Consider the following 72,089-nt stretch of genomic DNA (forward strand, 5'->3'; position numbering starts at 1 on the left):
CAACAAGCCTACTGAGCATCGATTACCCTCCGTAGATGGGACTGCCTTAGGAAGTATTGGATTACACAATGGGTCATTTCTCAAGGACACATGGTTTGTCCTTTAAGACTTTTATCCAAACGTTTGAAACTCAAATATGTTCTCATATGAATTTAGCACCTCCTACATAAATTTCATCCAAAATGAACATGTGAAACTCGATGAAACACACTAAGGCACATAAGGTCATATAAAGGCTATAATACTCTGAAAGAGATTATAACAGTTTAACACATTTTTAGAGTCAGTTATAATTTATATAAGTCATTTAGGATTTTCTAGAATTATAAAATCAAGGAACGTCCATGACATACGGAAACTAGTTCAAGAGGTGCTATTGTGCCTTATGCTTTTTGACTAAGTTTTAAGAGTCTAAGAATGATGAAATTTGGTGGTAAGGTGTCTAACACGTATTAAAGTTGCTTTACAGCCAAAAATTCTTCGTACAATTCCCCAAATACCAACAAAAGGGTCCTTTAGGAGGACCCTTGGAACTTGGAAAATAGTTGCCAAGAGGCAGTATCTACCGACGTGTGAACGCGGCGAGGCATGATTCGATCAACGGAACCGATAACTCCATTGACTAATACATATCAATTTTTCTAATTATCTAGTTGGACCAGTCTCTGAATCCAACAACGGGCGTGCAGGACATATGGGAGCAAGGGCATTGACTGATGTACAACCCATTAGTTGGGGTCTCGTAGGTCAGGCCCCTGTGTTGTTATTTCATTTTGATTAATTAATTTAGTTAATTAAGTAGTTATTTAATAAATTAAGGGTTAAGGGAGATCTTATTAAGGTAGTTAATGAAGCTTATAAAGAACCCAAACCTAATTAGACTAAACCCAACTCCCATAATTCCCAAAACCCAATTGCTCTTCCTTCTCTCTTTCTCTCTCCAAAATAATCTCCATAGAAGAACAAGCAAAGGAGGATTATTGGTCTGAAAGGGGGTGAGTTTCACCATAATTCTCCATTAATTATACAACTTCTTGATGAATTTACCTAGTTTGTGGAGGATGACCTTTTACCCTTAACCCTAGGTTGTGATCTTGAATTAAATTCTCTAGTATTTGTATAATTGGCTTGGTTTAAGTTTGAAGTAATATTCGGTTTTGTTATTATGCAAATATATAAGTAGATTGTGATGTATTATGATCAAATTAAGCTAGTTCTTTATTAATTTACCTAGGTTGTAAAGTAGATCATGAATTTGACCTAAGTCCCTTTATTATAGACTATAAAGTTGTGATGAATTGTTGTGTATTGATTAAATTGACTTCATTATTATGTTGATTAATATTTTGTGATTATGTTACACCCATTGTCGGGTTGAATTTTATGGGGTATGGTAGTACTTGGAGGATAGATTTCGAAGGAGATTAGGGTAAGTCTTGTGATCTCTACTCTTTACTTCAATAATTATTACTTGTTATTTGGTGATGAAGTTATATTGAAAGGTATATTGAAATTTATTAAATTATTTTTTGTTAGATGTTGTCTAAGATGTAAATGTTATAAGGATGGTGATAACTAAAAAATCTTGCTTATTATGATGTTATCGTGTAAATATGGTAACCTCGTATGTATTAATTGTAAGCAAAATAAAATACTCAGACAATTCTGATTAAGCTATGATTATAATTATATAAGGGATAAACCGTATGACCTAAAATAATCTTTGATCATTAATGAAGTCTTAAAGACATTTCAAAAGGGACTCTAGCTAAGCACTGAGTGAACTATAGTGAGGAGTGTCCCACTCAACATAGGGATTGTAGGATAATTGATATACTCATCATATTGGATACCATAATGTATGTAGCATAAAAAGTGTCCCACATACATCTCCTAGTTCTTGAACTATTTTTCCACCATAGGAATACTAATTAGTGGATCCACATAGATTTTATGTTCATGTTTTTATACTACCTAGGCAAGTAGTATGCCTTATTTTGGTGTAGGGTTTCATGACACCAAATTTCATATTAGCTCATGTGGTCTATTTTTATTATGGAAAGATGTTCCTAAAATATAAAATGAAGTAATGAAGTGAACTCTAAGTTTGATGACTTAAGGGGTTTAGCTTAGTCTAGGTAGGGGTATGGCACTCTACCTATACATTGCACCATTTAACCTTGAGGGATGTCTTGAAAGAATATTCTTATGTATGCATATTCTTATGAATGTAAATGATATGTGTATGAGGATCTTACATGTTAATGACATTATGTGATGTTGGTTTCACTTATGAACATGTTGTTGGTCTCTATTGTATGATGATGTTTACTCTTAATGATGTAGTATGTGAAGTTGGACGTTGTTTATGGTTGTTGTGAGGTTTACATGATAGAGTAAGGTTATGGGGCTTTGCTTAGTCATTGAACTAGTGGACTTAATGAGGGTTCATGAGTAATGGTCTTGCTTTGGTTATGATATTATGAACTCTTATACATGCTTGTTGATGTTATTACTTGATGATGGAGTTGTCTTGATTACGTGCTCTATTATGTTGATATGCACGTTGACATGACTAGACATAGTATTGTTGATCTTGTGATGTACATGGTCTTGACTTAATGAATATGTACTATTGATTTGTACTGGTTCATGAATGTGCATAATAATTTTAAAAGTAAATTAGCATGGTTTATTGAAATATCCCTTTTTAGCATGATTTCTATGTGGTATATTCATATGTTCCTATACTTAGAACAAGTGCTGTGTGAACCCCATTTCTCCCTTTTTTACCAACATTTTAGGTTCCGTTCATTGAAGTGCTTATGGTGACTTTTAAAAAAGACTTGGATTCTCTTTCTCCATGATCGGTAGGTCTACACCATTTCAAAGACAATGACACTTTCTAGCATTAGATGTTGACCACTTTCTAGCATTGGATGTTGATTAGTTATAGAGACACTATGTTCATTTCCTTTGATTTGAGAACTAAGATTGTATAGACTATATGTGGATTTTATTGTTTTGATGTATGGGCTATGACCGATTCTTGTACTTTTATTTTAGATTGATATGAGATGAAAAAACCTTATTATGACTATATTATATCTTATATAAGTATGTTTGCAACAAAAGTAGAAGACTATGTGATCTTCTCATACGAAGGGTCTATGTATACTCGATATGAATAAATTATGTGTATGTGAGAGGTCTAGGTAAACCTCATGATAGATCGATTAAAAGTTTTAAATTGATGAATTTTAAACCAATGAATGTAATGAGGTAACTTAAGAGGCTAGTATTAGTCCTGTTCTAGGACGACAACACCGGTTATCTAAGGAATGCTCCCCGTGTGTTACCAACTTGGTATCAGAACATGGAATTGAATATCTTTAAAGTTGATGTCCCATCTAACCATGTCTATGTAGATTCTTATAAATAATTTTGAAGCACGCCACACTTATGAATAGAAAACTATATGATGCTTAGTTAATTCTCCTTTCTTGGAATTCCAATATTCTGCCTGGAGAGTCTTGACTCTATGTGCCATTAGCATCTAATGATTTTATTGTGATTGTAGGCATTTAATACTCTAAGAACAGCAGATCGAAGACATGATGAAGAGATTGCCAATGTGGGCTTTCCTACCTGAGGACATCAAGTTCGTTCTCTTGAAGAAGTTGGTAATGATGATCAAGCTCTGGCCCAATCCATTACTACACAAGCACGAGCCTTTACTACCCAAGCACAAGCGATGATGTTCCAAGATAATCGGGAGGTATTACCCTGAGGAAACCAACATGTTGGCACAATAGCCTCCCATTTGAGGAATTTCACAAGGATGAATTCCCATACTTTCTATGGGTCCAATATGGAGGAAGACCCCAAGAGTCCATTGATAAAACCCACAAGTTTCTCTATTTTAAGGGGTTTACTAGTAGTGAGAAGGCCGAGTTAGCCACTTACCAACTCAAAGATGTGGCTCAAGCTTTGTACGTCCAATGGAGAAAAAATAGTCCTTTAAGGGGTGGATGGTGACATGGGAGATTTTCCACAAGGCTTTTCTTGATAGGTTCTTTCCTTGAGAGAAGAGGGAAGCAAAAGTGGAAGAATTCATCAACCTTCATCAAGGAGGTATGAGCGTACTTGAATACTCTTTGAAATTTACTAAATGTCAAAGTATGTTCATTCTTTGGGTTACGACTCTAGGTATAAAATGAGCCACATCACTATGGGGGTGTCGGATAACTTGAAGAGAGAATGTCGTTCCGCTATGCTACATGACAATATGAACTTTTCTGGTCTCATGTTTCATTCTCAAAAGGTGGAAGAGACAAGGATTAAGAGGAATAGAAGGGATGCTACTAGGGCAAGGTGTTATGAAAGTGGTTCTTCAAAGGGTAGACTTGATATCCAAGAAAAGCCTAGGTTCAAGAAGGATTTTCTAATCAAGTTCCTACAAAATTTCCCTAGGCTCGTGATGATAGGGTACCTAACCCTTAGTCCGAAAAGGGAATAGGTACTAGCTCGCAAAAAAAGAAGCAAACTTGAAAAAAGTGTGGCGAGAAGCATTATGGTGATTTCCTTGTTGGGACGAACAATTGATCTGGGTGGGGCAAGATTGGCCACAAGGTTAGGGATTTCCCAGATTTGAAGGGGCAAGATAAAGGTAGCAGGCAATCTCAAGCAAGTAATTTAAATGTTGATGCTCCAAAGAGTAATCGTTTTTATGCACTTCACTCTAGGGGTGAACAAGAGAGTTCTCCCAATATGGTGAGAGGTATGTTACAACTCTTTTTTGTTGATGTCTATTCTTTACGGGATGCGGGTGCTACATTATTTTTCGTTACTCCATTTATAGCTAAAAATATTGATATTTTTCCTAGTATACTGAATAAACCTTTCATTGTAACTTCCCCTGGTAGGTGAGTCGGTGGTTGCAAAGAGAGCGTATAGAAATTTTCCTATAAGGTTGCAAATAGAGTTACACCGTTGAATTAGTAGAACTTGATATGGTCGATTATGATGGAATTATGGGGGTGTATTAGTTTTGTGATGGTTTTTCTTGCATTCATTTTAGAACTAGAATTCTCAAATTCAATTTTCCAAACGAACCCGTTTTATTGTGGAAGAGGGGAAATTATCTCAAAACGGTGTCGATATCAATTTGTAAGAGTCAACAATTTAGATTCCAAAATACTCTGATTGACTTAGTACCCATAGTAAAGGAACTTTCAGAGGTTTTTCGTAATGGTCTTTTCGAAATACCTTTAGAACGGGAAATTGATTTTTGTATTGACTTGCTACCGGATACCAATCTCATTTCAATTCCTCTTTTTCTGATGGCTCCAGCCAAATTGAAAGTGTTGAAGACACAACTCAAGTACTTACTAGAAAAAGTCTTCATTAGCAAATTGTAATTTATCAATGGGATGCTTCGGTATTGTTTGTGACGAAGAAAGATGGGTCTCTTAGGATGCACATTGATTATCACCAACTCTATAAAGTCACTATTAATAACAAGTATCCTCTACCTCAGATGGATAACTTGTTTGATCAACTCCAAGGGGCTAGCTACTTTTGGCGGCATTTATGGATCTAATGAATAGGGTGTTTCAAAATTAGCTAGATTCATTTGTCACTTTTTTCATAGATGAAATCTTGCTATATTCGAAGAATGAGGCTGAACACAAGGATCATTTAAGGGTGGTGTCACAAGTTCTTAAGGAGAACTAATTATTTTCCAAGTATAGAAAATGTGAGTTTTGGTTAAGGTTGGTGGAGTTTCTTTGTCATATCATCTCTAGTGAGGTAGTTGTGGTTTATCCAAGGAAAATGGAGGCGGTGAAAAATTGGTCTAGGCGATTGACTCCTACCAACGTTACAAGTTTCTTAGGACTAGCAAGTTATTATAGGAGGTCTATGGATAGTTTTGCGTCCATTCAATCTTCCTTGACTACTTTGACCAAAAAGAATATGAAATTTGAGTTGTCAGAGGCTTCTCAAAAAATCTTCACAATCTTCAAAGATAGTCTTACTTCCGCTTCGGTGTTGACTTTACCAGAGTGTACCAAGGCCTTCCTTATATTGTGTGGTATGGTTATGAGCTTCTACTCTTGAGAGTTTCTAATATGTAGAAAGTGTCATTCAAGGACAAATGTTTTCCATGTGGGGAGAATGTAACGTACCTAAAAATGAAATACGTGAAATTAGAGACTAATATGTGTTGTATGAGGTTTTTAAGTCCTAAAATTTTTAGTAATAGTGTTATACGCAGTATCTAAAGTTTGGTGGTCAAACGTCCAAGAACGTCCATGACGTTCGAAAGATAGCCTTATGGCGTGATTGTGCGTTGTAACGTGCCTTTGTATGTTTTACATGTTCATTTTAATTCAAATTGATTTGATGTTTCCTAACATCTAGATAAACGTGTTTGACGTTGAAGCTTCCGGGCAAGACTCCCATGGACCAACCTAAGGCTCTTTGAGGACGAACCAAACCTTGGGTTTAAACTGCTCAAAGAAGTCTCAATCGACGATGGAAAAACAACGCCCCATCGTCCAACCAATGGTCCATCGTTGGAGGTTTAGGTCCTTATTTTTGTATGGGATACTGATCTCTTATTTGAGTAGTCTCTGACCCAAACTACCGATTCTTGTATGGCATGTCGATAGGTGTACACTTCCTCACTCATGCCATCGATTGACACCTGCAGATTTCTTTAGGTGTCTCGTCCAAGCCAAGGGGCATTTGTGTATTTACCCTAGCCTTCTAATAATAAAGTGGAAAGTTAATTTGGGTAATTTTATGTATTTTAAGTGGTTTTATAAGTCTAGAACCCGAATTCAAGTTAACTTTTGAAAATCAAAACCCAAAACCCCAAAGAAGAAAATTCTAGAACACTATTGGAGCTTGAAGGGATATTGGAGTTTGGAGCTTGATTTCTCCATCAAATATTAATAATTTTAGTGGATTGTCTTCATTTAAGGTTTATGTTTTTTCACGCCCCGAAAGTACCCCGTAGCAGTTTAGGCAACGCCTAGGTCGGACCAATTACGTAGTTTACATTTCGGAGGTCTTGTACTAGGCTTTTCTATTATTCATTACATAAGACATGACAAGTAGTGCAAATTAAATCTTTTCACGACATTGATAATAGAAAGGAAATATCTTTTATAAAATATAAATAATCGTCATAATTTATCTTATAGACACAAGCTAAATATTTTAGGGACACAACCCTTTGCATTGAGTGAAACACATAATAAGTCTTAATAGTAGAAACTAATGAAATAGAGACTATTCCTCGAATATTAAATGACATAGTTTGTCTTGAGAGAGTTGATTCCCAATCTTGACTTCTAGTCTTCAACTTACCTCTAACTTACACTTATGGGGTATACAAAAGTATAGGGTTTGTACAAATAATGTACTAAGTATGACATATATATAAATCATGCAAAAGGGGACGTTTTAGTAGAAATAATTTTCATACTAAATAAGTCAAACTTTTCATGAATATAGAAGTAGAATAGCATATATATCATTATTTAGCACATAGCATAGAACTTACATAATTTTAACCATCAAAAATGCACATTATAGTGAATCTGTGAAAATATTACAATAAACTTTTTTCAAGCCAACACATAATGAATTCACCCCCTAGATGTTCCCCTAACCAAGGTCATCCTAATATTAACTAATATAAGATATGACCTCCCATACCACTCCTTCAATTCACGCCCAAAAGTCCCTCAAGGCTGCCTATTATAGTCTTACTTCGTTAAGGTAACAAGTCACATCTTATAACTAGACATTAGAGGAACATACTTGCATCTATAAGTTCACATCTGTGCACTTCCTCAAGTATACTTTCAATTTAATGAAAGTTCAATGTGAGAATAGCATCCCATACTACTACTTGAACTTTTTTCCTTGAGGATTCCATGAGGTTGGGTATACCACATTAATCATTCATAAATTTCATTATAGAAGACATAACTTTAACATGCTTTCTGAATATTAAACATTGATCCACATAAATTCATTTGCATTGGATAACAGCACACTAATAAATTAGGGATAAAGACACCAAAACGCACGCTTCAAGTGTCAACTTGTGCAATGGTAAATAACGTCCCATACTACCACCTACCCTATGTAGTACACTCTTTAGGAGACATAGTTCATTTCATTCTTGTTTAGGGTATAGATTTAACAAACATATACCATATTATATAGACATGGAATCACGATATTAACCCCTACCGAATGAGGGATCCCCACATTCCTTGGGTAGGGTCATTCTCTTAGCCTTTACATGGATTGCCCAATAGCTACACCTTTTCGTAAGACCTCCCAAAAATATTTAGGGTGTGTAGAGACTAACTTGTGCCTATAAGATTTTTAAAATGTTGATAATGTTTTTTAAACTATGCTTGGATTATTCTAAGTTATCTAGAATTCAAACATGAAGGGACGACAAAGATGTTCGATGACTACTCTCCTAAGGGGACTTATGTGTTTTTTGTGCTTATGTGTGTCTGATGATCTTATAAGGTCGTTATATGAGTAATAATAATTTAAGAAGAATTTTATGGAATTAATGAAGTTCGTAGGTAAAACATCAAAGAACGTCGAAGACGTTCGAAAGATAGGCTTTGAGACATGTATGTGTGTGTCTTGAGAGTGCCTTGCATGGTTGGATGTGTTTTACGTGTTAATTTTATGTCAAACTTGCAAGGTATTAAACATGTTAACGTGTATATTCACATTGGAGAATAAAGTGTATGACTTCCCAAGGGCCCTGCATAAGGGCCCACAAGAAGGACCCAAAGGTTGTCGAAAAACTACCTTGGAAGTCACAATCGACTAAACCAAATGATACCCTGTTAGTGGATTGATGCCCCGTTGATGGGAGGCATCGATCAAAATTTATCATGGGGGAAAGATCAGCAAAAAAACATCCCAAGATCAAATTGACGGGAGTCATAGACACTCCGTCGATGGATCTACTGGGCGTCTATAGAGGTCGTTGGTGCGGGCTATAACAAATTACCTAGCAAATTCCAAACTTAGCGGGTGAATGGGAAATTCACCCCACGTCCTTACCTGACCCTAATTGGTTTAATAGATTTTTTAGGTTGTATTTAACTGATTATAAAAATGATCAACGCATTCCCAAATCCATTCAACACAAATTATACTTTCCCTCCAAAATCAATTCTCTCTAGAAACCTCCATTGAAGGTGAAGATCAAAAACAGATTGGAGGTTGGATACCAATGGATTATTATTTAATTTTTAGGAGTTTTCTTACGCATTAATTTGTGGGATCCTTCATCTCTAGTTATCCTTCTATCTAGAGAGTTAATCTAAATATTTTTTAAAGATATTTCAAGATCAAACGTCTCCCTCCTTCTTCAATTTAGCCATGGGTTCTTTGTCAATCCAATTGCATTATTAACTCATGTCCCTTCCCAAACATGATTTAGCCCTTGCATGGGCATTGTGATCGTGCCTTGTTATTGGTTGAATTGTGATTCTATTACCTTGAAGTAATCATGTTTACTGTTAAGTATATTGATTACAATTTTTTTATGAATGATCCATGTGGATCAATATATGAAGATTTGAATATGTATAAGCCTATGTCTCTATGTGTTAACTATAACCTCCCTCTATTATTTCTGAATTTGTTGTGTATATATAATTGTATCTACTTAGTTACTTGGATATTATTTCTGAATTGTAGATAAGTGATCCATGAGTATCAAGGTTTTTTATTAGCTTATGTTATTCTATCTTCTATGTATTCCCAATATAGCATGCTCAATGCAATATCGACTATATGACAATTATGGTAGGATTTCAATTATGCAAAGATCGTTTAGCTACTGGCTTAGGTTGAAATTATGTAAGATTTGTGGGTATAAATCCTTGATTATCACATTAAATATTGCTCGATATCAATTTATCTACGTTCTTCTAGTTTATTGATTGATTATGCTATGTATATTATATGATGTGATATCAATGCTAGGACGGACGAAGCATGTTTTTCTTTGAGTAATGATACATTTAGATACTTCCATAGATTCATAAAATTGATGAAATATGATTGATAATACATGTATGTGAAATTGGTTAATGGTCTATGTTCTCGTACTTTCTAGTATATTGGTGATGTATTGTTCTAGTTTATAGCATAGTCTTGTAGCAGCTCATGCATCACTTCATATATTATTGTTGTACGTTAGATATTTCCCTATACTTGAAATGTTGACGAAAGAGTAATATTTATCAATGATGATTAACGGCTAGAAAATTGGTAAGAATATCTGTACTCTTCTACTTCTCTACTTTTCTATATTATTCTCGTTGATGAAGCCTTATATGGACTTGTGCGGTATGGTCCACTTATGGTGGCAGTGTATATTTTTTTGTCATTTTATATATGTTGACTATATCTTTGAAGTCAAATTGATGAATATATGAGCGTGTGATTATGATGATGACATTATGTGAAGGTTATGCCTTATTTGCAATTGTACTTGTGATCTGGGTTGTATGTCTATTGTATAAGCATATATAAATCTATGTTAGGATCATGTATATGTGATTCCATTAATGAAATGTTAAGTATTTCTTACTCCTATACATGTACCCCTATGTAAATGTGTGAATAGGAAATGTTAGTAGTCTTAATGTGTAATATGAAGTTAGCTTGCCTACAATACAAAATTCTGTTGTGTGGTCTATGCTTAGTTGTGCATTGTGGTATTAAGAGGGAGGATGCCTCAAGGTGTTGGTTGATATCCATTATGTGATCATCTTTACCAATGAACACACACTCTCACACATTATATATGCTTACAATGTAGTAAAGGTTCAGTTTTACTAATGAAAGGTAGTTCTCATATTCACTAAATGTCTACTACTATGCATGTAAGGTAAATGTATGTGAAGCATGTTATGCATTTCGTAACTAGTATAACTTAATAGGTGTACTAGTATGGTTAAGGGTATAATACCTTGTCTATGCATTGCACATCTATACCTTGATAGGATAGTTCCTAGGTTTGGTTTCTATGTACATGGAAATTAATAGATGGGTATGTTATGAATATGAATTATATGCTATAATGTTAAGTATATGACATGATGAAGTATGAATGTGCATACACTCTAAATGTGTTTATGTTAAAGGGTTGCTCATGTAATTATATGTATGCTCTTATGAATGAATAAAGTAAAGTATGAAGATGTGTGGTGTAAAGGTTTTATGTAAAATGTTTGCTCACATGTATGTACACACACAAACGTATGATGATCTAGTAAATAGTGGGTCTCTTGAAAGGTGTTCTCAAGAGTATTCAAAACAAGATAGGTTCTTTAATATGCAATATTTATGTGAAAGGTTTTTTTACATGATGTAGGTTGATGAAAGGACTTCTCATCTATTACCTATGAGCTAAGCATATGATGTGTCAATATCCTAAGCATAATTTTATAAGATAAAGTTAATAAAGTCTTTTAAAGGAAGAGAGCACAGCTTATCATCGAGTGAACTTGAAGTGAGTGGTGTCCTTTCCGATTGGAGGAAGGTAGGTTAGCATAGGCCTCATAAGGTGGATAGCTTCATATCCCAAGGGAAAAGAGTTGATGTTTCCATGATGGTCTCTATGTTCCATAAACTATCATAGCCACATAGGATCTATCAAATGAATTCACTGATATTCTATCATATGTTAATGTTCTACCTTGGCTAGGTAAGAACACATTCTGTTGGTGTAAGGCTCTATAACACCAAATTCCATGTAGCACCCATGGTCTTAGTGTAGGTTAAGGCTATAGTTTCCCTAAAGTAATATGGACAACGGAATTAAAGTAAGGACTCTAACTAGGATAACCTAAGGTTGTTGCTTATTGTAGGTGGGGGTATGGCACTTCACCAATGCATTTTACAAGTGGTTGTTGACCAAAGTCCTATGAAGGTGTTTTAATGCATGTGTCAATATAGATGTTCCTTATGCATGACTTTGTAGTATTTATGTACTTGTTATGAAGATGTGCATGGTATGAGTCTATATGATGTGGTCTTATCCTTATGTGCATAGGTTGGTTTTAATGACTATATGAGGAAGATCTTGTTGGCATAAATGAAGTTGTCTATATGGCTTTGTTTATGTATGAAATAGAGTGTTAAGGCTTGTGGTCTTATGATAGGTATACTAAGTATCTGTAAGATTATACAGCTTCGCATATACATTTCACTAGTGGACTTAAATTGGGATTACGCGTAAGGTTTTATTAAGTTCTATGTGAAGTGAAAAATTCATATGTGCAAAGGGGATAGAGTTCTCTGTAAGGTTCCTAAGGTCTTGGCTTAAATATGTCTATTATGGGCTATACTTCTATAATGATATGGGATGATTTGTGTAGAATACATTTATGGTTTCCTTGTGGACTTATGGTTATGCATTGCAAAAATTATCACTAGATGGTTATTTGGGAGGATAATGAGTTAAAAAGGGAGGTTCATTGTAGGGATGAAAAGCTTACTGTAAAATGTTCCCAAATATCGCTTAAAATTTATATGTAATCTTATACGATATTTGGAATTTTAATATGTCAATATGAAGTATGAGAAGGATATAAATGCTATTCTATAAAGATTTTATAAACATTTACTCAAAAAGTCATCAAGTATGATTTCCAGTAAATGTCCCTTTTAAATGCATGTTTTTGCATGGATGTCATACTTAGTGCATGTTTTACTAACTCCATTCTTCTCAACCTTTTTTACAAAAAATGTAGGTTATGCATCCTTAAATAAGGTCTCTAAGGTGAAGGGCTTGATATGCATTTCTCAATCTCAAGGAAAGGAGTCCTGAAATCGAAGGATTCCTAAATCATGTCTTTACAGTAAAGTTATGTATAAGTTTACTTATGTATTATGTTGTTAGGTCTGTTTCCTTAAGTTACACCTATGAGTTGAGTCTAGGATGTTCAAAAGACACTAGAGTCTTTTACTATGTATTATTATATTTATTACATAATGGAAGTGATTTTCTAGCATATGATGTGCTATGAAAGTTTAAAATTTTCTGGTAAATTTATCTATGACAATGCAATAAGTGATAACTATTGTCTTGTTTAAGACCTCCAACAGGTCAAATAAGCCTTGTTACTTGTAGTGGGTGCTCCACGAATGTGACACCTATGCAGGGCATATTGTTACGACCCGAATGTACCCCCTAGACGTTAGGGAGGACCCTCATTTCGTGACAGGGAGTACTTGACCCTTTGGCGTCTTGTACAAGACCTTTAACTATCTTTCATTACATAAGACATGAAGAGTAGTGCGGAAATTAATACTTTTTACAAATAAATAATAAAAGCCAATCTTTGTTAATTACTTAGAAAATCTGATCGTCGCAAGACAACATAGGACAAGACATAATATCGAAAGGACACGACCCCTTTACATTGAAATAAATTACATAATAAGTTGTGAACTATAAAGTTAAGAAAAGAACTATGCCCTTGAATATATGAGGACTTACTTGTATTAACGGGAGATTTTCCAAACTATGTCTTAAAAACATCCGAAAGCTTCAAAGTTATACTTATAGTGTAGTAAAGTATGGGGTTAGTACAAATAATGTAGTAAGTATGGCATATGCAAAAACATTTGAAAAAGGACATTTTTGTAAATAAAATTTCACGCCAAATAAGTAAAAAATTCAAGATTATAAAAGAAAAACGCCATAAGTAAAACATTTAAAGGATGGATATCATACAAACAATCCCCTTCTATCCCTCCTTGACTCTTAGCTCCAATAGTGACTTTGAGAGAGATTTCTTTAGAAAGGGAGTTTGAATATTTGAAGTGAGGGATATTGTCTATGTCTAGCGCTTAAAACTAATTTACTATGAATTAAAAACACTAAAAATATTGATTTAGGTCTATAAAACACGTGGGGTGAATGTACACAAAACACCTCAAGACGGCAGCAAACTTCAACAGCTTTTGAAGGAGCCGATCGACGACCCAAGCTACTGCGCGTTGTTGGGTCAGAAGCCCATCCTTATAGGCGACGAGGGATTCAGATGATGATTCAAGGGGGGTAGACTTCCCCCTATGTATGGGACTACGTCCCCCAGTTGACAGGGCATCGATGGGCCTACGTTTAGTAGACTGCCTCCGTCGATAGAGTAGTGTTTTGGCAGTTATTGTTCTAAGTCTTGAGTCCTCTTGTTGGTAACCTCATGGTTCCTACATAGAGTCGTGAAGGATGTTTATCCCATAAAAATGTGATATAGATCTTACTAACATTCCATATTAATTTCTATTAAAACAAACACGTAAAACTGACTCAAACACATCAAGATGCAAAAAAATGTTCTATGGCATATCTTCCAAACGTCAAGGACGTTTGACCTACAAAATGAACCAAAATTCACACACTTCCTAAGAATACTGTAGTAAATAATTTTAAAGAAAAACTAACTCAATAAACCCTCATGATGTTGTATTTCACCTTAGTTCGTTTTGGGACGTTACGTTCTCCCCCAGTTAGATTAAACTTCGTCTTCGAATGACAGTTATACTTGAAGGACAACAAGGAATCACATAGAATAATATTAAACATTGAAATAAAGGCCCAAACGTTTAAAATGAATGCATCAACTAACAAGGTGAACAATTTCACACTTTCAAAACATTTCGCAACATAGGTAACTTTTGCCAACTTCAAAAATTTCAAAACTCACCCTTAACATTTTTTTATGGAGGAAGAAACTTCTCAAACATTAAATAGACTCATATACAACACTTTTGCACATATTAAAACTTCAATTTAATACAAAACAATTTTCTTCAAAAATGAGAAATTTTACAGTGAGCATTCAATGTGTAATTGTTAAGCATGCCAATTGTTTCTTCAAAAGTTCATTATTTGAGCAATTCATAAAAATGACATGATACTATAAACTATAAAACCATATAAAGTCAGTTTCTATAAAAAAAAACAATCAAAAAGAGTTAATACTAACAAAAAACATCAACTCTTGATTAGTTATCCTTCTTAGCTCTCATCCAAAAGGAAGGGTTCTTCTTTAGAGCATTAGGATCTAGGGATGCTTGGTTGAACTTCTTACCTCTTGATTTGATGTTAGGGCATTCCCTCATCTTGTGGAAATTATTAAAAAAAATGAAAACCAACCATCCGTTCTAGCAAAAACCAACCTAAATTTTGCTTTACACAAGGAAGTTACCTAGTCCTCTCAAAAGAATGGCCACCACCTTGGAATATTTTTTTGGAACCTTATCTTTGTTTCCCATGGAAGAATCTTGGTTATAGCACCTCTTATTAGTATTTTGGTGACTAGAATCATGCGACCTAGTCCTCTTACCCTCTTGCCTTATCTCCGTAATTTTGGACTCCTCAATTTCTTGTGCATAGACCATGTGCCTAGAGATATCCATGGCATTAAAGAGTGTTGTCGTGCGACACTCTTTCTCCCCCAAGCTATACACTCCGATCACGAAGTTGTTGATCATGTCCCTAGGGTTGCCTACAACGGTTGGGGCCTACTTAGAGCGTACGTGAATTTTAGAGAGGACTCCTGCACACTAATTCCGTCTTGACGAAGGTTCATGAATTCAACAATTTTATTCTCCCTTCACTCTAAAGGAAAGAACCTATATAGGAAAGGATCTTTGAATTCTTCCCAATAAACCGGACGTCTCTCTAGGGGTCTCTCAAACTCCGTTGCTCAAACAACACTTGAGCAGCATCTTTGAGTTGGTAAGCGACCAACTCCACATTCTTCCTAGGGGTAACACCCATAGAATCTACCACTTTGAAAACATAATTTGTGAAACATTTTGGATCTTTATCCACCTTAGTGCTATCAAAAGTTTAATGGTTTATCCTCAAGAAATGCAAATTCTAGAAGAGAGAGTACTAGCATTAGGTTGGGTTCCAAATCCTTGGTTAGCTTGGGCAACAATGTGATTGTTGACGACATGAGCTTGAGCCGTCATAAGTTGGGTCAAGTTTATTATGGCAGCACTCAACTCCCCATCACTCATATCACTCTCAACAAAAGGAGATTGAGGCATAGGTTGCACTTGGGTAACTTGAGGATCTTGGGGTTCCGGATGTACTTGAGGTTCTTAAAAGGGAATTTCCTCATTCTCCTTCTCTAGACCAACAGTAGGAACTTGGCCAACACAAGGAGGGATCCTCAAATTAGATACACCTTTCTCCTCCCTTCCAGCATTTGATCTCCTCATATTCATGACCTATAGCGACAAAAAGAAGAGGCTGATAAAAGACACCTTATATGATTCAACTCAGAAGCACGAAATTAGAATAGAGAAGAAAGTTAAACTTCTATCATCCTATATCCTCTTGTCCATGGATGTGTTGCAACTCAAACCGATGATAAAGATACTACTTTATGTGTCTAGTGAAACTTTAGAACCTAAACTATTTCTCATAACCTTATGCTCTGATATAAAGTCTCTCACGACCCGAAAGTACCCCTAGAAGTTAAGGAGAACCCATGTTTCAAGACCAGGCATACTTAACCCTTTGGGGTCTTGTAAAAGCCCTTAAACTATCATTCATTACATATGACATCAAAAGTAGTGCGAAAATTAATACTTTTCATGCAAAATAAGTAAAACATTCAAGAATTTAAAAGCAAAACACCATAAGAATCATAATTTAACGCTTAGGGGAGAATTTTCATAATTTTAAACTCAAAAGGACAGTTCACTGGAAAACACCTTAAACATTATAGTAAGTTCATTTAACACTTATAGTGAACTACTTAGACTCAAAATGGTGAAATATCCAAAGCATTGCCTATGAAGAACAAGCATTATTTCCGTTGGAATTTCAATTCAAAGGTCATCCTAAGACTCACTAAGGTAATATATGAAGAAAGTTCACATAAACCTCTTTCAATACACACAAAAGCGACCTTCAAGAATTCCTTCCTTTCGGCATACTAACCTCGGGATAACAAGCGCCTACTCAATAGAAAAACAATAGAAGAACACCCAACAACACATTAGGAATTTCCTCTCGGAATGACTACTTAGTGCAATGAGTAGATAGCGTCCTATACAACCACCTATACTAAAATACTACACTCTTTTAGAAGACTTGGCACCAAAACTCCTCTTTCAGAAGATCCTTCCTAGTGCAATGGATAGACAACGTCCCATACCACAACCTATCCTAAGTAATACTTTCTTTTAGAACACTTAGTTCAATCAATTCAAATGAGACTCACCAACACACCCCTTTCGGATTGCCTACTTAGTGCAATAGATAAATAGTGTCTCATCCCACTCTTACCCTAAGTAGAACAGTACTTTAAAAGAATTATCACATTCGTTTCTTTTGTGCGAGTTAGCTCATCCTTTCATAGAAAGATCTTTGGATATAGTGAGGTTGCTACTAAATACTTCATATCGACTCACGATGAGTGTCCACTCCACTTTTCATTCACATTCTTTAACTTCGTTAATTCATTAAAAGTGTGAGTGTGTGCACATGTGAGCACACCTTTCATATAATCACCATTTTCATAATATTGACTTCGAAAGAATCTTACATCTTCATTCATCATATTACACACTTTAGCATAATTGACATAAACATATAATTTCCTTAGACATAATCTCTAACATACTTCACATAACAATATTCATATAGGACATCAAAAAGAGCAACATCATTATCATTTAACTTCACATTCTATGTCTTCATGGTCGTACTCACATTACATATGACAACGGGGGATACCTCTTAGATGTAACCGATGTCTTCTTCTTCTTTGAGAACTAATACTAGCCTCTTACCTTAAATAATTACAATCATAGGTAAAATTTAGCAGAAATATAAAATATTTTACTACTTCTACATTGAGGTTTACATTTACCTCTACATACACGTAAATATATATCGAGTATACATAGACCCTTCATATAGGAAGATTACTTAATCATCTACTTTTATTGCACATAAATATATATAGAACATAATATTGTCTCAAATAGTCATCTCATCTCATAAACATCATGTAAGAGTATATCAAATTGGGCCTAGCCTATACATCAATGAAAAAAGACCACATACAGGTCATACAACATTGAGATCCAAAAAAAAAGGAAAGAACACAAGAGTATTGAACACCAAACAATATCATAAGTTTGATAGTGGCATCGCCCTTAGAAAGTGATGAACTTTCCTACTTTGATAATTAAGATATCCAAGTCTTCTTCAAGTCGTCTCCAAAAGCACTTCAATGACCAAAACCTAAAATATTTGGGAAAAGGTTGAAATGGGGTTAGTACACCACTTCTATTAAGTATGACACCATATGCGCACATATCATTAAAACATTCTAAAATAGGACAATTCGTTAAGTATGTAATTTACTTTGAAAATCTTTATGCACATTCAACAAGACCATACAAAATTAATAGAACATGTTCATTAATTCATAGACATGTATGTCACAGAACCAACAACATTAAATCTAGTTAAGTCAACATGCATATCATGTAATTACACATATTGTCAAAGCAATTCTACCATCAAGTCATAACCTTAACAAGCATGAATAAAAGTTCATTATAACATGACCAAAGCAAGACAATTACCCACCACAACCCCTATCAAGTAAACTAGTGCAATGACCAACCAAAGCCCCAAAACCTAATTCACTCAGGTAACCCAATAAGAATCATTATAAAGCTCCTACTTCACATGCCATAACATTTAAGAGTACATATACTCATACATTATCAATGTAGACCAATACATATTCATCTTTGACACCAATCAACATATAATACCAACAATGTGCTGGTTCATCATATACATATTATGTACCACTATAAGCATATTCATACATAATAACAACCTTCTAAATTCCCTTTAAGGAAAACTAGTGCAAGGCATAATTAGAGTCTTATACCCCTACCTAAGCTAAATCAACCTCTGAAGTCACTCTAGATCTATTGTACTTCATTCCTTCATTTTAGTTTACAGAAAACTTCCGTTAACCGACATATACCACAAGAACAAAATGTGGAATCCTAAGTTTAAACCTTACACTGAAGGAATCAATTCTACTAGTCAAAGTAAAGCCAAACAAAAATGTAGCTTTATAGGTGGATCCACTAGATTTTCTTTATAAAATGGAAACATAGTTCAAGAACTAAGAGATAGGTATAATCCCTTTACATACCACATTTCAATTAGGGCATCCTCTCATGGGAATCCAATGATGAGTGTCCCTCATATGGGAGTCAACACCTCATGTGGAACTATTGGAAGAATCTTTCTCTATGAAAAGTCAAAACCTCCCAATGTCAAGTTAACTCGGTGCTAGTCTAAGTCCCTCTTTGAAATGTCTTTAATGTCTTTATTAATCATCATAGTTTAATTTAGGTCATAGGGACTAACCCTTGTATAGATATCATCATCAACCTCATCATCGCTTAATAAGAATTTAATGAGTGTTGCCCTTTCTTTACAATTCACATACTGAGGTTATCACATTAACATATTCATATCATAATAAGACACATTTGTAAATCATCACTATCTTTATAACATTTACATCTTAGCAAATACCTCACAAACCACAGTCAAGACATTTCAATTCAACATCATACCAAAACTCTATGTCCTAATAAACGTCATGTTACAATACAATGTCAGGAATTAATAACAATTAACCATAATTGAAGTAAGTAATAGGGATCACAAGACTTACCAAGTCTCCTTCACAATTCATGTAACGCCTTAAAGTGAACTAATGTAAACTAATGTCTTGTGAGTGACTCTTGAAATTATTTGAAGTTAAAATGAGTTAAAGTAGTGTTACTAGGATGTGTGTGAAGTTTGGTCAATTTTGGAGGTCAAACGTTAGAGAACGTCCATGATGTTCGAAGGCGTGCCCTACATAGCTCTTGTGTGTGTTGATGTGTTTGAATGAGTTTTACGTGTTCATTTTAATCTAAATTGATCTGGGATGTTCCTAAGACCGAGAATATTATGTTTAGGGGTTTAAAATTAATTACGCCTCCATCTAGAACCTACGAGGGGCTCAAGAATAGGACCCCGCCTCTTGGCGAAAAGCTGCCAAAACAATGACCAAACGACGACCCAAGGGACGGTTTGTTGGTCAACCAACAGTCCGTCCACCGTTGATGTCGATTGAACCTGAAATTTCAGTTGTCTACGATCAAAATAGATCGAAGTCTCAACCAAAAAGACCCCACCAGAGGCCCGTTCTTTGACAAACGATGTCATTGTTGGTCCGTTGATGGAGACTGCCCCAAAAGTTGTCCCTTCCCTGTGAAGTCTTGGCGTGTTTGGTAAATTTACCCCAAGTCTTTTAGGACCCCAGGATGATATTTTTAGGATTTATTAGGTATATTAAATAATTTCAAACCCTAAGACCTAATTTTAGACTTCATTTTCTAAAACCCAAAACACCTCTCCCTTAGAAGACTCTCTCAAGTCACCAGGGAAGCTAGAAGTCAAGAAGGAACTAGGAGGGTTTTTGTTTGTAGTTTATTCATCTAAAAATCATTGGTATTTATTTAATTTAAGGTTGGTATCAATCCTTGAACTCTCTTCCATTCAAGGAGCCTCTTTCTAAAAGATCATAAAATGAGTTTCAACACTTTCTTATATCTTTAAAACTAAATATGATTCTTGTATGAAAAAGTTTTGAATGACTAATTAGGTTTATAATTTTATTTTATGATTTTAAGGTTAAAAACTTCAATGAAATCATGTTAAAGATTTTCATAAAATTTTGGCTTAAGAAATGGGTAAAATGAGTATGAATTGGTAGTCTTTGAGCTTTTGTTTCTTATGGTTGATATTGTGGTTTACCTAGTTCACAAAGGGATTTAAAATGAATAAATATGGAGTAAAATTTTATAGGTGATGAAAGCTTGGATTAAAGGGTAAGTTTGTTATGTAGTTTAGATTTAATTTCGAAATGCTCTAGAGCGGTATGGACAACCTTCTTGGTGGCGGTGTTTACTTGAATTGACTGAATTTAAAGTTACTAATTGATTGTGAAGGATTATATTAAGTCTTTTTATGTGAAGTAAGATGTTAATAATGTTATTCGTGGTAAATGTGTCTTATGATGGTATTATGTGAAGTAGACTAGAAGGTATGCTTGAATGAAGTTATTCTTGTAAATTGTTTTATGAAGCTTTTTATGAGAATGATGCCATGTATTATGTCTTATGTACTTATATGATAATGTGAAGTATGTAAAGTGTGAAATGTGATGAATGAAGGTCTACTCATGTATAGAACTAACATGTAAAGGAAATGATGCTTATGTACAAGTTGTGCTCACATGAACACACAGACTCACACTTGAATGAATGAATGTAGCTACATTAAGTCCTAAAGGGGATTTTTGGGGTGAAAACTCTTCGTTATTAGAGATGAAGTTTATACAAGCAACCCCACTACATCCTAAGAGCTTTCTAAGATAGGTCGGAGGATGAATGCCCTTCATAAGTTATGATTTTGTGTTCACTAGTTATCCTTCACCTATATTTTATAATGTTTATCCATGGGAAGTTATGCCTAGCACCAAGATATGAAGAAGTGGTGGTTACAGTTCTTAAGTTTAGAGGTTGTATTCCAATGTAACTCTTGATATGTGAGCTCCTCATTAAGATATAATGAGTTATTTAGTATCAATCTCTTTATTCCTTAACTGTGAGCCCACATAGGTGTAGCTATTTTTCAAGCCATGTAAAATCTAAGAGAATGACCTCTAACAAGGAAAGTGAGTATCCCTCATTCAATAGGGGTTAATATCGGGATTTCATATCTAGCTCTCAATGTCTATGTTGGTTAAGCTATATCCCACAAAATAAATGATGCTATAAGTCTACTAAAGGAGTATTCTACTTAGGGAAGGTAGAGGAATGGGACACTATTTATCCATTGCACTAGATAGGCATTCCAAAAGTGGAGTCTTGGTGAGTTTTATTTGAATTGAATGAACTAAGTTTCCTAAAAGAACTACTAATTAGGGTAGGTAGTGAAATGGGAAGATATCTATCCATTGCACTACTTATACCTTCCGAAAGGGAATTCCTTGTGTCAAGCCTTCTAAAAGAGTGTCCTACTTAGGATAGATGGTGGTATGGGATGCCATCTACTGATTTGTAAGACCCAAAAATAAGATAGGGTTCTTGAGACTAAAATGTTTTAATTATGGTTTTAAGGTTCTCAAATAACTTATAATATGGTTTAGAGGAATTTTATAATGTTTGAAGTTATTTGGAAGTCAAGCGTCAAGGGACGACCAAAACGTTTGACAACTACTCGCCTATGTTTCTCATGTGTCCATGTGTTATTATATACTATGTGTCATGAGATTATTAAGGCTTGAAAGGATTTATAATCATATTTAAAGATGTTATATGAAGTTTTCACTAGTTTAGAGGTCAAACAACATAGAACGTCCAACGCGTTCAAAAGATAGCTCTTAAGACGCTCAATGTGTGTCTCGATGGGCCCTAGCCTGTTTGGACGAGTGGCAGGTGTTTTATTTAGGTGAACCTTATGTGCAAGGTCTAAAACTTTTTAATGGTTGTATTTACGTTGGAAACGTTTCAATAAGACTTTTAAAGGGACCGGAAAATGTCCCCATAAGAAGGACCCAAGGCTCATCGAGACACTGCCTTGGCAGTGTCAACCGATAGACCAAACAACGACCAGTTGGTCAACCAACAGACCGTTGGTGAGGTATAATTGATTTGTACTTATCTTGGCAGGTGTCAATACAAAATTTTGCCAAGAACCAAATGATTGGAAGCCAATTCACGGCCCATCGACTAACTTACGACCTGTAGATGGCTCCGTCGATAGTGGCCTATAAATTGTAGCCTACGTCTGTTTCATTGAAGGGGTGAATGGTAAATTCACCCAACGTCCTAAAATTATACTAATATAATTATTTATCTACTTTTTTGTTTATATAAGGGAGTAAAAACGTGATCAACCCCGCTTCCCATACAATTTACAAAATTAGACTTTTCCCTCCAAAATATTCTCATTACAACCTCCATTGTTGGTGAAACTCAAGAACAGATTGGAGGTTGGATTTTTATGGATGAATAATCACTTTTTATAGGTTTTAATGTATATAAAGGTATGGTGATCCTTCATCTCTAGTTATCCTTCCATGTAGAGAGTTAATCGCAATGTTTTCAAAAGAGTTAGCATGATCAAAGTTCTCCTTCTTCAATCTAACCATGGGTTATTTCTTAAATATATTTCTAAAGCATATTATGAAGTTATTTATGATTATATACTGATTTGTATTTGATTTCCAATCCTATTGCATGATGTACCCAGGCATCTTTCACAAACTCCATTTTAGCCTATGTATGGAGTTATGATCTTGATCTTACGCATGTAGATTTGTTATTCAATTATGTTAATATGATTAAGTCCAGTGTTTTGATGATATATTTATGGTGAATTATTTATGAATTACCCATATGAATACATGTATGAAGATTTGAACAAAACTAGCCTATGATCAATGTATTCACTATTAGGTTGGCTTTAAGTTGATTGTTGTAAAACTTTGATTAAGTTGAGTTTCTTATAGCTACTGATATAGGTTATATTATTGATCAATTGTGGGTTTAAATCCATTTTGATCAAATTAAATCAAGGGTTACTAAATTGATCTAGACTCTCTTAGTGTAACGACCTGTTTAGTCGTTTTGAGCAGCAGACTTTATTTCTGGAAAAACTGGCAGAAGCGACGGACCCCACGACGGACCGTCATGGGCACGACGGACCGTCGCAGGGTCTCGTTTCAAAACACTTAGAAAATCTTAAATTGGGTACTGAAAATCGACTCTCTGAACTTCGTGACGGAATGGCAGGACTGACCGTCACAGGCGTGACGGACCGTCATAGATTGTTCAGTGGAAATTGACTCTCTGACTCTTGCGATGACCTGCAGGACGAACCGTCGCAGGCACAACGGCCCGTCACAGGTTGCGCAAATCGCAAGCAGAATCGGATTTCTGGTTAAGTTTTAAGGGACGTTTTTGGACTACTCCTTCCTTAATTATAGATTTTGTGGGTTTCTATTAATAACTCAAATTCTTGGGGGTTAAAAAAGGTAACCCTAAGTTAATTAGTGGGGTATTATTGCCATATTTTACACTTAATTATATGTTAACTAGCGTAAAAGAAAGAGGGTTTTAATAAAGAAAATAGAGAGAACAAGGAGAGAGAGAAATTGATCGATCAAGAGGCAGAGGGAATATCAAAGCTTGGGAAATTGCTTGTTGATTCCAATTCTTCGGTGGAGGTAGGTTATGGTTTTCATGCTTCATAAGTAAACTCTTAATAGTGAATGATATGTATTGGTAGTATTGTAAACCCTACTATATGCTTAATGGTATGTTTGCATGAATGTGATTATGTGATTGTGATAAGACAAGCATGATGAAAATATTGAATCCCAAATCTTGAAAAGAAACTTTAATATACATTATTAATGATGATGCCTTGGTATAGATGAAGGCTTGATGAATTAAAGTAATGGGATTGATGATGCCTTGGAATAGAGAAGGCTTGATGATTTACAGAATGATATTAGTGGATCGGAGTGTCACGTTCCGACACATAGTATTAGTGGATCGGAGTGTCACGTTCCGACACATAGTATTAGTGAATCGGAGTGTCACATTCCGACACATAGTATTAGGGGATCGGGTGTCACGAACCGACACGTAGATTTAGGGGATCGGGTGTCACGAACCGACACGTAGATTTAGGGGATCGGGTGTCACGAACCGACACGTAGATTTAGGGGATCGGGTGTCACGAACCGACACGTAGATTTAGGGGATCGGGTGTCACGAAACGACACGTAGATTTAGGGGATCGGGTGTCATGAACCGACACGTAGATTTAGGGGATCGGGTGTCACGAACCGACACGTAGATTTAGGGGATCGGGTGTCACGAACCGACACGTAGATTTAGGGGATCGGGTGTCACGAACCGACACGTAGATTTAGGGGATCGGAGTGTCACGTACCGACACAAGAGGATTAATGAATATGAGAGAGCGGAGTGTCACGTGCCGACACAAGAGAAATTAAGATAATGAATCTTGAAAGATGTTAATATACTCAATCTAAAGAACATAATTCCCAAATGTGTATGGTATTGAGGCTTGAGTCCTCATGTGTGAACTTGATGGTAATTGTTAATGATATAGTACTTGTTGTTGCTACATGTTGAGTATCATAGTTGAGTTTATGATATTACTTGGTATATACTGCTTTCTATTTTGAGTTGGCCGATGATATCTACTCAGTACCCGTGTTTTGTACTGACCCCTACTGTTATGTTTTTCTTCTTGTTATTTGTGGAGTGCAGCAAACGTGCCGTCATCTTCGACTCAATAGTAACTCAAGCCAGTCTTCGTCGCACCGGATCTTCAGGGTGATCTAACGCTTTTAGCTTGGACTGGATCTTCTCCTTCATGTCTTGATGCCTTGAACTTCCGGCATGGACATGCTTCTTATGTATTTTTAGCTTCTTAGGAACTCTTAGAATTAGTAGTTTAAAGTAGATGTTCTTGTGATGATGACTTCCAGGTTTTGGGAATAATAGATATTGAATATTGATAGTTATTGAATTGGTTTTTATTAATGAGTTTAAGTCTTCCGCATTACTTTATGTTGATATTACCTTGAAATATTAAGGTTTACATTGGTTGGTTCGCTCACATAGGAGGGTAAGTGTGGGTGCCAGTCGCGGCCCGGATTTGGGTCGTGACAAAACTTGGTATCAGAGCATTAGGTTCGTTGGTCTCATCACACAAGAACAGGTCTAGTAGAGTCTTAAGGAATGGTAGGGGGACGCCTTTACTTTTCCTTGAGAGGCTATAAGACTTTAGGAAAATTTTACTCTTTCATTCTTTCCTTCGTGCTACTACTTGAGTCCAATTGGTATCTAGGCGATACGAATTGGTATCTGACCATCTTCACTCTCTTTCGCGGATGGTTAGAACTAGAGCAACGACTACGCCAACACCAACACCGGACAGACAAGAAACAACTGAGCCAGCCACTGGGGCTGTGGCTCGAGGGAGAACAGCGGTAAGGGGCCGTGGTAGAGGTCATGGGAGGACGTCCTCTAGAGGAAGAGGACGAGCACCGAGCCCATCTGGTACTAGGGCGGTGACTCCTCCACCGACTGAGGAAGTGATAAGAGAGGGGGGGATGAGGTGAATGAACAAGTGCAAAATGAGGAAATGCCACCCCAACCTACCCCAGAGATGATCAATCAGGTTCTGGCTTATCTTAGCGGGTTATCTGATCAGGGCCAGACACCACCAGTGTTTTCTGCACCAGCACCTCAGGCTCCGGAGGTACAACATGCGGCTACTATGGCTCCCCGCATGGATGTTCCATTGGAAATAGGCACGTTTCCACGTCTGACTACTGGGCCTATAATGACAAGTGATTAGCATGAACTTTTCAGTAAGTTCTTGAAATTGAAACCTCCAGTCTTCAAGGTTTCTGAATCGGAGGATGCTTATGATTTTCTAGTTGACTGTCACGAGCTACTACACAAGATGGGTATAGTAGAACGGTTTGGTGTGGAGTTTGTGACTTATCAGTTTCAAGGGAACGCCAAAATGTGGTGGCGATACCATGTTGAGTGTCAACCGACAGAGGCACCACCTATGACTTGGGCCTCATTTTCTAGCTTGTTTATGGAGAAGTATATCCCCCGGACTTTGAGGGATAGGAAAAGGGATGAGTTCCTGAGCCTAGAGCAAGGTAGGATGTCGCTTAATGCTTATGAGGCTAAGTTCCATGCACTGTCCAGATATGCCACTCAACTCCGTTTAAGTCCTCAAAAGAGGATTCGCCGGTTTGTGAAGGGGTTGAGGTCAGAATTGCGGATTTAGGCCTTACAGATAGCGGCAACGGCAAAATCCTTCCAAGAAGTGGTAGACTTTGTGATAGAAGTGGAAGGAGTGAAGCCAGACGACTTCACCCCAACATCGACATCAAAAAGGCTTCGAAAGGGAGGTGAGTTTAATGGTTCTTACACTAGAGGACAGGGTTCGGGAAGTTACTCAGTCCGACCAATTCAGTCTTCACTACAGACTGTGGTTGGGGGACAACCTCAGACCGGTCAACACTTCTCCGAGGGGCCTATGATTGACTCCAGAGAATGTTATGGATGTGGGGAGATTGGACATATTAGGAGAAATTGTCGCAGACCAAGTTATAGACCCCCAATAGCTAGAGGTAGAGGTGGTCATGGTAGAGGCCGTTATTCTGGAGGACGTGGTGGTCGAGGTAATGGTGGTCACCAAAACGGCAGAGGTAATGGGCAAACTGGGGCCACTACATCACAACATGGTAAGGGCAACGGACAGACGAACGATAGGGCCCATTGTTACGCTTTCCCTGGGCGGTCTGAAGCGGAGGCATCTGATGCTGTCATCACAGGTAATCTTCTGGTTTGTGATTGCATGGCTTTTGTATTGTTTGATCCTGGATCCACTTTTTCTTATGTATCTTCCTCATTTGCTAATGGTCTAAATTTACATTGTGAATTTCTTGATATGCCCATTCGTGTTTCTACTCCGATGGGTGAGTCTGTGGTAGTTGAAAAAGTATATAGGTCTTGTTTGGTAAACTTTGTGGGGAGCAACACTTATGTAGATTTGGTTATCTTGGAAATGGATGATTTTGATGTGATTCTCGGTATGACTTGTCTTTCTCTGCAATTTGCAATCTTTGATTGTAATGCTAAAACGGTGACGTTAGCCAAGCCTGGGACAGACCCGTTAGTGTGGGAGGGTGACTACACTTCCAATCCGGTACGTATCATCTCCTTTTTTCGTGCTAAGAAAATGGTTAGTAAAGGGTGCTTAGCTTTCTTGGCACATCTCAAGGATGACACTACCCAAGTACCTTCGATTGAGTCAGTTTCAGTAGTTCGTGAGTTTCTGGATGTGTTCCCTGCAGATCTTCCTGGTATGCCACCGGATAGGGATATTGACTTCTGTATTGATCTCGAACCGGGCACACGCCCCATTTCTATACTCCCTTATAGAATGGCTCGCGCGGAGTTAAGAGAGTTAAAGGCACAACTTCAAGAGTTATTGAACAAAGGCTTTATTAGACCAAGTGCATCTCCTTGGGGTGCTCCGTTTTTGTTTGTGAAGAAGAAGGATGGCAGTTTTCGAATGTGCATAGACTACAGACAACTGAATAAGGTAACCATAAAGAACAAGTACCCTCTTCCTCGCATTGATGACTTGTTCGATCAGTTACAAGGTGCTTGTGTCTTCTCTAAGATTGACTTGAGATCCGGTTATCATCAATTGAAAATACGGGCAACGGATGTGCCAAAGACTGCTTTTCGAACAAGGTATGGGCATTACGAATTTGTAGTGATGTCTTTTGGCCTTACGAATGCCCCTACTGCGTTCATGAGCTTGATGAATGGGATTTTTAAGCCATATTTGGACCTCTTCGTGATCGTATTTATTGATGATATATTGGTATACTCAAAGAGCAAGAAGGAACATGAAGAGCATTCGAGAATGGTATTGGAAATGTTAAGGGAGAAAAAGCTTTATGCCAAGTTCTCTAAGTGTGAGTTTTGGCTAGATGCAGTGTCCTTCTTGGGACACGTGGTTTCTAAGGATGGAGTGATGGTGGATCCTTCTAAGATTGAGACAGTGAAGAATTGGGTAAGACCTACTAATGTGTAATAAATAAGGAGCTTTGTTGGGTTAGCTAGCTACTACTGCCGATTCGTCAAGGGATTCTCTTCTATCGCTTCCCAATTGACGAACTTGACTAAGCAGAATGTCCCATTTGTATGGTCGGATGTATGTGAGGAAAACTTTCAGAAGCTCAAGACTTTGTTGACTACCGCACCTATCCTTACCTTGCCAGTAGAGGGTAAGAACTTCATTGTTTATTGTGATGCATCCTATTCTGGTTTGGGTGTAGTACTGATGCAAGAGAAGAGTGTGATTGCTTATGCTTCAAGACAATTAAAAGTGCATGAACGTAACTATCCCACTCATGATTTGGAATTGGCCGCGGTAGTGTTTGCATTAAAGCAATGGAGACACTACTTATATGGGGTTAAGTGTGAGGTCTGCACGGATCATCGTAGCCTTCAGTATGTCTTTACTCAGAAAGATTTGAACTTAAGACAGAGGAGATGGATGGAGTTACTAAAGGACTACGATATCACTATCTTGTATCATCCGGGAAAAGCGAATGTTGTGGCAGATGCTTTAAGTAGAAAAGCGGGAAGCATGGGAAGTCTAGCTCACTTGCAAGTTTCTAGACGACCATTGGCTAGAGAGGTTCAGACTCTGGCTAACGACTTGATGAGGTTAGAGGTAAATGAGAAGGGAGGATTGGTTTGCTAGTGTGGAGTCAAGATCTTCTTTTCTTGACAAGATTAAAGGAAAACAGTTTAATGATGAAAAATTGATCCGTATCCGAGATAAAGTGTTGAAAGGAGAGGCTAAGGAAGCACAAATCGATGAGGAAGGTGTTTTGAGAATCAAGGGAAGGGTATGTGTACCCCGAGTTGATGATTTGATTAACACTATTCTGACAGAGGCTCATAGTTCAAAGTATTCGATACATCCGGGTGCAACCAAGATGTACCGTGACCTAAAACAACACTTTTGGTGGGGTAGAATGAAGCGTGATATTGTTGATTTTATTGCCAAATGTCTAAACTGTCAACAAGTAAAGTATGAACACCAGAGGCCCGGAGGAACACTTCAGAGAATGCCCATCCCTGAATGGAAGTGGGAGAGAATTGCAATGGACTTTGTGGTCGGTCTTCCCAAGACATTGGGAAAGTTTGATTCTATTTGGGTAATTGTTGATAGGTTAACTAAGTATGCTCACTTCATTCCGGTCAAGGTGACTTACAATGCAGAGAAGTTAGCCAAACTTTACATCTCGGAAGTGGTGCGATTGCATGGGGTTCCACTATCCATCATATCAGATAGAGGTACGCAGTTTACTTCTAAGTTCTGGAAAACATTGCATGCAAAATTGGGTACTAGGTTGGACCTTAGTACTGCGTTCCATCCTCAGACCGATGGTCAGTCTGAGCAAACGATTCAAGTGTTGGAGGATATGCTTCGTGCATGTGTGATAGAGTTTGGTGGTCAGTAGGATAGCTTCCTACCCTTAGCGGAGTTTTCATACAATAATAGCTATCACTCAAGCATTGATATGTCTCCATTTGAAGCATTGTATGGTAGGAGATGTAGGTCTCCCATTGGTTGGTTTGATGCATTTGAGGTTAGGCCTTGGGGTACTGACCTTTTGAGGGATTCGATAGAGAAAGTGAAGTCTATTCAAGAAAAGCTTCTAGCGGCGCAAAGTAGACAAAAAGAATATGCAGATCGAAAGGTTAGAGACTTAGAGTTCATGGAGGGTGAACAAGTCTTGTTGAAAGTTTCACCAATGAAAGGGGTGATGCGGTTTGGAAAAAGGGGTAAACTAAGTCCAAGGTACATTGGACCATTTGAGGTACTTAAGCGAGTAGGAGAGGTGGCTTATGAGTTAGCCTTGCCTCCAGGGCTGTCCGGAGTACATTCGGTATTCCATGTGTCGATGTTGAAAAAAATACCATGGGGATGGAAACTACATTATCCGTTGGGATTCAGTTTTTCTTGATGAGAACTTGTCTTATGAGGAGGAGCCTGTTGCTATTTTAGATAGAGAAGTTCGCAAGTTGAGGTCAAGAGAGATTGCATCCATCAAGGTGCAATGGAAGAATCGACCCGTTGAAGAAGCCACTTGGGAGAAGGAGGCGGATATGCGAGAAAAATACCCAAATCAGTTTACAGATTCAGGTACTCCTTTTCGCCCTTGTTTTCCTTCTTTTGATCGTTCGGGGACGAACGATGGGTAAATTGGTATCTATTGTAACGACCTTTTTAGTCGTTTTGAGCAGCAGACTTTATTTATGGAAAAACTGGCAGAAGCGACGGACCCCACGACGGAACGTCATGGGCACGACGGACCATCGCAGGGTCTCGTTTCAAAACACTTAAAAAATCTGAAATTGGGTACTGAAAATCGACTCTCTGAACTTCGTGACGGAATGGCAGGACGTACCGTCACAGGCGTGACGGACCGTCATAGATTATTCAGTGGAAATTGACTCTCTGACACTTGCGACGACCTGCAGAACGGACCGTCGCAGGCACGACAGCCCGTCACAGGTTGCGCAAATCCCCGGCAGAATCGGAGTTCTGGTTAAGTTTTAAGGGACGTTTTTTGACTACTCCTTCCTTAATTATAGATTTTGTGGGTTTATATTAATAACTCAAATTCTTGGGGGTTAAAAGAGGTAACCCTAAGTTAATTAGTGGGGTATTATTGCCATCTTTTACACTTAATTATATGTTAACTAGGGTAAAAGAAAGAGGGTTTGAATAAAGAAAATAGAGAGAACAAGGAGAGAGAGAAATTGATCGATCAAGAGGCAGAGGGAATATCAAAGCTTCGGAAATTGCTTGTTGATTCCAATTCTTCGGTGGAGGTAGGTTATGGTTTTCATGCTTCATAAGTAAACTCTTAATAGTGAATGATATGTATTGGTAGTATTGTAAACCCTACTATATGCTTAATGGTATGTTTGCATGAATGTGATTATGTGATTGTGATAAGACAAGCATGATGAAAATATTGAATCCCAAATCTTGAAAAGAAACTTTAATATACATTATTAATGATAATGCCTTGGTATAGAAGAAGGCTTGATGAATTAAAGTAATGGGATTGATGATGCCTTGGAATAGAGAAGGCTTGATGATTTACAGAATGATATTAGTGGATCGGAGTGTCACGTTCCGACACATAGTATTAGTGGATCGGAGTGTCACATTCCGACACATAGTATTAGTGGATCGGAGTGTCACATTCCGACACATAGTATTAGGGGATCGGGTATCACGAACCGACACGTAGATTTAGGGGATCGGGTGTCACGAACCGACATGTATATTTAGGGGATCGGGTGTCACGAACCGACACGTAGATTTAGGGGATCGGGTGTCATGAACCGACACGTAGATTTAGGGGATCGGGTGTCACGAACCGACACGTAGATTTAGGGGATCGGGTGTCACGAACCGACACGTAGATTTAGGGGATCGGGTGTCACGAACCGACACGTAGATTTAGGGGATCGGGTGTCATGAACCGACACGTAGATTTAGGGGATCGGGTGTCACGAACCGACACGTAGATTTAGGGGATCGGGTGTCACGAACCGACACGTAGATTTAGGGGATCGGAGTGTCACGTACCGACACAAGAGGATTAATGAATATGAGGGAGCGGAGTGTCACGTGCCGACACAAGAGAAATAAAGATAATAAATCTTGAAAGATGTTAATATACTCAATCTAAAGAAAATAATTCCCAAATGAGTATGGTATTGAGGCTTGAGTCCTCATGTGTGAACTTGATTGTAATTGTTAATGATATAGTACTTGTTGTTGCTACATATTGAGTATCATAGTTGAGTTTATGATATTACTTGGTATATACTGCTTTCTATTTTGAGTTGGCCGATGATATCTACTCAGTACCCGTGTATTGTACTGACCCCTACTGTTATGTTTTTCTTCTTGTTATTTGTGGAGTGCAGCAAACGTGCCGTCATCTTCGACTCAACAGTAACTCAAGCCAGTCTTCGTCACACCGGATCTTCAGGGTGAGCTAACGCTTCTAGCTTGGACTGGATCTTCTCCTTAATGTCTTGATGCCTTGAACTTCCGGCATGGACTAGCTTCTTATGTATTTTTAGCTTCTTAGGAACTCTTAGAATTAGTAGTTTAAAGTAGATGTTCTTGTGATGATGACTTCCAGGTTTTGGGAATAATAGATATTGAATATTGATAGTTATTGAATTGGTTTTTATTAATGAGTTTAAGTTTCCACATTACTTTATGTTGATATTACCTTGAAATATTATGGTTTAGATTGGTTGGTTCGCTCACATAGGAGGGTAAGTGTGGGTGCCAGTCGCGGCCCGGATTTGGGTCGTGACACTTAGTCTATAAATTGATAATTATATGTAGGTGATGAGATCCATATTCTAAGATGAATAAGGTATGGATAAGACTTGATTTCCAATCTCGTTATCTACTTCTTAGTATGTAATTTATTGTTAAAATATTATTGATGATTAATACTTTTGGAAATTTAATAACATGGCATGTCCTCTCTACTTAACATTGGATGGATAGTTTAGTGCCTACGATATTATCTTGATCTTGAAGTGCTTTAACCATGATTTAAGTATGACTAATTGTATGATTATCTACTTCCTTGGATTGATATTATTGATGAAATATTATCTATAATGCATGCAAGTGATATTGGTTGATTATCTATGTCCTTGTACATTCTAATATGTTAATATGTTGTACTAGTTGTAACGTGATCTTGTATTGGCTTATGTGTAACTTCATATATCATTATGGTACCTGAAACTAATTCATTATAAATCATATATTGATAAAATATTACTTATGGAAAATGATGACCAAAGGCTAAAGGACTGGTAAGAATTCCTTTACTCTTCTACTTCTCTATTTCTTTATAGTAAAGTTGAAGAAGTTTTTTATGGTATTGTGTGGTATGGTCCAGTAATGGTGGATGTTTTCACTTTATTTTTAATCTATATATGTCTTTACCATCTCCATGAAGTCAAATTGATTATATATGAACATGTGCCTCTGATGATACTATGTGAAGCTTATGCCTACTTTCCTACTCTAGTTGTAATTTTTGTTGTATGGCTATCGTGTAAGCATGCATTTATATATGGTAGGGTAGAGTATAGGTTCTTTCATTGATGATTTAAAAATTGTTGATAATCCCTTACCTATGTACCTCTATGTTAAGACATGAATAGCACAAGTTAGGAGTCTTAAGTGTAATATGAAGTTTACTTGTCTCCTATTCTATTTTTTATTTGTGTGGTTATGCTTGTAATATTATTATGGTCTAAGAGGGTGGCTTCCTCAATATGATGTTGATAGCCATTACGTGATCATGTTTACACACACACTCACTTTACATGCATGTACAAATAGTATAGGTCATGGTGCATAAATGAAAGGTAGTCCTCATATTCATTAGTGTGTACTACTATGAATATTAAGATGTTGTTTATGAAGGCATGATGTGTGTTTCCTTATCTAGGATTACTTGATAGGTGTTCTAGTATGGGCAAAGGTATGGGACTTTTCCTATGCATTGCATATTTGTATCTTGATAGGATAGTTATAGTTTTTACTTCTAGATGTATGAATATGTATATATGAACATGTGTGTCTTAATGTGTCATGTGAAAGGTTTGCTCACATATATGTATACACACACACACATTTATGAATACCTAGTCATGAGAGGGGCCTTTGATGGTGTATTCATGTGTACCCTACACTAGATAATGCTTAAATATGATATGCTCATGTGAAGGGATTCTTTACATGATTTAGGTTGATGAACCTTCATCTATGACCTATGATTTACGAATATTAGGAGATGACTCTCATAAACCTATGTTTTATAAAGTAATAATGTAATAAATGTTTTCAATAAAGGGAACTTAGCTTTTCAGCGAGTGAACTTGAATATCTTTGTGTGTCCCTTCCTATGGTAGGAAGGTAGGTTACCATAAATCTCATGGGGTGGATAACCACAATGCCTCAATGTGCAAAAATATGGCGTTCGATTAGTGAATAACTACAATGCCTAATATTGGCACAAATTGGGTTTTCACAATTACCTCCAAGTTTCATAACTCTGTTACCACCATAGGATACTAGCTAGTGGATCCACATAGAAAGCTATGTCACATTGTATTCTACTTTGGCCGGTTGACCAGCTCCTTTTGGTGTTGGGTTCTATGATGCCGGATTACATTTTTAGCCTCACATGGTATGTATTGGTTAAGTCTATCATTTCCATAAAGTAAAATAGACAATGGAAGTAAATTATTAGGACCTTAAATAGAATGGCTTAAGCGAGGTTACTTAGGATAGTTGAATGTAATGAACCCATCAAACCGTTGCACAAGTAGCTCCTTAGGAAGTTCTACAAAGGATTTCCAATGAATGTCATTATGTATGTGTTCCTTATGCATGAAATTATAGTATTTTTCTACTTGTTATGAAGATATGCATGATATGAGTCTTTATGCATGATGTTGATCTTGTTGACTAGTTGATGAAGGTCCTGACTTAACTATGTCTATGTTGTCATATACCTCTATGATGGTATGTGTTGCCTTTTATAGATTGTATGCATGTTCTATTGTGGCCATAAGGTGATTCATTGCACCAAGTATCACTAAAGGTATACTTGGGAAGTTAATAAATAATAAGGAAAATAGTTCACTGTTAAAGAAAATGAGCTCACTTAAAAGTTACTCTAATATGTAATAACTTCGATAAGTGATATTATGAAATGTTTACCCTTTTAATATGCCTATATGAAGTATGTGAATGATATTAATTCTATTACTGAAAGGTTTTATTTAGATTTACTCAAAAAAAGCACGAAGCGTAATTTCAAAAAAATGTCCCTTTTAAATGCATGTTTTTGCATGGTTGCCATAGTGAGTTCTTTTACTAATCCCCTTTTTCTCTAATTATTACACAAAGTGTAGGTTATTGATTCATAAAGGATTTCTTGAATACTGAATATCTTGATAGATGATTCCCACTCTCAATAAAAGGAATCCGTAATTCCAAGGATCTCCTACTTATCTCTTTACTGTAAATTGTCTCAATATTGTATATCTACGTAATGTGTTTTTAAGGGTCGTGTCCCTAATGTATTATAATTTTGTTGAGTCTAAAATGGTAAAAAGACTTAGAGAACATATATGTACTATGACTTATACTTTATATGTATATGAGAAAAGATTCTAGATTTTGAGGTGCTATAAAATGTTTTAAATTTTCCGCTAAATTTACTAAGTTGATGAGATGAATTATAACTATGGGCTTTTATAAGACCTCCGAGAGTTTTAGTACTCCATGTTACTTGAAGGGGGTGCTCCCCGGTTGTGACAAACATGGTATTAGAGCACAAGGTTTTTAAAAGTGGTTTAGGGTCCTAGAAGTCTCATATTGCCACGTCTAGTAGAGTCCTGTGTCATTGGTGGTGAGTCACGACACGTCAAATGGTACGGGAAGCTATAGGACAATAGAGTTTTCTTTTATTTTTCACTCTCACATTATACCATATAATTAACTCTATAAAATCCTCTCTCTTATGTTTTCTTGTCCGGTGCCCTTTTAGATATGATGCTTGGATGAGATTGTTCTCTATGGTTGAGGGAGAAAATGTGAGTTTAAATGCTTATTTTTGTTTAATGGTTTGAATTAGTATGTGTCATTGTGAGTTTTGGTATGTTTTGATGATGTGATGCCATTTAAGGCTATATATGAAAACTTATGTAAAATAGCATGTTATGTTGAAAAGGGTACTTCATGATATAGTTAAAGCATGCAAGAATTAGTATGGTTAGAATGAGGTTTTTTTTTGGAATGGTGTGTTCCTATATGGTTTTGCATCATGGTAGCCTTATGCTACTAATTGAACTTGAAATATTTAATGACTTCCTATGGAGGCATGGTACCCTAAGATTTTGTACTTAAAACTGTTCAACGTTTCCATTTGTACACATGTGGTCATTTATAAGTTGCCTAGTATGGATTGGAGTCCTTTGCATAGACTTGATCAAAGGTATGATAGTATGCATGCTTTTTGTAGGATGAGTTGGAAATGTTTTATATCTCACATTGTCATGATTTTTCCATCAATCGCCTAAATATTGCAATTTTGGAATTTGTATGCGTGCCCACTGTATTGATATGACAACATATTATAACATTTTTGGAAAATCAACTAAATTGTTGTGTGAATAGATGTTGTTGAAATGTTTATAAAAGCGATATATATGAACATGTTAATGAACGTAAAAAGTAGATTTTCTATTTGGAATGAAGAATGAGAGTCTTATTGAATGATGAGTCGTAGATTTGTTTCTAACTTCTTATTGTGGTATGAGTCCCTTGATGATTGTGGAAATGATGTTTCCCTTGATGTGGGTTTGTTTCACCTACAAGTAACCTTACATTAATGTTGTCTGAAAAGAAATATTCTCAATGGCTAGTCTCTTTGTTGTGCCCCCTAATTATGTATGACCTTGGTGTCTGTTGTATTGTATGAAAACCTTATGTGGTTGAATGAGATGACCTCAATTGATAATTGGGGATAAATTGCCTAAAATTATAAGGTTTTGAATACCTTGGTGTTCCTATTTTAACTTAATGTAAATCCTTCTAAAAGTTGTAATAACTTTTAAGTGATGAAAATGAAGCTTGTTTAGTTAAGATCCTATTAAGGTGGGGTTAGATCTTAATTGGGTTCACCCTAAGTGGAGGATGGTGATTGAGTAGTAAGGTTGTTTATATTCTCTACCATCGACCTTGATTTTTTCTTGAAGTTGAATCTATTGAATTTTTAGTAGGCTTGTTCATGAATAAGAGTTTTGCATAAACTATGAATTTTATGACCTTATGTGTTTGGTATGTATGGATTGACATTACCTTGAAGATTTTATGAATGTTCCAAAGTTAATAAAAGAAATTTTTTGATAAAATACATGTTTTCTCATGATAAATTGCATCTTGATATGCTAGTTTTGCATTTGACATCGTGAGGTAAGATAAAAAAAACATGGTATAAGTCACTTGTGAGGTGTAATGTTTAGCCTTATAATGGAAAGTTGAGTCTTTTTCTACTCAAATATATTGAGTGTCTTAAAAATTATGAGATTTTTACGATTTTGAATACATAATTGAATACTCGTTCTTAAAAAGTGAAAGTATGTTTAGCTAAGTGCTCATGTGTGTGCGTATGATTTGTCTGATTTTTCTCAAATTATTCTTACTGGGAGGTGAGTACTATTTTAGAAATTGATATTTTGTGAAATTAGTTCCTAATTATTGTGATGTGGTTGGCGTGACTTACAATTTAGACTTCACTAGGAAGGAATCATGAGCATGTCTTAGTTAAAAGTTGAGAATTTCTCTTTTTTTAAAAAAATAAAATAATTGACGTTGTACCTTTCTTAGGTGTGAACTCATGATACATGTAAGTGTTTTTAAGAGAAGGACATTCCTCCATGTACACCACTTAGCATTGTATGATTGAGTATGACCTTCATGGCACTAGGTCTAACGAAACAAGATCTTTGTTGATTAAATTTACTCAACTCTATGTGCATTGATGTATTAGTGGCTACTTGTATTGAGTATCGTTGAATCTGCCTATGTGTGGCCTTGCAAGATGATCTCTTAATGAATTAAGGTGCAATGACGATTTTATGATTAGCAGATGGATGTTCCTCCAATGAACATGATAAGAGCCCTTGTATTTGATGCATTAAAGAGTGAGTCAGTAATGCTTTTGCTTGCTTGTGTGCATTGAGTGCTAAACTATTTGATGTTTATTATAAGTGTTTTGAACTGCTCTATGGTGCATTGAAGTCCTTCTTGTGAATTAAGAGACCTAAGTGTTATTCGAGGACGAATGTTCCTAAGTTGGGGATATTGTAAGATCCCAAACTGAGATAGGATTCTAGATCCTAACATGTTTGTATTAAATTTATAATCTCATAAAATCATTTATAATATTGTTTAGAGGCAGTGAGTAATGTTTGAAGTTATTTGGAAATCGAACGTCAAGAGAAAACCAAAACATTCGACGACTAGTCGCCTATATACCTCATGTGTCCATGTGTGTTTATATATTGTGTGTCATAATATTATTATGTCATAAGATGAGTTATAGTGATGTTTAAAGATTGTATATGAAATTTCTACATGTTTGGAAGATAGCTTTGAAGACTCTCAACATGTATCTCGATGGGGCCTAGCCTTTTCGGACGAGTTGCAGGTGTTTGATTTTGGTGAAAATTATGTGGAAGGTATACAACTTTTTAAGGTCGTATACGTTGGAAACGTTCGGGTACGACTTCTAAAGGGCCCCACAAAAGGATGCAAAATAAGGACCCAAGGTTGGTCGGGACACTAGCTTTGCAGTGTCAATCAATGGACCAAAGGACAGTCAATTGGTCAACGAACGGCCCGTAGGTGAGGTCTCGTTGATTGTTACTTCTCTTGGGCATGTCTCAAGCCAAAAGTTTTCCAAGGACCAAACAACGGAAGACAATGCACGGCCCGTTGACTGACCAACGGCCTAGAGATGGCTCCATCAATGATGACCTTTAAGTTGCAGCCTGCGTATGTTTCATTAAAGGGGTGAATGTTAAGTTCACTTCACGCCCTAACCAGATTCTAATTGTATTATTTGTCTACTTTTTGTTGTATATAAGGTAGTAAAAACGTTATCAACCTCTCTCTCAATACATTTCACCAAATTAGACTTTTCCCTCCAAAAATATTCTCTCTAGAGCCTCTATTGTTGGTGAAGCTCAAGAAAACCTTGGAGCTTGGATTTAAATGAATGAATCATAAAGTTGTAGAGGTTATAATTTAGAGAAATGTATGGTGATCATTGTTATCTAGTTATCCTTCAATCCTGAGAGTTAATCTTAATGATTTCAAAATAGTTTGCATGATCAAAGTTCTCCTTCTTCAATCTAACAATGGGTTCTTTCTTAAATTTATTTAAAAAGCATAATATGAATGTATTAATTATTATATACTGATTTTTACGTGATTTTCAATCCTATTGCATGATGAATCCATGAATCTTTCACAAACTCGATTGTAGGCTATGTATGGCTTTATAATCTTGATCTTATGCGTGTCGATTTGTGATTTAATTATGTTAATATGATTATGTATACTATTTAGTATGTATATTGATGGTGAATCATTGATGAATTACCCATGTTAATCCATGTATGAAGATTTGAACAAAACTAGCCTTTGATCTATGTATTCACTGTAAGTTTGGCTTTAAGTCGATTATTGTAAGACTTTGATTACGTTGAGTTGATTATAGATACTTTTTAGGTTAAATTATTGATTAATTGTGGGTTTAAATCCTTGAGGATCAAATTAATGAAAGGCTTACATGAATAAATCTAGATTCTCTTAGTCAATGAATTGATAATTTTTTTTTGCAAGTAACGTGTGGTGCTACATTCTAAGAGGAATAAGGTATGAAGAAGATTTGATTTCCTATTTCGATAGGTACTTCCTAGTATGTACTTTTTTCGTAAAATATGATTAATTATCAATAACTTGGGAAAATAAGATGGCCTATTCTCTCTACTCTACATTGAATGGATATTCTAGTCCCTACGATAGTAGTTTGATCTTGAAGTGTTTTAATCAAGATTTCTATGCGACTAATTGTTTGATTAGATAATGACTTTGATTGATATTATTGATGAAATATGATATATAATCCATGCAATTTAAGTCGGTTGATGATCTAAATCCTTTTACATTATAGTATGTTAATGTGTTGTACTTGTTGTAATGTGACCTTGTACTGACATATGCTTAACTTCATGTATGATTATGGTACCTTAAGGTACTGCCCTATACTTGATTTATTGATAAAAGAGTAATTATGGTAAATTATGACCAAAGGGTAAAAGATTTGAAAGAATTCATCTACTATTCTACTTCTCTATTTATTTATAGTAATATTGATGATGCCTTGTACGACATTGTGTGTTATGGTCCACTTATGGTGACAGTGTTTACTTTATTGTCAATCTATATATGTGTTGACAATGGAAATGAAGTCAAATTGATGAATATATGAACATGTGCCTATAATGATACTATGTGAAGCTTATGCCTACTTTCCTATTCTAGTTGTGATTTCAGTTGTATAGTTATCGTGTAAGCATGTGTATACCGATGTTAGGGTAATGTATAGGTTCTTACATTGATGAGTTAAAATTTGTTAATAATTCCTTACCTATGTACCCCTATGTGAATGCATAGATAGCACAGGTTAGGATTGTTTAGTGTAATATGAAGTTCATTTGTCTCCTATGCTATTTTGTGTGTTGTGTGCTTTATGCTTGAAAGATTATTAAGTTCTAAGAGGGTGGCTGTCTAAATATGATGTCTATAGCCATTATGTGATCATGTTTACCAATGTAAACACACACTCACTCTACATGCATGTTACAAGTAGTATAGATCATCGTGTCTAAATTAAAGGTAGATCTCATATTCACTAGTGTCTACTACTATGCATATTAAGATGATGTTTATGTAGGAATGATATGTGTTTCCTTAGATAGGATGACTTGATAGGTGTACTAGTATGGGCAAGGGTATGGTACTGTGCCTATGCATTGCACATGTGTACCTTGATAGGATAGTTCTAGTTATGGTTTCTATATGTATGAATATGTATGTATAAACATGTGTCTTTTAATGTTTCATGTCAATGTTTTGCTCACATATATGTATGCACACACACATGTATGAATTCCTAGTAAAGATTGGTGCCTTGAATGGTGTATTCATGTGTACCGTAAAGTAGATGATAATTTACATATGCTATGTTTACGTGAGGGGATTCTTTACATGATTTAGGTTGATGAACGTTCATCTATGATCTATGGATTAAGCATATGAGGGGATAGATTTCCTAAACCTATTTTTTATAAAGTAATAATAAAATAATGGTTTCCAATGAAGGGAACTTAGCTTAGTAGAGAGTGATCTTGAATATTATTGTGTGTCGGTTCCTATGGTAGGAAGGTAGGTCACCATAAATCTCATGAGGTGGATAACCACAATGCCTCAATGTGCAAAAATAAGGTTTCCATAAGTGAATAACTACAATGCTTAATCATTGAACAAAGAGGGTTTTTACAAGTTCCTCCGAGTCTCATAACTATGTTCCCACCATAGGATACTAGCGAGTGGATCCACCTAGAAAGCTATGTAACATTTGGTTCTACTTTGTCCAGTAGACCACCTCCTTTTTGTTTAGGGTTCTATGACACCGGATTCCATATTTAGAATCACATGGTCTTTGTCGGTAAAGTATATAGTTTCCCTAAAGTAAAATGGAGAATGGAAGTAAATGACTAGGAACCTAAATAGAATTACTTAAAGGAGGTTAATAAGGATAGGTGGAAGTAATGAACCCATCTAGACATTAAACAAGTAGCTCCTTAGGAAGTTCTAGGAAGGTGTTGCAATGCATGTCACTACGTATGTGTTCCTGATGCATGACATTGTATTATTTTTTCTACTTTTTATGAAAATGTGCATGATATGAGTCTTTATGCACGATGTTTATCTTGTTGACTATATGATGAAGGTCTTGACTAAACTATGTCTATGTTGTACTATACTTCTATGATAGTATGCAACGCCTTGCATAGATTGTATGTATGTGTTTCTTGTAGCCTTACAGTGATGCATAGCACTAAGTATCACTAGAGGGTTACGTGGGAATTTAATGAACAAAAAGGAAAACAATTCATTGTTAAAGGTGTTTAGCTCACTTTAAAGCGACTCAAATATGTTGTAATTTGATAAATGATAGTATGAAATGTTTGGCCTTTGAATATGCTTATATGAATTATGTGAATGATATAAATTCTATTCTATAAAGGTTTTATAAATATTTACTCAAAAAATCATGAAGTATTATTTTGAAAAAAAAATGTCCCTTTTAAATGAACGTTTTTTCATGGTTGCCATACTTGGTGCATTCTTTTAATAATCCCATTATTCTCTACTTTTTACACAAAGTGTAGGTTATTGATGCTTAAAGGATGTATTGAATGATGAAGATCTTGATAGATGATTCCCAAGCTCAATGAAAGGAATCCTTATGTCTAAGGATCTCCTACTTATGTCCTTATTGTAAATTTTGTCAATATTGTAGAGCTAAGAAATGTTTTTTTAAGGGTCGTGTCCTTAATATATTTTAATATTGTTGAGTCTAAGATGGAAAAGAGATTTAGAGTCTTATATGTATTATGAATTATACTTTATATGTATATGAGGTAATGTTTCTACCATATAAGGTGCTATGAAATGTTTTATATTTTACTATGTCTATGTGATGAATGATAACTATGGGCTTGTGTAAGACCTTTGGGAGGTAAAGTATGCCATGTAACTTCTAGGGGGTGGTCCATGGTTGTGACATCATTACACTAAGTAGGCATTCTGAAAGGGAAGTCTTGGAGGGTTGTTTGGGTGTTCTTGTAATGTCTTTTCATTGAGTGGGGGCTTGTTCTCCCAAGGTGAGTAAACCGAATGGGGTAGTCTTGAGGGTCTCTTTGGTGCTTATTGAAGGAGGCATATGTGTACTTTCTTCATGTCTTACCTTGGTAAATCTTATGATGATCCTTATTTAGGAAAATCCTACGGAAATGAGTGCACTTCGTCTTTGCTTGACCATGGAAGTTCATTCTATTAGAATTACGGTAGTTAACTGTATTGTTCAAAACAATTCACTATAATATTTTGTGGGTTTAATATGAAGTTGTTCTTTTGGTTAATATTATGTAAATCCTTTTCTAAGTCTTTAATGATGTTCGTTATGTTGTTTTACTTCTAAATTTATGAATGTTATAATTATTTGGCATGAAATGTTTTTTTATTAAGATGTCCCTTTTGGATGATTTTGCATATGACGTACTTAGTTCATTGTTTTTTACAAACCCCATACTTTTCAATACCTTCTAAGTATAGGTTTTGAGGCAAAACATGGGAAAGTTCCTCTCAAGACAAAGTGTGTCCTCATATATCCGAGGGAATAATTCCTATTTTCTTAGTTTCCTTATGTTAAGACATATACTTTATTTCCGTTTAATGTAAAGGGGTGTGTCCCTAATATATTATGTCATGTCAATAAGTTTGCTTATGAAAATGTGATTCTCCAAATATTTATAAGTTTGCTCAGGAAAAGTTTTAATTCTGCACTACTTTTGATGTCTTATCTAATGAACGACAGTTAAAGAGCTTGTAGAAGACCCCAAAGGGTAAAGTACTCCTTTACACAAACCGAGAGTTCTCCATAACTTCTAGTGGGTACTTTCGGGTCGTGACAGACTTGGTATTAGAGTATAAGATTATGAGGAAAAAATTATGGTCTAAAATGTCTCACAAACCATGTCTAGTAGTATCTTGGTTTTTGGTGTGAGCCGTGACACATCCATGGAAAAGAGGATATAGTACGATATATGTTAAATTTATTCATTACTCTTGAATCGTGCCATAGAACATAACTCCATAAAGCCTCTCTCTTATGTTCCCTTGTCCGATGGTTTTATAGGTGTGATTGCTTGGAAGGGGTGATGTTTCTAAGTTGTAGGGAGAGAAAAGGTTAGTTTTGATGTTATGATGGTTTTGTGGCTAGAAGAGTATATATGAAGGTAAGTGACGAAAATTGTGAAGTGATGCAATTTATGGCTAGGTGTGATTTATGAGATTGGAGTATGGAGATGAGAAACTTTATGGATGTGTATCTCTATGCATGGTAATAATTATAATAATTGAATTAAGTGCCTTTGATTGCAAATGTTATCTTGTGATTTTGTTCAATGATGGTAGAAATGCATTAAGGTATTTAAGGAATGTTATAGGAATGTGGAGAATTGTAAGAGTTGAGGGCAATCCTCTTGTATGGTTAATGTTTGAATAGTTGTTCTTCTGATTTGTTTGAGGTTCTTATTTAGGTTCACACTAATTAGGAAATGTGGTATGAATACCTAATACGGGAGTTTTGTTCCATGAAATTGAGTTAAGTGATGCCCAAGAGTTAAATGATGTGATGTTGAAGATAGTTTGTCTAGGCATAAATCCAAAGGGGGAAGTGTGATGCTTAACTTATACGGTTGATAATTAGTCTTTATGTGCATGAGCTGGGGTGTAGTGTGAGTTCTTACCTTGTGAGAAGTATCACTGTGCTTTGAAGTATGAGACCTTGAAGATGGCTTTACCTTAAGTGGAGAACAATGAGTTTAGTAGAAAGGTAGTTGATATCCTATTCTTTTCGTTTTGTTCTTATTTAAGCTTAAGACCAAATCCTTAGTAGTTTGGTAATGATTAAGTGTCTTACAAAATAAAGGTTGACTAGAATTGCATGTAATGTACTTAGTCCAAGGGAGTACTAAAGCGTCACTAAGTGGGTGTGGTAGTATGAGATGCTAATCACACATTGCACTTAGTGAAACTTACCAATTCTCTGGTGAGTAAGCTAGTATAGTCTTGCCTCTGATTTTGTCATTCCATCTTGTTAAAGTTTCTTGAAAGATGCATTATTCAAATTTTAAGCATGTGACACAGTAAAGTTTTAAATTCACTGTAAGTACGTCCTAATATTGAGAAAATTGCATTTTAATGAATTGTTGTTTAAATGTGTTATGAGATGATTTTATATGGTTTTACACTTCATATGATCATGCCTTATTGATGAATCGCTCAAAGAATGAAATGTTGAAAATTTAAGCATGCTTAAAAGGGTTACAACGATGTTCACTATAAGATTTTTGTATTTTGAGAAGATTTTTCTTGCCTTTTATTGATATTTCAATGTGCGAAAAAGTGTTGCATATGAGAATATTTAATGTTTGAGAAGGTTGTTCCCCCATAATGGATAATAAGGGAAGAATTTGAAATGTGAAAGTTTTGTAAAAGTGCGTGTGGCTAGATTACAAAGTATGAAATGATGCTTCTTTCTAGTTTATGATTTGATTTGAATGTTTTGACCCTTATTGTTATGTGTTATTTAATTCTAAGTGAGTCCCTGTTGTTCTCTATGTTTAGTGTCATTCGAGGATAAATTTCGTACTAAGTGGGGGAGAATCTAACGCCCTAAAACAAACTAAGGTGAACTAGAGCCTCGTGAGTGTGTCTTGATGTAATTTGAAGTTAAAATGAGTTATAATAGCGTTCTTAGGCAGTGTGTGGTTTGTTCAAGTTTGGAGGTCAAACGTCTGAGAACGTCCATTACATTTGGAAGGTGTGCCCTAAATAGCGTTTGTGTGCCTTGATATGTTTGAGTGAGTTTTACGTGTCCATTTTAGTAGAAATTTATGTGGGATGTTCTTAAGACCTATAAATCTAGGTTTAGGAGTTTCATTTCAGGTACGACTCCATATATGGCCGATGAGGGACCCTAGAAGAGGACCCCACCTCTTAGCCACAATCTGCCAAAATAGTGGCCAAGCCACGACCCAAGGGACGGTCCGTTGGTAAACCAATGGTCTATCGACCATGGGCGTCGATTATAACTTCAAGTTCAGTTGTCAGGATCAAATGGATCTAAGTATTAACAAACTAGACCCCACCAAAGGTCCGTGCTTTGACAAACAGTCCGTTAGTTTGTCCATTGATGTAGACTACCCTAAAATATGGCCCTTTCCTGTGAAGTCTTGGGGTGTTTGGTAAATTCACCCTAGGTCTTTTTAGGACCCTGGGATAATATTTTTAAATTTATTAGGTATATTAAAGTATTTCAAACCAAAAGACCTAATTTTAGACTTCACTTCCTAAAACACAAAACCCCTCTTCCTTAGTAGTCTCTATCAAGTCACCATGGAAGCTAGAAGTCCAGGAGGAACTAGAAGGATTGTTGGTGTTCGTTTCCTCATCAAAAATAATTGGTATTTATACAATGTGAGTTATGGTATCCATCCTTGAACTTTCTTCCATTAAAGTAGCCCCTTTCTAAAAGAATTCAAAAAGAGTTTCCAACCCTAGTTTCTTCTATCTGAAAATCTGAATATGGGTTCTGCATGAAAACGTTTTGAATGACTTAATAATTATATTTCTACTGTTATTTGATGATTTTAAGGTTAAAAACTTCAATGAAATCATGTTAAAGGTTTTCATCAAATTTTTGCTTAAGAAATGGGTTAAATGAGCATGAATTGGTAGTATTTGAGCTTGGTTTCTTATGGTTGATATAGCGGTTCACCTACTGACAAAAAAAATTTATTATGATGAAATATGGAATAAAATGTTATAGGTGATGAAAACTTGGATTAAAGGGTAATTTGGTTATGTTCTTTAGCTTTAATTTAGAAATGCTCTTGAGTGGTATGGTCTACCTTCTTGGTGGCGGTGTTTATTTGAATTGAATAAAATTAATGTTACTAATTTATTTGAATGAGACAATTAAGTCTTGTTATGTGAAGTATGCTATGGTTTATGAAGATATTATGTGAAGTACACTAGAGAATTTGCTTGAACGAAGTTATTCTTGTTAATTGTTTTATGAAGCTTGTTATGTGAAGTATGCTATGGATTATGTCTAAAGGACTCATATGATTATGTGAAGTATGTAAAGTGTGTAAGGTGATGAATTAAGATCTACGCATGTATATAATTTAGATGTAAATGAAATTATGCTTATGTGCAGGTTTGCTCATATGTACACACACTCACACTTGAATGAATGAATGAAGCTAACTTAAGTCCTAAAGGTGACTTTTTAGGTGAACACTCTTCGTGAGTTGAGATGAAGTGTTTAGTAGAAACCTCACTACATCCTAAGAGTTTTCTAAGATAGTTCGAAGGATGAATGCCCTTCTTGAGTTGATATGTGGTATTCACTAGTTATACTTAACCTATAGTTGATAATAGTTAAAATTCGTGAGAAGTTAATCCTAGCACCGACAGGATATGAAGAAGAGGTGGTTAGACTTCGTGACTTGAGAGGTTGTATTTCAATGTACCTCTTGAGATAAGTACTCCTTGTAAGTAGAGAATGAGTTACTTAGTCATTCTCGGCTAGTGAAGATTTCTCATTCGATAGTGGTTAATATCGTAATTCCATGTCTAGCTCTCATGGTCTATTTCAGTTAATCTAACTCCCACAAAAGAAATGAATGTGCTAACTCGTCTAAACAAGTGTTCTTCTTAGGGTAGGTAGTTGAATGGGACACTATTTATCCGTTGCTCTAGGTAGACATTCCAAAAGAGTTGTCTTGGCAACCCTTATTTTTATTTAATGATATAAGTTTCCTAAAAAAATGTACAAATTCGCGTAAATTGTTGAATGGGATGCTATCAATCAATTCCACATAGTATACCTTCTGAAAGGGGAGTCTTGGTGTCAAGCATTCTAATGGAGTTTCCTACTTAGGGTTGTTGGTGGTTTGGGACAACATCTAATCATTGCACTAAGTATGCATTCCAAAAGGAAAGTCTTGGCGGGTTGTTTGGGTGTTCTTGTAATGTGTTGTCATTGTGTAGGGGATTGTTCACCCTAGTTGAGTAGGCCGGAAAGGGTAGTCTTGAGCATCTCTTTGGTGTGTATTGAAGGAGGAATTCCTTCAAGTCTTACCTTGGTGAAACTTAAGATGATCCTTAGTTTGGAGAACTCCTACGGAAATGATTTTACTTCCTCTTTGTTTGACCTTGGAAGTTCAATCCCTTACAATATGGTAGTTGTTTGTAATGTTGAAATTAAATTTACTATAATGTTTTTTTGGTTTACTGTAAAGTGATTCTTTTGGTTAAAATTTTGGAAATCCTTCTCTAAGTGTTAAATGATTTTCCTTATGTTATTTTACTTCAAAATTTACGAATGTTTTAATTATTTGGTTTGAAATGTTATTATACTAAAATGTCCCTTTATTCACGTTTTTGCATATGCTATACAACATTGTTTTTTACTAACCCCATACTTTTCAATACAATCTAAGTATAGGTTGTTGAATAAAGGTTGAAGTCTAGAAGGCAAAGCATGGGAAAGTTTCTCTTAAGACAAAGTGTGTCCTCATAAATCCGACGGAATAATTTCTATCTTCTTAGTTTCCTTATGTTAAGATTTATTATTTATTTCCTTTCAATGTAAAGTTTCGTGTGCCTAAGATATTATGTCATGTCCGAAGTTTTCATGTGACGATGAGACTATCTAAATATTTATGAAAGACTAGTTTTTATTAAATGTCTTGAATTTTTTTTATTTTGCACTACTTTTCATGTCTTATGTAATGAACGATAGTTAAAGGGCTTTTGTACAAGACCCCATAGGTACAAGTATCCCTTTCCACAAACTGAGGGTTGTTCTAACTTCTAGGGGGTACTTTCGAGTCGTGACAATTCATCATCAAGGTCTTACCATAAACCTTTACTCAACTCATTGAGGGTGTAGTATCATCATATAACCATACTGATAACAAAGCAATTTGAATCACTATATCACAATTCATCACTAGTTCATAGCTTACGATAAGATACTTAGGTCTACTCAAAATATACTTCATAACCTAGATCAACTTCACAAGAAGTAGAATGATAGGACTATAATTCATCCTTATTTAGTCATGATTGAAACAACAATAACTTAGGATAGTAATTAAACCAATAACCAATTCAATTGAACCAACATGAATGTAATTTATGTGATGAATGTCTCTTAAATGAACTAATTAATGTAATGACTTAAGTTAAAAAAAACATGTTAAATGAATAAGTAATTATCTAGAATAGTTAAGGGTTATCTAGTTAATATGTGAAGGAGGTATAGGAATGGTCACTTCATCTCTTAGCTAGATAAGTTTTAAGAATGACTCTATTTAGGAAATTTTGGTTGATTGAATAGACATGATCCAAACGTAGGTAGTCTTAAGGATCGCTTAGGAAATCATGAAGAGGTCAAGTATGGACATTCTCTTCTTGATTTATTAGAGAAAGTCTTTTGGTAACCTTTGTGAGAAAAATGTCACATTACATGTATGTTGTTTTATTAAGTGAGAATGATCTTATCTTAGATAATCTAAAGGATCTCTTAAGTGTGTGTGAAGGTATTTTATGGTTTATCTCTTCATAACTCACGCAAGTGAACCTTAGAAGCACTTTTGGTATGAGAATATCATGGTCATGTGTTTGGTGTTTTGTAAGTGAGTGTATCTCATTATGGGTTGTCTTACGGATCAGTTAGGTATGACTATAGAGGCTGTATGGGCGGTCTCTCTTTTTCTTACTTAAATGAATGTTTGTATATTTTCTAGTGATGGAATTACTTGCAAATATGGTTCACTGTAGGGTTTAATCAATTCATTGTAACATGGATATTAGTTTACTGTAACATTAGAAATAGTTCACTGTAACATTTGTGAGTTCACTGTAATGTTCCTTCAAAGAAAATAAAATGCTTATGTTACATCTACTTTGTTTCTAAGGCGTTAAATGTGTTCTTATGCTTATACTTTGACGTTTCAATATAAACGGGCACATTTCCATTATATGTCCATTTTCATTATTTTTATGCACTATGTAATACTTTATACATGGGTTTGTACTAATTCCATGTTTTTATCTATCTCTAATGTGATTGATAGGTGAAGGTGTTTTTGGGAGCTAAGCTTGGATTATAGGATGTTTCAAGCAAGTTGAAGTATGCCCTTATTTAACTCGAGGGCATAGATCTAAATTGATTTCTTTTATTAAATTATTGTATTAGACTTATTAGTACTAGATTTTTATATATGAGTCGTGTCCCAGGTACTCTTGTCTCTATGATTTGATGAATAAGACTTAGTATTTCCTATGAGTTTTACATGAAAGAGGTTTAAGACTATTCAAATGTTTGTGGAATTTTTAATTCCATACTACTTTTCATATATGTATATGCAATGAATGATACAAATGAGCTTGTACAAGACCTCCGAGAGGTCAAGTACGTTGTGTCATGACACAAGAAAAACCCTAACTTCGAGGGTGTACATGCGGGTTGTGACACTCATCATATGGGATACCTACTAGTGTTGGAGAAGTTCTATGAAATTTAGGTTGTATGGGGCGCTATCTAGACATTGCACGATTAGGATTTGAAGATGTAAGAGCGTGAGTCCCTAGGTCTTCTCCAAGACCATTACTTGAATATCATTAAATGTTGAATGTATGTAAAATGGATTAATGAAGATTATGTCTTAATTTAAAAAGTTTTTTAATGAATAACTACTTATCAAGAGTATGTTTTAGGATTACCTAGTTAAGGTATGGAGGGGGCATAGGAATGTTCTCTTCATGTCTTACCTACAGAAGTCAAAAGGATAAGTTTAGTTGGGAAAGTTTATTAATGAAATGGGATTAATGTTATCTTAGGTAGTCTAAAGGATCTTTTAGCTGTGTGTGAAGGGATTGCATGGGTTGTCGCATCATAACTCACTAAGGTAAGCCTTAGAATACCTTTTGGTAGGAGGGTCACATGTTTATCTGTTTTGATATGTTCTTGATGCTATCTTATTATATGTGAGTTATAGGTGATGTTACTGAGAAGCTCACTATAAGGTTATTGTAATGTCACTCTTATATCATATAACTTGAGTATAATTTGTAGTGTCTTCGAAACGTGATGTTTGGTGATTAAATGTGATTCTTATAATATGATGTTTTTATCAAAAATAGTATGTTTCTTTTAAATGTTTGTTTCTCATGATTTTATGCTTTATGAAATACCTATTACATCCATTGTACTAATTCAATACTTTTTGTCTATCTCAAAAGTTGTGGCTAGTAGGTGAGAGGTGTCTTGAAGCAAGCTTGGAAACTAGGACTATTTCAAACAAAGTTGAAGAATGTACTCACTTGACTCGAGGGAATAACTATATTTGGACTTCTTTATTCAAAGTATTTTAATAGACTATGTATTTCTATATTTCAATTGTATGGGTCGTGTCCCAAGTATTTTTGAGTCTAAGAATGGCACATGATGAGACTTAGTATTTTAATATAGATTTGTGTAAAGGATGTTTTTAAGATATTTTGTGTGAAAAGTTTTAATTCCACACTACTTTTCATACATGCATGCAATGAAAGATTTGAAAGGGCATGTACTAGAACTTAGAGAGGTCAAGTACACCATTTCTCACTCCAAGAGTTCCATATCTTCTAGGATGTTCTTTCGGGGTGTGAAACTAGGTCTTATCCAAAGCCATTTTATGAAGTCCTTTTTTATTTAATACTTCTTAAATGACTTACTGAATCATTGCAACTTAGAATAATGAAGGTTGATTAAAATTATCCTTATTTAAAGTAGCTTAGAGGGTTGCTTAGGAAGGATTTAAATGGGTGTATGGGCGGTCTCTTCATATTCTACTCAAGTGAATCTTAGAGTAACCTTAGCTAGTCGGTGAAATGTTAAAAATAACATAATCTTATCTTTGGTAGTTTTAAGGATTTTTTAGGTGTGCTTGAAGAGGGTGTATGGGCGGTCTCTTCTTGTCTCACTCAAGTAAGTCTTAGGATAACCTTTTGTAGGAGGGTTTATATTCTTAAATGGTTTGTAGAGTTGATAATGATGTATGTGGGTTACTTGGAACGTCTCTTATATGTGAAGTTTATGCTAAAAGTGGTTCTTACACCTATGTTGTGAAGGTTTCTTCAATAGAGCATGTTTTATACAAATGTCCTTTTAGCACGGTTTTATTGTATGTCATCATACTTAGTGCATTCCTATTTGCTGATTCCATATATGTGTTTCATTTCTAAACGTGTAGTGGCATTTGAGGAGATTTGGTTGAAGTGAACATTATATTCTACTATTTGTTCGATATGTCCTCAACTGAATTGAGGACATTGTTATGATTAGCTTTTCTATTCTAAAGACATTACATTAAACTATGTTATTTCTTATTATATTTGTATGGGTTGTGACCCAAAAATATTGTTGAGTCTAAGATGGCTACCACGAGACATAGCAATTGCTATTGTTTTCTATAAAAGAGATTTTAAGATGTTGTTGTGAAAAGTTTTAATTTTGCACTACTTTTCATATGTATTATTTATTTAGGATGTCTAAGGGCTTGTAAAAAACCTTAGAGAGGCAAAGTACTCCGTATGACTATTTGAGCATACCATTCCATTTATGGTACACTCTCCGATCGTTACAAGTAAAACCTGTGATTTAGATATCACATGTTAAATCCTCCACAACATCTATTATTTGACTTTGTCATACCACCACTTATATGAGCATTCACGACACTGATGCCCAACTACAGGCTGTCCCTTAGAGTTCTTATGCCCCGATAGAAGGATAGACCACATTGATTGGATTTATCTTCACCTTCCTCCTTGTTTTTCTTTTATCTTATTTTTGATACTAATACTCGTATTTGACGACGAATACTTGTCTATGGTAATGCTAAACCTATCATTCATTACATATGACATGAAAAGTACTGTGGAAATTATTACTTTTCATGAGAAATAAGTAAAACATTCAAGAATATAAAAGCAAAACACCATCAGAATCATAATTTAACGCTTAGGGGAGAATTTTCATAATTTTAAACTCAAAAGGACAGTTCATTGGAAAACACCTTAAACATTATAGTAAGTTCATTTAACACTTATAGTGAACTAATTAGACTCAAAATGGTGAAACATCCAAAGCATTGCCAATGAGGAACAAGCATTATTTCCGTAGGAATTTCCCTTCAAAGGTCATCCTAAGACTCACTAAGGTAGGATATGAAGAAAGTACGCATATACCTCTTTCAATACATACCAAAGCGACCTTCAAGAATTCCTTCCTTTCGTCATACTAACCTCGGTATAACAAGCACCTACTCAATGGAAATACAGTAGAAGAACACCCAACAACACATTAGGAATTTCCTCTCGGAAAGCCTACTTAGTGCAATGAGTAGATAGCATCCTATATCACTACCTACACTAAAGTAGTACACTCTTTTAGAAGACTTGGCACCAAGACTCCTCTTTCGGAAGATCCTTCCTAGTGCAATGGATAGATAACGTCCCATACCACCACCTATCCTAAGTAATTATTTCTTTTACGACACTTAGTTCAATCAATTCAAATAAGACTCACCAACACTCTCCGTTCGGATTGCCTACTTAGTGCAACAGATAAATAGTGTCTCATCCCACACTTACCCTAAGTAGAACAGTACTTTAAAAGAATTATCACATTCGTTTCTTTGGTGGGAGTTAACTCAGCCTTTCTTAGAAAGATCTTAGGATATAGTGAAGTTGCTACTAAATACTTCATATCGACTCACGAAGATTGTCCACTCCCCTTTTCATTCACATTCTTTAGATACATTAATTCATTCAAAGTGTGAGTGTGTGTGCACATGTGAGTACACCTTTTTATATAATCACCATTTTAATAATATTGACTTCGAAAGAATCTTACATCTTCATTCATCATATTACACACTTTATCATAATTCACATAAACATATAATTTCCTTAGACATAATATCTAACATACTTCTCATAACAATATTCATATAGCACATCAACAAGAGCAACAACATTATCATTTAACTTCACATTCTATGTCTTCATGGCCATACTCACATTACATATCACAGCGGGAGATGCCTCTTAGATGTAATCGATGTCTTCTTCTTCTTTGAGAACTAATACTAGCCTCTTACCTTACATAATTACAATAATAGGTAAAATTTAGCAGAAATATAAAATATTTTACTACTTCTACATTGAGGTATACATTTACCTCTACATACACGTAAATATATATCGAGTATACATAGACCATTCGTATAGGTAGATTACTTAATCATCTACTTTTATTGCACATAAATATATATAGAACATAATAGGGCCTTGCCTATACATCAATGAAAACAGACATCATATAGGTCATACAACATTTAGATCCAAAAAAAAAGGAAAGAACACAAGAGTATTGAACACCAAAACAATATCATAAGTTTGATAGTGGCATCGACCCCAGAAAGTGAGGACCTCTCCTACTTTAATAATTAAGAGATCCAAGTCTTCTTCAAGTCGTCTCCAAAAGCACTTCAATGACCGAAACCTAAAATATTTGGGAAACGGACGAAATGGGGTTAGTACACCAGTTCTGTTAAGTATGACACCATATGCGCACATATCATGAAAACATTCTAAAATAGGACATTTCGTTATGTATGTAATTTACTTTGAAAAACTTTATGCACATTCAGCAAGACCATACAAAATTTATAGAATATGTTCATTAATTCATAGGCATGTACGTCACAGGACCAACAACATCAAATCTAGTCAAGTCAACATGCATGTCATGTAATTACACATATAGTCAAAGCAATTCTACCATCATGTCATAACCTTAACAAGCATGAATAAAAGTTCATTATAACATGACCAAAGGAAGACAATTACCCACCACAACCCCTATCAAGTAAACAAGTGCAATGACCAACCAAATCCCCAAAACCTAACTCAATCAGATAACCTAATAAGAATCATGATAAAGCTCCTACTTCACATGACATAACATTTAAGAGTACATATACTCATACTTTAACAATGTAGACCAATACATATTCATCTTTGACACCAATCAACATATAATACCAACAATGTGCAAGTTCATCTTATACATATCATGTACCACTATAAGCATATTCATACATAATAACAACCTTCTAAATTCCCTTAAAGGAAAACTAGTGCAAGACATAGTTAGAGTCCCATACCCCTACCTAAGCTAAATAAACCTCTGAAGCCACTCTAGTTATATTGTACTTCATTACTTCATTTTAGTTTACGGAACACTTCCGTTAACTGACATAGACCACAGGAACTAAATGTGGAATCCTATGTTGCAAACCTTACACAAAAGGAATCTAGTCTACTAGGTAAAGTAAAGCCACATGAAAATGTAGATTTCTAGGTGGATCAACTAGATTTTCTTCCCAAAAGGGAAACATAGTTCATGAACTAAGTGATAGGTATAATCCCTCTACATACCACATTTAAATTAGGGCTTCCTCTCATGGGAATCCAATGATGAGTATCCCTTTAGGGGAGTCAACACCTAATGTGGAACTATTGGAATAATCTTTCTCTAGGAAAAGTAAACCCCTCCCAATGTCAAGTTAACTCGGTGCTAGTCTAAGCCCTCTTTGAAATGTCTTTAATGTCTTTTTTAATCATCATAGTTTAATGTATGTCATAGGGACTAACCCTTGTATAAATATGATCATCATTTTCATCATCGCTCAATAAGAATTGAATGAGTGTTGCCCTTTCATTACAATTCACATACTGAGGTTATCACATTAACTTATTCATATCATAATAAGACACATTTGTAAATCATCACTATCTTTATATCATTTACATCTTTCCCAACACCTCACAAACAACAGTCAAGTCTTTTCAATTCAACATCATACCAAACCTCTATATCCTAATAAACTTCATGTTACAATACAACATCATGACTTAATAACAATTAACCATAATTGAAGTATGTAATAGGGATCACAAGACTTACCAAGTCTCCTTCATAATTCAAGTAACACCCTAAAATGAACTAATAAAAAATAAATTCTCGTGAGTGATTCTTGAAATGATTTGAAGTTAAAATGAGTTACACTAGTGTTACTAGGAAGTGTGTGCAGTTTGGTAAAGTTTGGAGGTCAAACGTCAGAGAACGTCCATGATGTTTGAAGGTGTGCCCTAAATAGCGCTTTTGTGTGTTGATGTGTTTGAATGAGTTTTACGTGTTCATTTTAATCTAAATTTATGTGTTATGTTCCTAAAACCTAGAATATTATGTTTAGGGGTGTAAAGTTTAGCTACGCCTCCATCTAGAATCTACGAGGGGCTCTAGAATAGGACCCCGCCTCTTCGCAAAAGTTGCCAAAACAATGACCAAACGACGACCCAAGGGACGATTTGTTGGTCAACCAACGGTCCGTCGATGTCAATTTAACCTGAAATTTAAGTTGTCTACTATCCCAATAGATCTAAGTCTCAACTAAAAAGACCCCACCAGCGGCCCGTTCTTTTACAAACGATTTGTTGGTTGGTCCGTTGATGGAGACTGCCCCAAAAGTTGTCCCTTCCCTGTGAAGTCTTGGGGTGTTTGGTAAATTCACCCCAAGTCTTTTAGGACAATAGGATGATATTTTTAGGATTTATTAGGTATATCAAATCATTCCAAACCCTAAGACATAATTTTAGACTTTATTTTCTAAAACCCAAATGCCTCTCACTTAGAAGACTCTCTCATGTCACCATGGAAGCTAGAAGTCAAGAAGGAACTAGAAGGGTTTTAATTTGTAGTTTATTCATGTAAAAATCAATGGTATTTCTTTAATGTGAGGTTGGAATCAATCCTTTAACTCTCTTCCATTCAAGCCCTTTCTAAAAGATCTCAAAATGAGTTTCAACAATAGTTTCTTATATCTTTAAGACTAATTATGATGCTTGTATGAAAAAGTTTTGAATGACTAAATAGGTTTATAATTTTATTTGATAATTTTAAGATTAAAAACATCAATTTAATCATGTTAAAGATTTTCATCAAATTTTGGCTTAAGAAATGGGTTAAATGAGTATGAATTGGTAGTCTTTGAGCTTTTGTTTCTTATGGTTGATATTTTGGTTTACCTAGTTCACAAAGGGATTTATTATGATGAAATATGGAGTAAAAGGTTATAGGTGATGAAAGCTTGGATTAAAGGGTAAGTTGGTTATGTTGTTTAGATTTAATTTCAAAATGCTCTTGAGCGGTATGGACAACCTTCTAGGTGGCAGTGTTTACTTGAATTGACGGAATTTAAAGTTACAAATTTATAGTGAAGGAGTGTATTAAGTCTTATTATGTGAATTAAGATGTTAATAATGCTATTCTTTGTAAATGTGTCTTATGAAGGTATTATGTGTAGTAGACTAGAGGATATGCTTGAATGAAGTTATTCTTGTTAATTGTTGTATGAGGATTTTTATGAGAATGATGCTAAGGATTATTTCTAATGTACTTATATTATAATGTGAAGTATGTAAAGTGTGAAATGTGATGAATGAAGGTGTAATCATGTATAGAACTGAGATGTAAATTAAATGATGCTTATGTACAAGGTGTGCTCACATGAATGCACACACTCACACTTGAATGAATGAATGTAGCTACATTAAGTCCTAAAGGGGATTTTTGGGGTGAACACTCTTCGTTATTTCAGATGAAGTTTTTACAAGCAACCCCACTACATCCTAAGAGCTTTCTAAGATAGGTCGGAGGATGAATGCCCTTCATGAGTTTAGATGTTGTGTTCACTAGTTATTCTTCACCTATATTTAATAATGTTTATACATGGGAAGTTATGCCTAGCACCAAGATATGAAGAAGTGGTGGTTATAGTTCTTAAGTTGAGAGGTTGTATTCCAATGTAACTCTTGAGATGAGAACTCCTCATTAAGACATAATGAGTTATTTAGTATCAATCTCTTTATTGCTTAACTCTGAGCCCACATAGGTGTAGCTATTATCCAAGCCATGTAAAATCTAATAGAATGACCTCTAACTAGGAAAAGAGTATCCCTCATTGAATAGGTTGTTTATATCGGGATTTCATGTCTAGCTCTCACTGTCTATGTTGGTTAAGCTATATCCCACAAAATAAATGATTCCATAAGTCTACTAAAGGAGTATTCTACTTAGGGCAGGTAGAGGAATAAGAACACTATTTATCCATTACACTAGCTAGGCATTCCAAAAGGGGAGTCTTGGTGAGTTTTATTTGAATTGAATGAACTAAGTTTCCTAAAAGAACTACTAATTAGGGTAGCTAGTGAAATGGGAGATATCTATCCATTGCACTAATTATACCTTCCGAAAGGGAATTCCCTGTGTCAAGCCTTCTAAAAGAGTGTCCTACTTAGGGTAGATGGTGGTATGGGACGCCATCTAGTGATTTGTAAGACCCAAAACTGAGATAGGGTTCTTGAGAATAACATGGTTTAATAAAGTTTTATGGTTCTCAAATAACTTGTAATATGGTTTAGAGTATGTTTAAAACGTTTGAAGTGATTTGGAAGTCGAGCGTCAAGGGACGACCAAAACGTTCGACAACTACTCCCCTATGTGTCTCATGTGTCCATGTGTTATTATATACTATGTGTCATGATATTATTAAGTATTAACAGGATTTATAATGATCTTTAAAGATGGTATATGAAGTTTTTACTAGTTTATAGGTCAAATGACATAGAACGTCCAAGGCGTTCAAAAGATAGCTCTTAAGACGCTAAATGTGTGTATCATGGGCCCTAGCCTGTTTGGACGAGTGGCAAGTGTTTTATTTAGGTGAAACTTATGTGAAAGGTCTAAAACTTTTTAAGGGTTGTATTTATGTTGGCAACGTCTCCGTACTACTTCTAAAGGGACAAGAAAATGTCCCCATAAGAAGGACCGAAGGCTCATCGAGACACTGCTTGGCAGTGTCAACTGACAGACCAAACGACGACCAGTTGGTCAACCAACAGACCGTCGGTGAGGTCTAATCGATCTGTACTTATCTTGGAAGGTGTCAAGCCAAAATTTTGCCAAGTACCAATCGTTGGAAGCCAATTCACGGCCCAACGACTGACTTACAACCTGTAGATGGCTCCGTCTATAGTGGCCTATAAGTTGTAGCCTACTTCTGTTTCATTGAAGGGGTCAATGGTAAATTCATACAACGTCCTAAACTTATACTAATATGATTATTTATCTACTTTTTTGTGTATATAAGGGAGTAAAAACGTGATCAACCCCACTTCCCACACAATTTACAAAATTAGACTTTTCCCTCCAAAAATATTCTCTTTAGAACCTCCATTGTTGGTGAAGCTCAAGAAAAGCTTGGATCTTGGATTTTTATGGATGAATCATCACGTTTTATAGGTTTTAATTCATATAAACGTATGGTGATCCTTAATCTCTAGTTATCCTTCCATCTAGAGAGTTAATCGCAATGTTTTCAAAAGAGTTTGCATGATCAATGTTCTCCTTCAATCTAACCATGGGTTATTTATTAAATTTATTTCTAAAGAATATTATGAATTTATTGATTATTATATACTGATTTGTATGTGATTTCCAATCCTATTGCATGATGTACCCATGCATCTTTCACAAACTCCATTTTAGCCTATGTATGGAGTTATGATCTTGATCTTATGCATGTAGATTTGTGATTCAATTATGTTAATATGATTATTTCTACTGTTTAGGAGGTATATTTATGGTAAATTATTTATTAATTACCCATGTGAATCCATGTATGAAGATTTGAACAAAACTAGCCTATGATCTATGTATTCACTGTTAGGTTGGCTTTAAGTTGATTGTTGTAAAACTTTGATTAAGTTGAGTTGCTTATAGCTACTGATATAGGTTATATTATGAATCAATTGTGGGTGTAAATCCTTTGTGATCATATTAAATAAAGGCTTACTAAATTGGTCTTGATTCTCTTAGTCTATAAATTGATAATCATATGTAGGTGATGAGATACATATTCTATGATTAATAAGGTATGGATAAGACTTGATTTCCAATCTCGTTATCTACTTCCTAGTATGTAATTTATTGTTAAAATATGATTTATGATTAATACTTTTGGAAAATTAATAACATGGCCTATTCTCTCTACTTACCATTGGATGGATAGTTTAGTGCCTACGATAGTATATTGATCATGAAGTGCTTTAACCATGATTTAAGTATGACTAAGTGTATGATTATCTACTTCCTTGGATTGACATTATTGATTAAATATGATCTATCATCCATGCAAGTTAAGTCGGTTGATTATCTATGTCCTTGTACATTCTAATATGTTAATATGTTGTACTAGTTGTAACGTGACCTTGTATAGGCTTATGCGTAACTTCATGTATCACTATGGTACCTCAAACTAATTCACTATAAATGATATATTGATAAAATATTACTAATGTACAATGATGACCAAAGGCTAAAGGACTGGTAAGAATTCCTTTACTCTTCTACTTCTCTATTTCTTTATAGTAAAGTTTATGAAGTTTTTGATGGCATTGTGTTGTATGGTCCACTAATGGTGGAGGTATTCAGTTTATTTTTAATATATATGTATTTAACATCTCCATGAAGTCAAATTGATGATATATGAACATGTGCCTCTGATGATACTATGTGAAGCTTATTCCTACTTTCCTATTCTAGTTGTAATTTTTGTTGTATGGCTATTGTGTAAGCATGCATTTATACATGTTAGGGTAAAGTATAGGTTCTTTCATTGATGATTTAAAAATTGTTAATAATCCCTTACCTATGTACCGCTATGTTAAGACATGAATAGCACAAGTTAGGAGTCTTAATTTTAATTTGAAGTTGACTTGTCTCCTGTACTATTTTATATTATGTGTGGTTATGCTTGTAAGATTATTATGGTCTAAGAGGTTGGCTGCCTCAATATGATGTTGATAGCCATTACGTGATCATGTTTACACACACACTCACTTTACATGCATGTACAAATAGTATAGGTCAAGGTGCATAAATGAAAGGTAGTTCTCATATTCATTAGTGTCTACTGCTATGAATATTAAGATGTTGTTTATCAAGGCATGATGTGTGTTTCCTTATTTAGGATTACTTGATAGGTGTTCTAGTATGGGCAAAGGTATGGGACTTTTCCTATGCATTTCACATTTGTATTTTTATAAGATAGTTATAGTTTTTTCTTCTAGATGTATGAATATGTGTATATGAACATGTGTGTCTTAATGTGTCATGTGAAAGTTTTGCTTACATATATGTATACACACACACATATTTATGAATACCTAGTCATGAGAGTGGCCTTTTATGGTGTATTCATGTGTACCCTACACTAGATAATGCTTAAACATGATATGCTCATGTGAAGGGATTCATTACATGATTTAGGTTGATGAACCTTCATCTATGACCTATGAGTTACGAATATTAGGGGATGACTCTCATAAACCTATTCTTTATAAAGTAATAATATAATAAATGTTTTAAATAAAGGGAACTTAATTTTGCATCGACTGAACTTGAATACTTTTGTGTGTCCCTTCCTATGGTAGGAAGGTAGGTCACCATAAACTTCATGGGGTGGATAACCACAATGCCTCAATGTGCAAAAATATGGTGTTCTATAAGTGAATCACTACAATGCCTAATATTGGTATAAATAGGGTTTTCACAGTTACCTCCAAGTTTCATCACTCTGTTGCCACCATAGGACACTAGCTAGTGGATCCACCTAGAAAGCTATGTTACATTTTATCTGTTGCTACCATAGGACACTAGCTAGTGGATCCACCTAGAAAGCTATGTCACATTTTATTCTACTTTGGCCGGTTGACCACCTCCTTTTGGTGTTGGGTTCTATGACGCCGGATTACATTTTTAGCCTCACATGGTATGTATTGCTTAAGTCTATCATTTCCGTAAAGTAAAATAGACAATGGAAGTAAATGATTAGGACCTTAAATAGAAAGGCTTAAGCGAGGTTTCTTAGGATAGCTGGAAGTAATGAACCCATAAAGATGTTGCACAAGTAGCTCCTTAGGAAGTTCTACGAAGGCGTTCCAATGAATGTCATTATGTATGTGTTCCTTATGCATGACATTATAGTATTTTTCTACTTGTTATGAAGATGTGCATTATATGAGTCTTTATGCATGATGTTGATCTTGTTGACTATTTGATGAAGGTCTTGACTTAACTATGTCTATGTTGTCACATACCTCTATGATGGTATGTGTTGCCTTTTATATATTGTATGCATGTTCTCTTGTGGCCTTAAGGTGATGCATTGCACCAAGTATCACTAAAGGTATACTTGGGAAGTTAATAAATAAAAAGGAAAATAGTTCACTGTTAAAGAAAATGAGCTCACTGAAAAGTTACTCTAATATGTAATAAATACGATAAGTGATATTATGAAATGTTTGGCCTTTAAATATGCCTATATGAAGTATGTGAATGATATAAATGTTATTCCTTAAAGGTTTTATTTAGATTTACTCAAAAAAACATGAAGCGTGATTTCAAAAAAATGTCCCTTTTAAATGCATGTTTTTGCATAGTTGCCATAGTGAATTCTTTTACTAATCCGTAGGTTATGGATTCTTAAAGGATTTCTTGAATAGTGAATATCTTTATAGATGATTCCCACTCTCAATCAAAGGAATCCGTAAGTCCAAGGATCTCCTACTTATCTCTTTACTGTTAATTTTCTCAATATTGTATATCTATGTAATGTGTTTTTAAGGGTCCTGTCCCTAATGTATTATTATTTTTGTCGAGTATAAGATGGTAAAGAGACTTAGAGAACATATATGTACTATGACATATACTTTATATGTATATGAGAAAAGTTTCTAGAACTTGAGGTGCTATAAAAATATTTAAATTTTCCGCTAAATTTAATATGTTGAAGAGATGAATGATAACTATGGGCTTTTATAAGACCTCTGAGAGGTTTATTACTCCATTTTTTTTGAAGGGGGTGCTCCCCGGTTGTGACAAACATGGTATTAGAGCACAACGTTTTTAAAAGTGGTTTAGGGTCCTAGAAGTCTCATATTGGCACGTCTAATAGAGTCTTATATCATTGGTGGTGACTCATGACATGTCAAATGGTACGAGAAGCTATAGGACAATAGAGTTTTCTTTTCTTCATCACTCTCATATTATACCATATAATTAACTCCATAAGATCCTCTCTCTTATGTTTTCTTGTCCGTTGCCCTTTTAGGTATGATGCTTGGATGAGATTGTTCTCTATGCTTGAGGGAGAAAATGTGAGTTTAAATGCATATCTTGGTATAATGGTTTGAATTAGTATGTGTGATTGTGTGTTTTGGTATGTTTTGATGATGTGATGCCATTTATAGCTATATATGAAAACTTATGTAAAATAGCATGTTATGTTGAAAAAGGTACTTCATGATATAGTTAAAGCATCCAAGAATTAGTATGGTTAGAATGAGTTTTTTTTTTGGAATGATGTGTTCCTGAATGGTTTTTCATGATGGTAGCCTTATGCTACGAATTGAACTTGAAATATTTAATGACTTCCTATAGAGGCATGCTACCCTAAGATTTTGTACTTAAAACAGTTCAACGCTTCCTTTTGTACACATGTGGTCATTTATAAGTTGCCTAGTATGGATTGGAGTCCTTTGCATAGACTTGATCAAAGGTGTGATAATAGTATGCATGCTTTTGTAGGATGAGTTGGTAATGTTTTATATCTCACATTGTCAGGATTTTTCAATCAATCGCCTAAATATTGCAATTTTGGAATTTGTAAGCGTGCCCACTGTATAGATAAGACAACATATTATAACAGTTTTGGAAAATCAACTAAATTGTTCTTTGAATAGATGTTGTTGAAAAGTTTATAAAATCGATATATATGAACAAGTTAATGAATGTAAAAAGTAGATTTTCTATTTTGAATGAAGAATGAGAGTCTTATGGAATGATGAGTCGTAGATTTGTTTCTAACTTCTTATTGTGTTGTGACTCCCTTGATGATTGTGGAACTGACTTTTCTCTTGATGTGAATTTGTTACACCTAGAAGTTACCTTACATTAATGTTGTGTGAAAAGAAAGAGTCTTAATGGCTAGTCTCTTTGTTGTTCCCCCTAATTATGTATGATATGACCTTGGTGTCTGTTGTATTGCATGAAAACCTTATGTGGTTGAACGAGATGACCTCAATTGATAATTAGGGATAAATTTCCTACAATTATAAGGTTTTGAATACCTTAGTGATCCTATTTTAACATAATGTAAATCCTACTAAAAGTTGTAATAACTTTTAAGTAAGGAAAATAAAGGTTGTTTAGTTAAGATCCTATTAAGGTGGGGTTAGCTCTTAATTGGGTTCACCCTATGTGGGGGATGGTGATTGAGTAGTAAGGTTGTTTATATTCTCTACCATTGACCTTTGATTTTCTCTTGAAGTTGAATCTATTGAACTTTTAGTAAGCTTGTTCATGAATAAGAGTTTTGCATAAAGTATGAATTTCATGACCTTATATGTTTGGTATGTGTGGATTGACATTACCTTGAAGATATTATGAATGTTCCAAAGTGCATAAAAGAAATTTTTTGATAAAATACATGTTTTCTCATGTTAAATTGCATCTTGATATGCTAGTTGTGCATTTGACTTCGTGAGGTAAGATAAAAAAAACATGGTATAAGTCACTTGTGAGGTGTAATGTTTAGCCTTATAATCGAAAGTTGAGTCTTTTTCTACTCAAATGTATTGAGTCTCTTAAGAATTATGTGATTTTTATGATTCTGAATACATAATTGAATACTCATTCTTAAAAAGTGAAAGTATATTTAGCTAAGTGCTCATGTGTGTGCCTATGATTTGTGTGATTTTTCTCAAATTATTCTTACTGGGAGGTGAGTACTATTTTAGAAAATGATATTCTGTGAAATTACTTCCTAATTGTTGTGATGTGGTTGGCGTGACTTACAATTTAGACTTCACTAAGAAGGAATCATGAGCATGTCTTAGTTAAAAGTTGAGAATTTCTCTTTTTTTAAAAAAAAAATTATTGACGTCGTACCTTTCTTAGGTTTGAGATCATGATACATGAAAGTGTTTTGAAGAGAAGTACATTCCACCATGGACACCACTTAGCATTGTATGATTGAGTATGACCTTCATGTCACTATGTCTAACTAATGACGATCTTTGTTGATTAAATTAACTCAACTCCATGTGCATTGAAGTATTAGTGGCTACTTGTTTTGAGTATAGTTTAAATCTGCCTATGTGTGGCCTTGAAAGATGATCTCTTAATGAATTAAGGTGCAATGACGATGTTATGATTAGGAGATGGGTGTTCCTCCAATGAACATGATAAGAGCCCTTGTATTTGATGCATTAAAGAGTTAGTGAGTAATGATTTTGCTTGCTTGTGTGCATTGAGTGCTAAACTATTTGATGTTTATTATAAGTGTTTTGAACTACTCTATGGTGCATTTGAAGTCTTTTTTGTGAATTAAGAGACCTAAGTGTCATTCGAGGACGAATGTTCCTAAGTTGGGGATATTGTAAGATCCTAAACTGAGATAGGGTTCTTGATCTTAAGATGTTTGTATTAAGTTTATAATTTCCTAAAATGATTTATAATATGGTTTAGAGGCAGTGAGTAATGTTTGAAGTGATTTGTAAATCGAACGTCAAGAGACAACCAAAACATTTCATGACTAGTCGCCTATATACCTCATGTGTCCATGTGTGTTTATATATTGTGTGTCATAATATAATTATGTCATAAAATGAGTTATAGTGATGTTTAAAGATTGTAAATGAAATTTCAACATGTTTGGAGGTAAAACGACCAAGAACATCCTAGGCATTTGGAAGATAGCTCTGAAGACTCTCAACGTGTATCTCGATGGGGCCTAGCCTGTTCGGACGAGTTGCAGGTGTTTGATTTTGGTGTAAATTATGTGGAAGGTATACAACTTTTTAAGTTCGTATACGTTAGAAACGTCCTGGTACAAATTCTAAAGGACCCCACCAAAGGATCCAACATAAGGACCCCAGGCTGGTCGAGACACTACCTTGGTAGTGTCAATCGACGGACCAAAGGACTAATAGTTGGTTAACCAACGGCCCGTAGGTGAGGTCTCGTGGATTGTTACTTCTGTTGGGCAGGTCTCAATCCAAAAGTTGTCCAAGGACCAAACAACGGAAGCCAATGCACGGCCCGTTGACTAACCGACGACCTATAGATGGCTCCTTCAATGATGACCTATAAGTTGCAGCCTGCATATGTTTCATTATAGGGGTGAATGTTAAATTCACTTCACGTACTTACCTGATTCTAATAGTATTATTTGTCTACTCTTGGTTGTATATAAGGTAGTAAAAACATTATCAACCCCTCTCTCAATACATTCTCTCTAGAACCTCTATTGTTTGTGAAGCTCAAGAAAACCTTGGAGCTTGTATTTAAATGAATGAATCATAATGTTTTAGAGGTTATAATGTTGATAAATGTATGGTGATCATTCTTATGTAGTTATCCTTCAATCTTGAGAGTTAATCTTAATGATTTCAAAATAGTTTGCATGATCAAAGTTCTCCTTCTTCAGTCTAACAATGGGTTCTTTCTGAAATTGATTTCAAAAGCATAATATTAATGTATTAATAATTATCTACTGAGTTTTACGTGATTTTCAATCCTATTGCATGATGAATCCATGAATCTTTGACAAACATGATTGTAGGCTATGTATGGCTTTATAATCTTGATCTTATGTATGTCGATTTGTGATTCAATTATGTTAATATAATTATGTATACTGTTTAGTATTTATACTGATGGGGAATCATTGATGATTTACCCATGTTAATCCAGGTATGAATATTTGAACAAAACTAGCCTATGATCTATGTATTCACTGTAAGGTTGGCTTTAAGTTGATTATTTTAAGACTTTGATTACGTTGAGTTACTTATAGATACATTTTAGGTTAAATTATGGATTAATTGTGGGTTGAAATCCTTGATGATTAAATAAATGAAGGCCTTACATGAATTGATCTAGATTTTCTTAGTCTATGAATTGATAATGTTTTGTAAGTAATGTGATATATATTCTAAGAAGAATAAGGTATGAATAATATTTAATTTCCTATCTCGATAGGTACTTCCTACTATGTACTTTTTTCGTAAAATATGACTCATTATCAATAACTTGGGAAAATAAGATGGCCTATTCTCTCTACATTACATTGAATGCATATTTTAGTGCCTACGATAGTAGCTTGATCTTGAAGTATTTTAAGAATGATTTCTATGTGACTAACTGTTTGATTAGATAATGACTTTGATTGATATTATTGATGAAATAAGATATATAATCCATGCAAGTTAAGTCAGTTGATGATCTAAATCCTTTTACATTCTTGTATGTTAATGTGTTGTACTTGTTGTAATGTGACCTTGTAGTGACATATGCTTAACTTCATGTATGTTTATGGTATCTTAAGGTACTGCCCTATACTTGATTTATTGATAAAAGAGTAGTTATGGTAAATTATGACCAAAGGCTAAAAGATTTGCAAGAATTCCTCTACTCTTCTATTTCTCTCTTTATTTATAGTAATATTGATGATGCCTTGTATGGCATTGTGTGTTATGGTCCACTTATGGTGGCAGTGTTTACTTTATTGTCAATCTATATATGTGTTGACCATGTAAATGAAGTCAAATTGATGAATATATGAACATGTGCCTATAATGATACTATGTGAAGCTTATGTCTACTTTCCTATTCTAGTTGTGATTTGGTTGTATAATTATCGTGTAAGCATATGTATACCGATGTTGGGGTAAAGTATAGCTTCTTACATTGATGAGTTAAAATTGGTTGATAATTCCATACATATGTACCCCTATTTGAATGCATAGATAGCACAAGTTAGGATTGTTTAGTGTAATATGAAGTTGACTTGTCTCCTATGCTATCATGTGTGTTGTGTGCTTTATGCTTGAAAGATTACTAGGTTCTAAGAGGGTGGCTGCCTAAATATGATGTTTATAGACATTATGTGATCATGTTTACCAATGTAAACACACACTCACTTTACATGCATGTTGCAAGTAGTATAGATCATCGTGTCTAAATGAAAGGTAGTTCTCATATTCACTAGTGTCTACTACTATGCATATTATGATGATGTTTATGTAGGCATGATATGTGTTTTCTTAGCTAGGATGACTTGATAGGTGTACTAGTATGGGCAAGGGTATGGTACTTTGCCTATGCATTGCCCATGTGTACCTTGATAGGATAGTTCTAGTTTATGTTTCTATATGTTTGAATATGTATGTATGAACATGTGTGTCTTAATGTTTCATGTCATAGGTTTTCTCATATATATGTATTCACACACACATGTATGAATGCCTAGTAAAGATTGGTGCCTTGAATGGTGTATTCATGTGTACCGTAAAGTAGATGATAATTTACATATGCTATGTTTACGTGAAGGGATTCTTTAGATGACTTAGGTTGATTAACTTTCATCTATGACCTATGGATTAAGAATATCAGGGGATATATTTCCTTAACCTATTTTCTTAAAATAATAATATAATAATGGTTTTCAATGAAGGGAACTTAGCTTAGCAATGAGTGAACTTTAATATTATTCTGTGTCCGTTCCTATGGTAGGAAGGTAGGTCACCATAAATCTCATGATATGGATAACCACAATGCCTCAATGTGCAAAAATAGGGTTTCCATAAGTGACTAACTACAATTCTTAATCATTGAACAAAGAGGGTTTTTACAAGTACCTCCAAGTCTCATAAGTATGTTCCCACCATAGGATACTAGCGAGTAGATCCACCTAGAAAGCTATGTAACATTTGGTTCTACTTTGTCCAGTAGACCACCTCCTTTTTGTTTGGGGTTCTATGACACCGGATTCTATATTTACAATCACATTGTATGTGTCGATTAAGGAAATAGTTTCCCTAATGTAAAATTGACAATCGAAGTGAATGACTAGGAACCTAAATAGAATGACTTAAGGGAGGTTAATAAGGATAGGTGGAAGTAATGAACCCATCTAGACATTGTACAAGTAGCTCCATAGGAAGTTCTAGGAAGGTGTTGCAATATATGTCACTACGTATGTGTTTATGATGCAAGACATTGTAGTATTTTTTCTACTTGTTATGAAAATGTACATGATATGATTATTTATGCACGATGTTTATCTTGTTGACAATATGATGAAGGTCTTGACTGAACTATGTCTACGTTGTAATATACTTCTATGATAGTATGCAACACCTTGTATAGATTGTATGTATGTGTTTCTTGTAGCCTTACAGTGATGCATTGAACCAAGTATCACAAGAGGGTTACGTGGGAAGTTAATGAATAAAAAGGAACATAATTCACTGTTAGAGGAGTTTAGCTCACTTTAAAGTGACTCAAATATGTTATAAATTTGATAAATGATATTATGAAATGTTTGGCCTTTGAATATGCTTATATAAAGTGTGTGAATGATATAAATTCTATTCATTAAAGTTTTTATAAATATTTACTCAAAAAATCATGAAGTTTGATTTTGTAAAAAAAAATGTCCCTTTTAAATGTACGTTTTTGCATAGTTGCCATAGTTGGTGCATTCTTGTACTAATTTCATTCTTCTCTAATTTTTACACAAAGTGAAGGTTATTAATGTTTAATGGATGTATTGAATGATTAAGACCTTGATAGATGATTCCCAAGCTCAATGAAAGGAATCCTTAAGTCTAAGGATCTCCGACTTATGTCCTTATTGTAAAGTTTGTCAAAATTGTAGATCTAAGAAATGTTTTTTTAAGGGCTGTGTCCTTAATGTATTTTAATATTGTTGAGTCTAAGTTGGCAAAGAGATTTAGAGTCTTATAGGTATTATGACTTATACTTTATATGTATATGAGGTAATGTTTCTACCATATGAGGTGCTATGAAATGTTTTATATTTTACTATGTCGATGTGATGAATGATAACAATGGGCTTGTGTAAGACCTCTGAGAGGTCAAGTACGCCATGTAACTTCTAGGGGGTGGTCCAGGGTTGTGACATCATTGCACTAAGTAGGCATTCTGAAAGGGAAGTCTTGGAGGGTTGTTTGGGTGTTCTTTTAATGTCTTGTCATTGAGTGGGGGCTTGTTCTACCGAGGTGAGTAAACCGAAAAGGGGTAGTCTTGAGGATGTTTTGGTGTTTATTGAAGGATCTATATGTGTACTTTATTCATATGTTACCTTAGTAAATCTTATGATTATCCTTAGTTAGGGAAAATCCTACGGAAATGAGTTCACTTCGTCTTTGCTTGACCATGGAAGTTGATTCCCTTAGAATAAGGGTAGTTAACTGTATTGTTCAAATGAATTCACGATAATATTTTGTGGGTTTACTATGAAGTTCTTCTTTTGGTTAAGATTATGCAAATCCTTTTCTAAGTCTTTAATGATGTTCCTTATGTTGTTTTACTTCTAAATCTATGAATGTTATAATTATTTTGCCTGAAATTTAATTTACTAAGATGTCCCTTTTGGATGATTTTGCATATAACGTACTTAGTTCATTGTTTTGTACTAACCCAATACTTTTCTATACCTTCTAAGTATAGGTTTTGAGGCAAAACATGGGAAAGTTCCTCTCAAGACAAAGTGTTTCCTCATATATCCGAGGGAATAATTTCTATCCTCTTAGTTTTCATATGTTAAGACATATACTTTATTTCCGTTTAATGTAAAGGGGTGTGTCCCTAAGAAATTATGTCATGTCAATAAGTTGGCTTATGACAGTGTGATTCTACAAATACTTATGAAAGACTAGTTTTTATTGAATGTCATGAAAAGTTTTAATTTCGCACTACTTTTTATGTCTTATATAATAAACGACAGTTAAGAGCTTGTACAAGTCCCCAAAGGGTTAAGTACTCCTTTCCACAAACCGAGAGTTCTCCATAACTTCTAGTGGGTACTTTTGGGTCGTGACAGACTTGGTATTAGAGTATAAGATTATGGGGAAAAAATTAGGGTCTAAAAAGTCTCACAAACCATGTCTAGTAGTATCTTTGTTATTGGTGTGAGTCGTGACAAATCCATCGAAAAGAGGCTATAGTACGATATATGTTAACTTTATTCATTACTCTTGAATCATGCCATAAAACTTAACTCCATAAGGCCTCTCTCTTAAGTTCCCTTGTCCGATTGTTTTCTAGGTGTGATTGCTTCGAAGGGGTGATGTTTCTAAGTTTGATGGAGAAAAAGGGTTAGTTTTTATGTTATGATGGTTTTGTGGCTAGAAGAGTATATATAAAAGTAAGTGTTGAAAATTGTGAAGTGATGCCATTTATGGCTAGGTGTGATTTATGAGATTGGAGTATGGAGATGCGAAACTTTATGGATGTGTAGTTCTAAGCATGGTAATAATTATAATGATTGAATAAAGTTCCTTTGATAGCAAATGTTATCTTGTGATTTTGTTCAATGATGGTAGAAATGCTTTAAGGTATTTAAGGAATGTTATAAGAATGTGGAGAATTATAAGAGTTGAGGGCAACCCTCCTGTATAGTTAATG

Source organism: Solanum lycopersicum, chromosome 5 (assembly GCF_036512215.1).
Source record: "Solanum lycopersicum chromosome 5, SLM_r2.1".
In the NCBI taxonomy this organism is placed as follows: Eukaryota; Viridiplantae; Streptophyta; class Magnoliopsida; order Solanales; family Solanaceae; genus Solanum; species Solanum lycopersicum.